Below are 72,089 nucleotides of genomic sequence, written 5' to 3'. Positions count from 1 at the left end.
GCCACATCAATTTTATGAGGATAAAAGGAGGACAAAAGGATGATGTGTAGCATTCCTCTAAACAAAATTTGTATACATAATTTTTTTAATAGTTTTAATTAATTTTTGTTTAACTTTATTTTTTTTTTAAAAAAAAAAAAAAAGATTTGACCCCCTACCCAAATTTTTGGCTTCGTCACTATATATATGGGAAAAATGCAAAATGGTCTTCTTGATTTGCCTAATTTATAAATCACTTCCAATGCTATTAAAATAAAATGAGAGGTCCCTATGGTAGGTGAAATTGACAAATTACTCTCTGAATTCAATTTCCGTCCTCTACTTTATAGAAATTATTAGGTTACCACGTTAGGCCCAATAATTTATTTTAATTATTAAAATATTTAAATACAAAAAAAATGGTCTCACTTAAACTTGTCACCTTAACCTTCAAAATTTATCAAGGCACCCTGTTACAAAATTTGATTTAAAAAACTACAAGATCTAATATATGCCTCCCATTTTCTTTTATTCAATTTAATCAGTCTATGTGAACTAGATTTCTTTTTTTTTTTTTTTTTTTTTTTTTTTTTCCCTAAATAGTGTATGTATTGCACTCCACTATGCATGATTAGGGGTGTAAGATGAACCCAGTCGCTTGTGAGCTCAGTTTGGTTTGATTCGGTTAAATTTGATTCAGTCTCAGTTCGAATAATAAATGAGTCATTCGTGAACATAATAATATGTTCGAGTATTAAATGAAACATACTCGTATAAACTCGGCTCAAATAAACTTATATAAACTCGTATAACTTCAATTTTACAAAAAAAATAAAATCGTATTATTTTAATTTTGTAATAAGAACATCTTTAAGTAAGAATGAATTGTCTTCTTAATATGATAGATATAACTTGAATTATTGTTGTGAGTTTAATTTTATAGATTTGTGTGTACATGAGTGTGTTTGTGAATATGTGTGGTTATATGTGTGTATGCACACGCGTGATTTGTGTATGTGCATAATGATTTTATATATATACAGATAAACTTGAGATTATATTATTTAATATTCAAGCTAATTTATTTAATGAACTTAAATGATAAAATTTTAACAATACTTAATTAATTAATTATTAGTACGGATTTACGAAAACGTAAACAATAATAACATTTACTTTATATAAGAAATGAATAAGTTAATTGAGCAGCTTGCGATAAGATCAAGCTCTACTTATGTTTGAAATAAAATTAAATGAGCCAAGCTTGAACAAAATATCTAACTCGATGATAAATTCGACCTCAACTTGTATTCAAAATAAAATTAAATAAATTAAATTTTAACATTCAATTCTCGACTCAAGCCGGGTCTACCGGAATTCATGCCTATGCATGATGGAGCAGTATGTGGTTTGCAAAAAAGGCAACCAATTATACGCACTGGAAGGAGAAAAAAAGCTTTTACCTTTGGACAAAGGAACACCAACAAGACAACTTTATCCAAAAAGAATTAATCATTTATACTTTTAGGATTTTTGCACTATAAGTGCATTATATAAAGTGCACAACTTCAAAACACATTATATATATATATACACATTATATGTGAGATCTGCCTCAATATTCTTTAGAGTTGTACAATTATAATGCACTTGTCATAATTTTAGCATTACCCATACTTCTATGGGCTGGAAATTTGAAAGTAAGCTAACGCATGCGCGTACTGTCAATTAATTGCATCCTTTTCGTACGCCAAGAATAGGAAATGCCTTCGGGGAATGAGGCCACCAAATGCTAGAGGATGCCATGGCCATGGCTAATCATACACGCAAAGTACGCAGTTTCGATAATGGTGAAAGGGAACCACGTTTTTTCGTGAGAGAGATTTTTGACCATACAATAATATATATATATATATATATTATATGCATCTCAAATTAGAATAGGGTACGTCAAAATAGTTAGGTAAGATTTTAACGCTGGTTAGGTGATCGGCTTGATAGTAGATCAAAACCTTCTACAATTGTTTGTCTGAATTTGAGAGAATTCAGACAGGTAGTTGTGAGAGATCACTTATGAGACCCACCTGACCGGATAAGTGATTGGACAACCTAATTTTTAGGATAAATGTATCAGCACTCCCTGAATCGGCGCGCAATTTGAAAATGGTCCATCAATTTCTAAAAATCAATATCAACTCCTTCACTTTTTTGCGAATTTGAAACAAGTCCCTCAGTCACTTTCCATCCATTTTCGCAACATCCATTAGTGCCACATTAGCCTTTTCGCCATGTCACCTTAAAATATATATTTTTTAATTATTATTATTATTATTATTTTTTTAAAAAAAAAAAAGAAGAAGAAAAATGAGGGTTGGGGGTGGCCTGCAAGCCACCCCAGAGGTGGTTGGCGCCACCTCTGCGGTGGCTCGCCGCCTCCCCCATGGGGTCCGTGGCTCCGATGAGAAAGTTTAGGTGGTCCTCCCAGAAGAGCACTCTAAGGAAGAAGAAGAGTAGTTCTTGGGTTCCGGCGAGTCGACGGGCTATGAAGGTTTTGCCGACAGTGAGGAAAGTTTCGGGGTGTCCGACAAAGGTGTGGGGCAAATGAGTGGCCAAGATCAGAGACCCTGTTCGATGTGTACAGCTCTGTTTGGGCACTTACAACACGGCCGAAGAGGCCGCCATGGTCTACGGCAACACAGCTCCGGCAACTACTCTAGGGCAGCCACCCCCAACCCTCCTTTTTCTTTTCTTCTTCTTCTTCTTCTTCTTTTAAGTAAATTATATATATATATATATATATATATATATATATATATATATATATATATATATATATATATATATATATATATATATATATATATATATATATATATATATATATATTAAGGTGACGTGGCACTAATGAAAGATGTGAAAATGAACGAAAAAGTGATTGACAGACTTATTTCAAATTCGCGAAAAAAGTAAAGGAGTTAATATTGATTTTTAGAAAGTGAGGAACCATTTTCAAATTGCTTGCGAACTCAGAGAGTGATGATACATTTACCCTAATTTTTATTTGGTCAAATGAATCTTATAAATAGTCTCTCACAGCTCCCTACTCAAATTTTCTTAAATTTAAACAAATAATTATAAAAATTCCAAGCGTTGATAGGCTTTACTACCACATAGGGTAAATCAAAATAATTACCATTACTATAATATTTGTTTGTATAAAAGTAACGCCTGCAAAAGAGTGAGTACTTTTTTCTTTTTTTTTTTTTGTTAAAAAGAGTGAGCACTTTTAGGTGATAGGCTTGATAAACTTTACGACTTCACTGCACTGTCATTACTACAACTATACGTATCTAAAATCATTCACATTCTTTTAGTAAATGACGGAACAACCTGAATAATTGACCCGTTTTATATTCAGTTTGTTTTAACGTAAAATATTTTTTATCTTAAAATATTTTTAATGTTAAAAAAATAATTTCTTAAATTTTTTTTAAAAAAGTTATACTTTTTGTTTATGAAATTGCAATTATAAACGCATTTTAAATGCATTCCATAATAACTTCATTTATCTTTTTCTTATACCATTTAAATATTCTTTAAATTAAATGTTAAGAGAAAGAAAAAGAAAAAAAAATCATTTAAATATTGTTTTAAAAAATGTTAAGGCACTACTTTTGCTTTCCTATATCTTGAATACAATTTTTGGTTCCATTGGCACTATGTTTCCTTAGTTTAAATAAAAAAATAAAAAACAATTAAATGAATTTTTAAAAAAAAATTCTTACATCTAGCGAAAAGAATAAAATTTTAAAAAAATACTACTAATGTTCTAAAATTATGTGTAGCGTTACTCAATCGTAAAATGGTTTGCCGATTCTTTCATGAACCATCTATCTAATATCTATATAAGGCATTTTGTGCTTTTATGTAAAGCTTTGGAAAATCTTTTCGTGTAAAAAATAGAAAATAAAACATAAAAAAATGTGAACCACAAAATGGCTAATTAGCCCCCCACTCCAAAATAAATAAATAAATAAAGTCTTACGGGAACCACATAATGGCTAATTAGGCCAATAAAAAAAAAAAAAAAAAAAAAAAACTCGACGACGTAGTCCAAAGAAATTAAAAAAGTCTTACATGCAACATAATGTTGTATTTTTTATTTTATTTTTTACTTTTTTGTATTTAAATATTTTATTTCAAATTTTGAGGAAGGAAATTGGTCCACGTACCCAGCAAATCAACGATTTCTTAGACGATATTACGCATGCATGCATGAAAGCGTGTAGATGGACTTACGCTTCCTTTGTAGATTAACAAAATGGAAAATTAATGAATATATGGTTTTGGCAACAAGAGTAGAGAGGGTATTTGGAGATCACGAGATAAAGATTCTTTCAAATTATTTATTTGAATTTGATAAGATTTAAATAAATAATTGTAAAAAAACATTAGCAGTAGTTTTTCTTAAAAAAAAAAATCAATTTAAAAATTAAATCACTTTTTACTTCCCTATTTAAATGCACTCTACAATAGCTTCCCTTATCATTTCTCTATATCACTTAAATATTATTTAAATTAAATGCTAAGAGAAAGAGAAATAAAAGAGAAATCATTTTAAATATTATTTCAAATAAATGATAGAAAAATGAGAGAGGAAAGATAAAGTTTTTTTATATTAAAATAATGCTAAGAGAATCACTTTTGCTTCCCTAGATATAGGGTACAACTTTTGGTTCATTTAGTATTGCCTTAATTTAGGAAACAACAGGGAAATCCAATTCAAATGATTTTTTAAGAGTTTTTCCTACATTTAGGAAATATAATGAGATTTAGGTATACTGCTGTTAGTGCTCTTATAAAACCCACCTACAAATAAAAATTGAATTGCCCAAATACTTATCGGGTAGGTCGGTCTCGAATTTAGACAGATAATTTGAAAGGATATAATTTGAAGGATCTTAATCCGACATTTCGTGATCCTTTTACCTCCACCGACATGGATGGTTTGACTCGTGTTTAATATTTTATATATATATATATATATATATATATATATATATATATATATATATATATATATATTTATATTCTATTATTCGATTAGACATTTATGGTAATCTAATTAGAAATGTATATAAAAAATGAGTAATGATTCACTACCACCTAAATATACAACTTTCTACCACCTTGTCTATGTGGCAAGGTAGTCCCCCACTTTAATTTATTTTTAAAAAATAAAAAAACTCAAAAAGTAGTGGGGGACCACCTTGCCACATAGGCAAGGTGGTGAAAAGTTGTATATTTAGATGGCATTGAATCATTATTCATAAAAAATAATAGTATATCTTCTGTACACATTTTGTATTCGAGATATGATTCTTTACCATCTAAATATATAATTTTTTACTATCTTGTATATCTGATAAGGTGATCTTTCATTTTATTCTATTTTTTAAAAATAAAAAATATTAAAATTTAATGGTGACCACCTTATCATATAAATAAGATAGTAAAAAAATTATATATTTAATTGGCGAAGAATTTACCTCTTTGTATTCTACGCCCAACTAGCCTTTAAGAGAAAGAGAAATCACGTTAATAAGAGAGAAGTCCGGTCCACGCACGTAAATAAGAGAGAAGTCGATGCCATACCAGTGCCAATGGGAGCAGTCTCATGGTGGTTCAATACAATCATTAATGTATGATTTGTTTATACACTTAATTTGACTAAATTATGCCTGATAAATCATTATCACAATAATTATGCCTGATAAATCATTATCACAATAATTATGCCTGATAAATCTAAGCTGAGGTGTCAACTTCTCATTGGAGGGCACAATATAGTCTCTTGGTTTACATTAGGATCGTATCGAAGTCGCTCTCTTATGTCTAATGTTCTCTGCCCTAGATCTGATGGCTAAAAGTGATTGGCGCAGTTATGTATGACTGATGGCTACACCTTATAGCATTACTAGTTGTATGGATTACTTGAGATCAAACAACCGGTGGTGTGTGACTATTGTTGTACCTCACGAGGCACCAGCGTGGTACTTCGAAGCCCTACGAGCCTTGCAAACCTCACCGTAAGAGGGTATGGGTACATATAGGTCATGTTGATGATAGTTATGGACTGTAAATTAATTATGAATATTATATTATACACTTCATGAGCATGATTTTCTGTCTTAAAACTATGATTTGTTTTTCCTAGATTATGCCTTGAACTTACCTCCTAGACGTACTATTTTCCATGCTAGCATAATTATTGTGATAATGATTTATCAGGCATAATTTAGTCAAATTAAGTGGTTCAATACAATCATTTATGTATGAAGTGTATAATATTCAAATTAAGTGGGAATGGTATTCCCTAACAAAGGAGAGGAGGTGGTGTTGAAACTCAAGAAAGGAGATGTCATACCAGTGCCAATGGGAGCAGTCTCATGGTGGTTCAATGATGGAGATTCTGAGTTGGTTGTAGTCTTCATGGGCGAAACATCTAAGAGCTACGTTCCCGGCGTGTTCACCTACTTCTTGTTAAGTGGAACTCAAGGTATTCTCGGAGGCTTCTCGCCGGAATTTCTTAGCATAGCATATAACACAAACAAAGACGGTGCAAATAAGCTCGCGAAAAGCCAAACGGGAGTCCTGATAGTAAAGCTAGAGGAAGGAAAAAGCATGCCGAAGCCCAACGTAGAAAACACCAGAAAAATGGTTTATAACATTGATGCTGCATTGCCTGATATTCGCGTTAAAAACGGCGGAGCAGTCACTGCATTGACGGAGCACAAGTTTCCTTTCCTTGAACAAGTTGATCAGCTGAGCGCCAGCCTCGTTAAACTTGATGCTGAAGCAATGCGTTCACCATTATATGCTGCTGATTCTGCAGTTCAGCTGATTTATGTTGTGAAAGGAAGTGGTCGTGTTCAGATTGTGGGCATCAATGGGAAGCGCGTCTTGGACGTGGAAGTAAAGCCTGGTCACTTGCTTCTTGTGCCAAGATTCTTCGTTGCCGCCGAACTTGCAGGCGCAGATGGACTCGAGTATTTCTCTATAATAACAAATGAGCAGTAAGTATCAATTTATTTGCAATTTTAAAACATAATTTGAAAATTTGTTTTTTTTTTTTTTTTTTGAAAGAAACATGTACTTACTGTGATCCTTTTTAGAAGAAAAAAAGGAATAGAGAAAGAATCGATTACAAGCTGTAATTTTATTTTATTTTTTAATTTAAAAAATGGTGTCAAGTCAGTACATAATTGAAGAACCATAGTAGATGCTTTAACATTTTTCTTTTTAAAAATGTAATTAAACGTTTGATAAAATTGCAATTTAACCTTTAAAATCGTTCAATTTTAGAAACGCACTCCTTTATCTTTAATTTGAAAATACAAATTTTTTAGATTTTTAAATTGCAATTTTTTAAAAATGTTATCCTACATTTTTTACTATTTGATTTAAAATAACTTTAATATGTGAAATTACAGAATCAAACACAGTCTACCCTTTATTTAAATCTAGCTTAATTAGCTTGAGTGATGTGCTGTTGCTTAATTTGTTAAATGTATTTTGATAATATTTGATTAAGAGTGATATATATTTCATTTTTCTTTCTAATTTTCTGTAGGCCTGTCCTCGAAGAGTTTGCTGGCAAGGCCTCGGTGTGGGATGCGTTATCTCCGGCGGTCTTAGAAGCCTCCCTCAGTGTATCTCCAGAGTTCGGGGAGCTTTTCAAGTCAAAAATGCAAAAGACCACAGTCATTATCCCTCCACGGAATTAATTGAATCCTTGCCGATTGTACTACGTAGTTAATTACATATTCTGTTGTTTCCATTAAAATAAAATAAATTAATAAATAAATAGTTTTCATGGCTCTGAAATAAATATCTCCCAAAGATTTTACTTTACCTCAAAGTGGCAGGAATTTTTACTTATTATTTTTTCTATGCTTGCGCTACCAATGGGTGGGCGTGGGCCGGATTTACATGTTTTCTACAACCCACCCCGCAGTGAACAGGTTTGAAAATCGGGATCCGCAACCTGTGTAATGAATGGTCAATTTGATGGGCCACGGGTAGCACGGATCGGGGGCAGATTATGCGGGTTCGGGTATTATGCTTCTTGTTTGTTTTTAAAATAATTTTTTTTTAAAAAAAAAAAAAAAAATCTGGGCCTAAAACTAGGTGGTCTATGTGATATTTGAAATCTTTCTATTTTATCACCTTAAAGGCCTAAATGTGATCCACTGCCCGTGAATCTGCAAGCTCCTTAGCACCTTAGGCTATCTCCAGCAGTTAAAGTTAAAGTAGCTACTCAAAAACTACAAATATTTACTTTAGCTACTCCAACAGTTAAAAACATTCCAACAATACTCTTTATTCTACTCTTCATTTCATTAAAATATTGTTTTTAAATCATTTTCTTTTATTTATTTTTTTTATTTCTCTTTCACTCTCCGGTCTCCATCTCACTCTCCGGTCTCCCCAACCCCAGGTCCCCAACCCCAACCCGTCAAGAACGCCATCCTCGCCCAGGAGGCGGAGTCCCTTCTGGAAGGCTCAGATCAAACCACCATCCTCACCGTGCGACCTAGAGAAGATGGAGATGGAGATTGAGAGAGAGAGTGACGGTGGGAGATCGAGAGAAATCGGGAGAATACCCGAGCCCAACCCCAGGTCCCTAACCCCAACCCGTCGAGAACACCATCCTCGCCCAGGAGGCGGAGCCCCTTCTGGAAGGTCTGATCGCCGGTGGATGGACTTGGGTGGACGCCGGCGAAGCTGGGGGCGGGATTCTGGTGGCCAGAGAAACGTGTGATGAGGGAGAGAAAACATCGGTTGATTGCGGTGATGATTTTGGTTGTTTTCGGTTGATTTTGGTTGTTTTAGAATATGCGTTTCAGTTGATTTCGGTTTGGGCAATGGCGGAGGCCGGAACGGAGGTCTCTGGCGGCCAATGATGGCGTCGAAGTGGCGGACTCGATGGAGACCAACAGAGATGAGAAGTGAGGGAGAGGGAAGTGGGTGAACGAAGAAGGAGAGGGATGCGGGTGGAGGTGGAGTGATAGAGAGGGAGAGAGAGAGAAAATATTAATAAAAAAATTCTGAAACAGATGAACAGTGAATAGCCAGTAGTGGCTATTCACTGTTGATGAAGTTAAGGAAAAAATTATAATAGCCATTCTGTTGGACGAAGGAAAAGTGGTAAAAATAGTCAAATTTGACTTTTGGTTAAAATGAAGCCTCTGCTGGAGATGGCCTTAGCAATCAAACAAGTAAATTAAAAACTCTTGTATCATTTTTTTTATGAATAAAATATAAATTGAGGGGGGCATTCCGAGAATTGAACTCGGTAGTCTCAAGTTTGATACATTCATGAATCATACAAACCTAGCAATCACACAAGTAATATATATTGTACTTCACTGCAGAATGCATCAAGAATTAGAACAAATTTTAAATCAATAGCTAAGCAGAATTAAAAGTTCCAACAAAAAAAAAAAATATAAACTTGGACCAACAAAAATTAAAAGCTCCAACAAAAAAATTAGAAACTTAGACCAACAAATTTAAAGTTCCAACAAAAAAGAACAGAAACTTAGTCGGTTAGTCCAACAAAAATTAAAAGTCACAACAAAATAACAGAATCCGTAATTCAGTACAATCAATGAACACAAAAAAATCAATAGTCCCATCAACAGTGGAATGCTCTAAACAAACAACAAAAAACAAGAAACCCCGCATGACAGCATCTTCAACTAATCATCTTCAAGCAAAACGTTGACGTTCTTCAAAGTTATTTCTACAAAGGAGAGTAAAGAAAAATTGATTTACAATCAGAATTCAAATTTGATAAATAGAGTAAGTGAACATTTAAATAATAGAAAGTTTACCTGATTCGAGCCTATAACTTTCAACAGCATCAATTATCTCTGAATCATAACCATTGCCACCGCTTATGGGTTTTGACTTTAACCAATTATGTGAACATATCAAGGCTTCAATTGTTATTGGAGCCAACGAACTCTGAAAATGGTTCAAAACACGCCCTCGAGTGCTAAAAGCCGACTCTGAAGCAATCGTTGTAATGGGAATTGCTAAAACATCTTGTGCTATTTGGGCAATTACTGGGAATTCGGTTGAGTTCACCTTCCACCAATTCAAAATATCAAAATTAACATTCATTTTCTCTACATTATCAATCAAATACCGATCTAGTTCCGATTTGCTTTATACATCACTTTTAGAAGCCCGGTACTTTTGGAACTTACTCATGAAGTGAAATGAATTGTCACTACTTTCACATTCATCTATTGTGGTTGACGAATCACTATCATTATGAATCCAAGAAGAACTCCCACCATTGTTGTCATAGTGATCATATAATTTGTCCAAGTGACATCTCAATTTTGTAATCATTCGAGTTGCTTGTTCAACACTGAGAACTTCTTTGAACCAATAATCTAATGAATCCAATTTGGTGCATGGATCAAGAACAACCGCAACAAACAACATCAAGTTAACCCTATCAAGATCTCTCCAATACTTGTTGTATTTAATCTTCATCTTCTCTGCCATGGCACTTAATACATAATCCCCACTTTTACTAAAAGCCTGTAAATGTGATTGGATGCCACAAATTTCTTGGAAGTACATATTAGATGTCACATACAAAGAACCCGAAAGTCGCATGGTCACATCATAAAAAAGTTTTAAAAACTTGAGAAAAACCCTAACTTTTTTCCAATCCTCAAAAGTAGGAGGTCCCAAATGTAACGACCCACCCCCAATAATACAATATTGTCCACTTTTGGCTCCCCCAAACCAGACTTCCCAGGGGGTCACTCATCCTGGTACTACTCTCGCAGAAGCACACTTAACTGCAGAGTTCTGATAGGTTCATCGCCATCACGGCTTTAAAACGCGTTTTGTCATGAAGGGTGCGTTTATACATATAAGCACATCCCCATTCACAGGCAATGTGGGACGTCACAATCACCCCCTCTTGGGACCTAGCGTCCCCGCTGGCAACCCTCATGGGATCACCCCATTCTTGGCATCTCAGCAAGTGCCCGCTGGCAACCCTCATGGGCTTGTGCACAGTCCCCCCATCTCAGGCTGGGAAATGGCTCTGATACCATTTGTAACGACCCACCCCTAATGACACAATATTGTTCGCTTTTGGCTCCCCCAAACCAGAGTTCTCAGGAGGTCACCCATCCTGGTACTATTCTCGCAGAAGCACGCTTAACTACGGAGTTCTGATAGGTTCATCGCCATCACGGCTTTAAAACGCGTTGTGTCATGAATGGTGCATTTATACATATAAGCACATCCCCATTCCTAGGCAATGTAGGACGTCACACCAAACCCCTTTCTCCCTTGCCCTCCCTCAAATAACATAGAAACAAAGTATCCATCTTCTTCTTCCATTATATGTAAAGCATTTTACATTTTTCAGAAGCTTCTAACCTCTTATATGTGGAGTTCCATCTAGTTGGAACATCAAGACACAACAAACCCTTAAACTAAATTCTTTCTATCTCCATACAAGCCTTAAATTTATCCAATCTTGAATGTGAAGACTTCACATGTTTTACCACATTTCGAACCATCACAATAGAGTCATTAACCTCTCTTAGACCATCAGTCACAATAAGATTTAGTATGTGTGCACAACACCTCATATGCATAAACTCATTATCCAATATGGTGCCCACCTTATCTCTACTTCTCCTCTTCAAATACTCAATAGCAGTATCATTGGCACTAGCATTGTCAACTGTGACAGTAAAAATGCTACTAATACCCCACTCAAGCATACAAGACTCTATCTTTTTCCCAATAGTCTCTCATTTGTGATTAGGAATTAAAGAGAAATTTATAATTCTTTTATGTAAATTTCAATCACTATCAATAAAGTGGCAAGTGACACACATATAATTAAGGTTTTGAATTGAAGTCCACGTATCAGTGGTAAGACAAACCCGAGCACCAGTTGTCAAGAACATTGCCCTAAGCTTTTCTTTCTCAGATATAAAGATCTTCATACAATCCTTCATCACATTGTAACAGGAAGGAATTTTAAACCTAGACTCAATCGTCTTCATGAAATCATGAAACCTTTCACCCTCCACAAATTTAAAAAGGCAACTCATCCACAATTACCATCTTAGCCAATGGCTCTCTTATTTTTTGAACATTATATTTCGCAATGAAAAGATTGTCAACAGATCATTCTCTCACTTGTTTTCCTTCTTACCATCAAAACTCAGCGTTGACTTAGACTTATCTAATTTGCTAAACCTACCAGGATATTTCTTGCAACTATTTTTGATATGTGATAACATGGATGAAGTACCTAGCCTCCTGGGGTGACAACTAAACAATTTGCCACAATAGTTGCATTTTGATTTAGGATCTTCGGGATCACCCTCCTCTACCTTGGTAAAATGTTTTCATACAAGTGATTTTTGCACATTTGGTTTAGGTTTTGGTGGGAGAGCTTCAACTAAATTAGGATTTTGAGTACCAACATTACCAATACATTCAACATTCTCAGTATTAACATGAGGCATAGTGCTATCTAAAAGACTAGGAGTAGGACTAGGTGAAGCCGAAGCACTAGCAATAGAACCAATATTCTTAGCACCACTATTTGCATTACCGGCCATGAATCTACAATTCATTTTTTTTTAAAAAAAATAATTAAAAAAATTCATCACAATTTATAAAATATTGAACTTTATATATATATATATATAAGATTCATAACAAATACATATACGATTCAGATAATTTGCATATAACCCAACCAACAAATTACATATACAATTAAATTTAGGATTTGCATAATTCAAAAAGATTCAACATGTTAAAGATTCACATAAGGATTCATACCAAAAATTGATACAAGAGCATAAGCAAAAACAGATAGAAGAGCGCACATATAATTCTCTAAACATGGCATACACAATCTTTCCAAAAGCCCTCAAGAACATGTGCAATAAAGGATATTATAACAATAAAGGATGAAGAATGAAGATGTTCAACTGTAAGATAGTCTTGTCAGTAAATAAATAGTCTCTCAACAAATATTAGAGTCCGTGAGTCTCCACGGTACTGGAAAATGGAAAAAGTGGACGGCTCGGAGAGACATCCGCGTGGCTGCTAAACACAGGTGGGGGACCGAAAGAAGGGGGAGAGGCAAATTAACGACGCTGGTTTCATCTTTTTTTGAAAAATAAATTAAAATGCCACGCAGGCAAGAGTGGACGAAGAGTTGCATGTGTAATGGAAGCAGTACACATGAATCATTTCTCCTTATACAATTTCTAGATACATTGAATACACATAAAATTTACATGCATGAGTCTTACCATATATATATATATATATATATTATATGAGAATTGTATGGGACGGTTCACCCCCCATAAGTAAAATGATACCTAAAAGGAACATGTGATTGATGTGACGATGCTTCTTGAATAGTTTCCAGGCCACCATAGCCTGATTGAGACATGCACGTACCATTTTGGTTCTTATTTCATGTGAAGAAACACTGACATCATTGGATGTCAAAAATATTTTCAATTTTTATTTATTTTGGTACTTATTTAAATAAAACTCCAGTAATTTTCGAGAACCACTCTGTAGGCATGCATCAAAATATGACTTTAGAAATTACAGATCACTCAAACTAAGTATAAATTTCTATAAACCAAATGCATGTTTCTTAAAGTATAAATTTTCTTATCATTTTATTAAAAAAAATACATTTAAAAAACACGTATTAATAAACACATGTCACTTTATTAAATTAATTTGTAAAACTCTGTGCTCATAAATATTTTTTTGGCACCACTAAACCATTACAACAGCGACTAAATCCTATCATCATTGTTTAGGGGTGTTGTTTTGTTCCCATCAAAGGCACCATTATCGTTTAGTGCCCTTAAGCAACAAAAAGAAAAATTAGAAACTGTACCCTATGGTGGTTATGTTTGGCAAACCACTCTTTTTTAAAAAAGAAAACAATTTCAAAACATTTTACTTTTTATATCAAATTAATTATTTTTTAACAATTTTATTCACTTCTTATATCACATCAATAATTTTTTAACAACTTTTTTCACAAAAAAAATTTTAAAACTTCTACTTATTTTATACAAGCATAGGCGAACATCTTCTCTCTATTTTATACAAGCAGATATGGACATCTGATAGAGGGTATAAGAATTAGAATGAGCTCCTTCCAATCAGCAGATATAGTCCATGTAAAGCATATATGAGGCCAATTTAACAGTTCACGGCTTAACATGAAAGACAATCACTCATCTTGTAAATTCAATCTAGATAGAAGAAATTTTACCCATAATCTATAATATTGTAGTTAGAGAACTCATTATCCCTGTGTTTTGATCTCAGGTTTTGTTACGATTTTAATAAAATTGAAATTCGTTAAATATATATCGCATCAATTACTTCCCATTATTATTATTAAAAAATAAATAAATAAAAAAAACCCAAACACACCCACAAGTGTCTCCTGCACCAAATGACGGGCTTGTTTGTTAAAGAGCATAACAGAATACAGTAATGCTCTTTACTGTTCACTTTTTCTTTTTCTTTTTTTCTTTTTTTTTTTTTTTTTTTTTTTTTTTTTTTTACTTTTCACATTTTTTAATACCAATCAACATCAAAACATTTTCACTTTTACTTTTTATATCACATCAATAATTTTTTATTACTATTCAAATAAAAAAATTCACTACAATATAAAATTTTTTCACTTTTTTATATAAATTCCTTTTACTTTATATCACATCATTAATTTTTACTCATTTTAAAATTAACAACTCACTACTATGTACAGTTCTGTTCTGTAATGTCACTCGGCAATAAACCCGACGTTGGACAAAGCATCTTCTCTGACACTTGCCTTTCCTTTAAAAAACTTTTCTCATATTGTCGGCTTCCCACTGATCTGCCTCATTTTTTTATTTGATTTTATTCATTTTTTTTTGTCTTCTTGTCTTGGACGTTCAAACCCTCTTTCACGTTTTCAGCGCATTGCTTTGGTTTTTTTGTTTCTTTTGCCAAACAATTTAAGTGTACGTCTCCTTTGTTTTGCTCCTGCGCGCACCAAATCATGCACGTTCAGCTAGCAAAGCATCTTCTCGATCTTCTTCAACATCGATCGATGACATTTGCCTTTCCTTAAAAAACCAATGCAATCTCATTTTGTCGGCTTCCCACTCTGCTGCATTTTTTTTTTAATTTTTGTATTCATTAAGCAGCTCAGCTCACGAGTTGTTTCGATCTGGCTTTGTCTTGTCTTGGTTCAATTTCAATCCGGGCCTCTTTCACGTTTTCCGCACATGGCTTTGTTTTTTATTTCTTTTGCCAAACAATTTCTGCAGGCTGGCCGGCACAAATTGAGACAAAATTTATGTTTTCCTTAATTCTTTGACCACCGTCTACGTTCCTCTTTGCAATTTCAGATAAAAGAATCTGTTTCTCGTTTTCATCTTTTTTTTTTTGGGCACCCACATATTTGATTCCGTTTTATTGTTTTATTTTATTATATATATTTTTAAAAAAAAAAAAAAAAAAATTGGGTATTCTAAGTTGTCTTGTATGATTTCACTGGTTTTTTTAACCTTAAACCAGTCTGAAGAAGATAGGTTGAAGACGACGTATTTTTAAAATTCACGTCTTTAAAAACAAAACATGGAAAGAAGGATACGTCTTTAAAAGACTGACTTATCTTTTTAATAGATTGAAGACTTAAAAGACACGTCATTTATTGAGACTTTTTTTTTTTTTTTTTTTTTTATTTAAAGAGATTAATAGATCGAAGACTTAAAATACTTGTCTTTTAATATGTTGAAGTCTTGAAGACGTAACGAGACTTGTCTTCTCTATTAGAAGAATGACACGTCTAAAGTAATGGAACTTGTTTTTTAAATTAAAGGGTGGGTTAAGTTCATTTGAAAGGTTTTGTTCATGGTGGTTTATTTGATAAATAAATTGTATTTTAATTCTTTAAGGATTAATCTCTAATCAAATTTAGCTTATCAGTAATAAATATTTATTAATGAATCTACCGATCACTAATTTGATAGATACAAGAGGTGAAACTAAAAATTTAACTTTAAATAATTCGACAAGCATTAAAAAAAAAAAAAAGAAAAAAAAAAAGAAGGTACTTAGGAACCGATCCCAACTTTTTCAGTATAAGGATAGGGAGGGGGACATGATGTATATATATATATATATATTAGGACAAAAGTAAGAATTGAATTTATGAGATTGGAGCTTTCAAAAAAAAAATTAAGACATTAGGTTACAATAGGTTTTTTTTGGACCACTATTAATAAAGGAGCAAAAAAAACTCCTGAACAAGATTTGTATGCATAATTTTTTTAATAGTTTTAATTAATTTTTGTTTAACTTTTTATTTTTAAAGAAAAAAAAAAAAAAAAAGATTTGACCCCCCTATCCAAATTTCTAGCTTCAGCACCGTATTTATGGGAAAAATGCAAAATGGTCTTTTACAAATCACTTCTTATGTCATTAAAATGAAATGAAAAGTCCCTATGGCAGGTAAACTTGACAAATTACTCTTTGAATTCATTTCCGTCATCTACTTTATAGAAATTATTAGGTTGCCACGTTAGGTCCAATAATTTCTTTTAATTATTAAAATATTTAAATACAAGAAAATATTCTCACTTAAACTTATCGCCTTAAGCTTCAAAATTTATCAAGGCACCCTGATACAAAATTTGATTTAGAAAACTACAAGTTCTAATATATGCCTCCCATTTTCTTTTATTCAAGTTAATCAGTTTATGTGCACTAGTTTGTTTGTTTTTTATTTTTTTTAACTTTTTTTTTCCCCCCTAAATAGTGTATGTATTGCACTCTACTATGCATGATTAGGGGTGTAAGATGAGCCCAGGCGCTTGTAAACTCAGTTCGGTTAAACTTGATTTAGTCTCGGTTCGAATAATTAATAACTCATTCGTGAATACAATAATATGTTCGAATATTAAATGAGACATATTCGTATAAACTCAGCTTAAATAAACTTGTATAAACTCGTATAACTTCAATTTTACAAAAAAAAAAAAAAAAGTCATATTATTTTAATTTTGTAATAAAAACATCTTTAAATAAAAATGAATTATCTTCCTAATATGATAGATATAACTTGAATTATTGTTGTGAGTTTAATTTTATAGATTTGTGTGTACATGAGTGTGTTTGTGAGTATGTATGGTTATATGTGTGTGTATGCACACGCGTGATTTGTGTATGTGCATAATGAATTTATATACATACATATCAACTTGAGATTATATTATTTAATATTCAAGTTAATTTATTTAATGAACTCAAATGATAAAATTTTAACAATACTTAATTAATTAATTATTAGTATGGATTTACGAAAATATAAACAATAATAATATTTACTTTATATAAGAAATGAATAAGTTAATTGAGCAGCTCGTGATAAGATCAAACTCGACTTATATTTAAAATAAAATTAAATGAGCAAAGCTTGAACAAAATATCTAACTCGATGATAAGTTCGAGTTCAACTTGTATTCCAAATAAAATTAAATAAATCAAATTTTAACATTCAATACTTGACTCAAGCCGAGTCTACCGGAATTCATTCCAATGCACGATGGAGCAATTTCAAACCAAAAAGGCAACCAATTATATGCACAGGAAGGAGAAAAAAACTTTTACCTTTGGACAAAGAAACACCAACAAGACAACTTTATCCAAAAAGAAATTAATCGATCATTTATACTTTTAGGCTTGTAATACATGCATTATAAGTACATTATATAAGTGCACAACTCGAAAACGCGTTGAGGTAGACTCCACATACGTGGAATTCATCACAATGTACTTTAAAATTATACACTAGTGGCGCATTTAATGTAATTTTACATTACCCATCCTCTTACGGGCTGGAAATTTGCACGTACTGTCAATTAATTGCATCCTTTTCGTACGCCAAGAATGGGAAATGCCTTCGAGGAATGAGGCCACCAAATGCTAGAAGATGGCATGGGCCACGGCCATGGCTAACCATACACGCAACGTACGCAGTTTGAATAATGCTGAAAGGGGACCCCGTTTTTTTTTGTACGCCAAGAATGGGAAATGCCTTCGAGGAATGAGGCCACCAAATGGCAAATGCTAGAGGATGGCATGGGCCATGGCCAAGGCTAACCATACACACAACGTATGCAGTTTCAATAATGCTGAAAGGGAACCACGTTTTTTCGTGAGAGAGATTTTTGACCATACAATATATATATATATATATAGGGCACGTAGGCCTTTCTCTCAAAATAGGAAGATGAGAGAAGGATATTGGAATAAAAAAAGCATTTCTCAAATTAGAATAGGGTACGTCAAAATAATTAGGTAAGATTTTAACGCCGGTTAGGTGATCGGCTTGATAGGTGGATCAGGACTTTCTATAATTATTTGTCAGAATTTGAGAGAATTCAGACAGGTGATTGTGAGAGACCACTTATGAGATCCACCTGACCGGATAAGTGATTGGACAACCTAATTTTTAAGGTAAATGTATCAGCACTCCCTGAGTCGGCGTGCGATTTGAAAATGGTCAATCACTTTCTAAAAATCAATATCAACTCCTTCATTTTTCCACGAATTTGAAACAAGTCCCTCAATCACTTTTCTGTCCATTTTCGCAACGTCTGTTAGTTCCACATTAGCCTTTTTGTCATGTCACCTTAAAATATATAGTTTTTAATAATTTTATATATATATATATATAAAGAAAAAAAGAAAGAACGAAGAAAAATGAGGGTTGGGGGTGGCGCCCCTTGGGCAGGGGGTGGCCTGCGAGCCACCCCTAGAGGTGGTCGCGCCACCTTTGGGGTGGCTCGCTGCCTCCCCCATCGGGTCCGCGGCTCCGGTGAGAAAGTTTAGGTGGTCCTCTAGGAAGAGCACTCTAAGGAAGAAGAAGAGTAGTTCTTGAGTTCCGACTAGTCGACGGGAAATGAAGGTTTTGCTGACAGTGAGGAAGTTTCGGGGTGTCCGACAAATGTGCAGGGCAAATGGGCAGCCAAGATCAGAGACCCTCTTCGATGTGTATGGCTTTGGTTGGGCACTTACGACACGGCCAAAGAGGCCGCTAGGATATTTGGAGATTACGAGATAAAGATTCTTTCAAATTATTTATTTGAATTTGATAAAATTTAAATAAATAATTGTAAAAAAACATTAGCAGTAATTTTTCTTAAACTTTTTTTTCAATTTAGAAAATTAAATCATTTTTTGCTTTCCTATTTAAATGCACTCTACAATAATTTTCCTTATCATTTCTCTATATCACTTAAATATTATTTAAATTAAATGTTAAGAGAAAGAGAAATGAAAGAGAAATCATTTAAATATCGTTTCAAATAAATACTAGAAAAATAAGAGAGGAAAGATAAAGTTTTTTTATATTAAAATAATATTAAAGGAATCATTTTTTCTTCCCTAGATATAAGGTATAACTTTTGGTTCATTTAGTATTTTCTTAATTTAGGAAGCAACATGAAACTCCCATTCAAATGATTTTTTAAGAGTTTTCCTTACAAGTAGGGAATAGAATGAGATTTAAGAATACTGCTGTTAGTGTTCTTATGAGACCTACCTTATCAAATAAAAATTAAATTATCCAAATACTTATTGAGTAAGTAGGTCTCATAATCATCCGTCTAAATTAGAGACAGATAATTTGAAATGATATAATTTCAAGGATTTCGTGATCTTTTTACTTCCACCGACATGGATATTTCGACTCTTGTTTAATAATATATTTTGCAGTTTACGTTCAGTTGAAGTAGTTACATGTGCTGGCTGAAATATTAACCCACGTGTTTGACATGTTTGTATAGATGATTGATGAGCTGTATAGATGAGCTGTTATTCTGTTATTCTTTTTCATACAGTATATAAACACATTATGTATCTTCTGATTCAATTAATGAGAATACAACCCAACTTTCTCATATCTCTCTCTCTCTCTCAACTCTGCTTTCACTCTGTTTTCCGCATACTTTCTGTTTGTGAAATGGTATCAGAGCAATAAATCGTTGCTTTCTGATTTATTCTATTCTCACTATTTCTCTCATGGATTCCATGACGTCACAATCTGCAAATTCAATTGTAGATGTATCAAGTCCTTTCTACTTGCATCATGGCGATAGCCCTAGTTTCAATCTGGTCTCTCAACAACTAGTTGGAGACAATTATAATACCTGGAGCAGATCGATGAAGATGACCTTAATTGCGAAGAACAAGATCCATTTCATTGATGGAACCTTGCCCAAACCGGATGCTTCATCTGATCAAAGTCTGTCATGGTATAGATGCAACAACATGATCCTTTCATGGATTCTTAGCTCAGTTTCGAAAGAAATAGCAGCGAGTATTATCTACATTGATTCTGCTGAAGATATGTGGAATGATCTCAAAGATCGATTCTCTCAAAAGAATGGACCGAGGATCTTCCAACTTCAACAGACGATTTCTGCCTTATCTCAAGAAAACCTCTCTGTGAGTAATTACTTCACTGTTCTTAAAGGACTTTGGGATGAACTCATCAATTACCAACCTCTTCCTCCATGTTCATGTGGTTTTGTGAAGATTCTTACTGATTATCGTGAACATGAGTATATTTCTCGTTTTTTGATGGGTTTAAATGAAAGTTTTTCACATATTCGTGGTCAAATCTTGTTACTTGACCCTATGCCTCCTATAAACAAAGTTTTTTCTCTAGTCCTTCAAGAGGAACGACAGAGGCAGATTGTTCCACTTGTTAGTTCATTGAATCATAATACTGCTGCGATGATGATCACTACACCTCAAAATCATTCATCTGGATCTAAAACCAATTTTATCCGAAAGGATAGGCCGAAGTGCACTCACTGTGGAGTTCTCGGTCACACAATCGACAAGTGTTACAGAATTCATGGTTTTCCACCTGGTTTTAAGTTTAACAAAGGAAAAAATGTTCCTTCTGTTAATCAAGTTTCCGAAGCTGGAGTTCCTCATCTGCCGTTCACTTATGAGCAGTATGAGAAGCTGATTTCCTTGATCAACCCGAAGTCTGGAGAAGATATCCCTTCGGTTCACACTGTTGCATCTCAGGATCCTCTGTTCGCCGACATGGCAGGTAGAAAAATAACTCATTTTGATTCCATGAGCTTAGATAGTAAACATTCTGTTTTCTCTACTTCATCATCTGTCAATTATGTTTCACATATCAAATCCACAAATCTTTGGATCATTGACACAGGAGCAACCGATCATATGGTTTGCTCTATCTCCTGTCTTACTTCTATTACTTCCACTGTTACCAAATCTGTTAGATTACCTAATGGAAATTTTGCCTCAGTCACACATATTGGTACAGTTCGAATTACTGAACATCTCATCTTAACAGATGTTCTTTGTGTTCCTTCATTTTCTTTTAATTTGATTTCTGCAAGCAAAATACTCAAAATTCTACATTGTTGCCTAATTTTCTTGGCTGATTTTTGCTTCATCCAGCATCTGTCAAGTTGGAGGACGATTGGCATGGGTAGAGAAAGAGGCGGATTGTTCTTGTTGATACCTAATCCGAAGCCTTCTCCACCTATTGCTGTTCCAGTTTCTACCAGCATAGGTGCTGCTCAAGTTTCTACTAGCAATTCCAATAATCTTTGGCATTTTCGATTAGGTCATCTTTCTGATTCTAGGATTAAACTTTTGCAACATATAATTCATGATTGTAATGTTGTTTCAAATAAATGTTGTTCAGTTTGCCCTTTAGCTAAACAACATCGTTTGCCTTTTCATGTTAGCACTTCAATTTCAAAACAATCCTTTGATTTGATTCACTGTGATATATGGGGTCCATTTTCTGTTAAGTCTACCAATGGATCTCAATTTTTTCTTACTATTGTGGATGACTATACTCGTTTTACATGGGTATACTTAATGCATAGTAAATCTCAAACCAGAATCATCATTCAGAATTTTTTTCAGCTTATTCTTACTCAGTTCAATGTTAAAATCAAATGTGTTAGATCTGATAATGGTCCAGAATTTAACATGTTTGATTTTTATTCTTCTCATGGAGTCATTCATCAACTTAGTTGTGTTGAGTCTCCACAACAAAATGCCATAGTTGAGCGTAAGCATCAACATCTCCTAAATATGGCTAGAGCTCTTCGGTTTCAAGCCAATCTTTCATATCATTTTTGGGGTGAGTGTGTCCTTACTGCCACTTACCTTATCAACCGGATTCCTACACCTCTTCTTTCAAATAAATCTCCTTATGAAACCCTTTATTCAGTTTTACCTCCTTACAATCATCTTCGTGTTTTTGGTTGTCTTTGCTATGCTTCTACTATAACTAGAAATCGATCCAAGTTTGATCCTCGAGCTAGAGCTTGTATTTTCTTAGGCTATCCCTATGGCATCAAAGGATACAAATTATATGATCTTAACACTAAGTCTATATTTGTATCTCGTGATGTCATTTTTCATGAAAATACTTTTCCTATGTCTTGTTCATCATCATCTCTACCACATAATGAGTCCAATGATAACATTGTTTTGCCTCTTTCCCATCCTAATGATATTGTATCTTTTCAAACACCACAATCTGTTTCTCATAATTCTACTTCCTCTCCAATTGTATCATCTCTTTCAAATATTCCTAGTGTTTCTCTACCTCATGTACCTAATATTCCTCCTCGAAGAACCACTCGTATTAGGCACCAACCCGGTTATCTCCAAGAGTATCATTGTCAACTTGCTGCCTCTTCTCTCCCATCATCTTCTGTTCCATTGACAGCTGGTTCTTCAGGTATTCCTTATGATCTCTCCATTGTTTTGTCTTATGATAAGCTTTCTTCAACTCATAAACACTTTAGTTTGGCTGTCTCTGCTCATGTTGAACCAAATTTTTTTCACCAAGCTGTCAAAGATCCTCTTTGGAGGGATGCCATGCAAGCTGAAATCTTAGCTCTTGAACAGAATAATACTTGGGTTCTTACTGATTTACCTTCTGATAAACACACCATTGGTTGTAAATGGGTGTTCAAAATCAAACATAGGGCTGATGGTTCTATCGAGAGATACAAGGCCCGTCTTGTAGCCAAGGGTTACACTCGATCCGAAGGGGTCGATTACTATGAAACGTTTTCACCCGTTGCCAAACTCACTACTGTGAGATGTTTGTTGGCTATTGCTGCTGTTAAAGGGTGGCATCTTCATCAACTTGATGTCAATAATGCCTTCCTCCATGGGGATTTGGATGAGGAAGTGTACATGAGCTTGCCTCCTGGTTATTCAAGCAAGGGGGGGTCTCAAGTTTGTCTTTTGAAAAAGTCTTTATATGGCTTAAAACAGGCCTCTAGACAGTGGTTTTCCAAGTTCTCCACTGCCTTGCTCAGTCACGGTTTCATTCAATCACGTTCTGATTATTCTCTTTTTACAAGAAGTGTCGGTTCTTCTTATATTGCATTGTTGGTGTATGTAGATGATATTGTTTTAGCCAGTAATGATTCGAATGCTATATCAGACATCACTAATCTTCTCAATGCTCAGTTCAAATTAAAAGACCTTGGTATACTTAAATTTTTCCTTGGGCTGGAAATTGCAAGGACTTCTCTTGGTATATCAGTTTGTCAATTTGCCTTAGAAATTCTTGAAGATTCAGGTCTTTTAGCTTCAAAACCAGTGAAGTTTCCAATGGATCCAAATGCCAAATTCTCTCGTCTTGATGGCCCTTTACTTTCGGATCCTACCACTTATAGAAGACTAGTTGGACGTCTTCTTTATCTTACTATTACAAGGCCAGATTTATCTTATTGTGTTCAAACTTTAATTCAGTTTATGAGTGCACCCTGTCAATCTCATATGAATGCTGCATATAGAGTTCTCAGATATCTCAAATCCAACCCCAGCTTTTTCATACAGTATATAAACACATTATGTATCTTCTGATTCAATTAATGAGAATACAACCCAACTTTCTCATATCTCTCTCTCTCTCTCAACTCTGCTTTCACTCTGTTTTCCGCATACTTTCTGTTTGTGAAAATATATATATATATATATATATATATATATATATATATATATATATATATATATATATATATATATATGAAGGGGAGTGATTGTTGTACACCAAGTGTACAACTATCATTATTGATATATGAATAATGATTCAATGCCACCTAAATATACAACTTTTCACCACCTTGCCTATGTGGCAAGGTGGTCCCCCACTACTTTTTGAGTTTTTTTATTTTTAAAAAATAAATTAAAGTGGGGGACCACCTTGCCACATAGATAAGGTGGTGAAAAGTTGTATATTTAGGTGGTAGTGAATCATTACTCTAATAAAGTAGGGGACCACCTTACCACATAGATAGGGTGGTGAAAAGTTGTATATTTAGGTGGTAAAGAATCATTTCTCTATATATTATTCTATTATTGGATTCGACATTTATGGTAATCTAATATTTTAAAAGTAAAAGTATATCTTCTGTACACGCGCGTTTTGTATTCTACGCGCAACTAGCCTTTAAGAGAAAGAGAAGTCAGGTCACGCACGTTAATAAGAGAGAAGTCCAGTCCACCGTCCACGCACGTAAAGTCGTAAATAAGAGAGAGGTCGCGCACGATCTGGAAGGGCATAGCCGCTAATAAAAGATAAGAAGGGGAGCCATGTGAAAAGTGAGCAGAAAAGGAGTGGTTGCCACGTGTAGTTTCATTCAACCCGGCCATGAGCTACGACATCTCGTTTATAAATGCAGCCCCTGAACCGCTCCATTTAGGATCAATCTTGATTATCTTTCCTTCCATAGAGCTCTCTGTTTATATTGTTCGTTCAAATTGCTATACCCTCCCCCGGTTCTTCTAAACTACGTACAGGTATACAAATGATGTGCTGTCGATCACTACTTTCTTCTCCGAAAATTCTCGATCTATTTCTTACAAAACTTCATTTTTGCTGCTCGCTCGCTCGATCTAGTTGTACATCATAATCTTTGGCACCCTTTGATCCGTTCTCTCTCTGCAGCTACCTCAAGTTCCTTTTTTTTTTCTTCCTGGTTTTTGCTACAAAATTTGATTTAAAAAACTACAAGTTCTAATGCCTCCCATTTCTTTTATTCAAGTTAATCACGTTATGTGCACTAGTTAGTTTTTTTAACTCTTTATTTTTTATTTGAGTAACGAAGATTAACCGATTAGTTATTGTCTCTACTTGTTACGTACACAAAGACTAACCAACGGTCTTAATTGGTTATTAGTGTTTTTGAAGGCATTAGTTGAAAGATGGAGTTTGACTTGACACCCAAGTTGGCTGTGAAGATATTTGAGGGAGATGGCGGAGCATACTACAATTGGTCAACTTCTGAAATTCCTTTACTTGGTGAGGCCAAGGTTGGTGCTGGTAAGCTTGTTCTGCAGCCACGCGGCTTTGCTCTTCCTCACTATGCAGATTCTTCCAAACTCGGTTTTGTTCTTCAAGGTTTGTGCTTTTATATATATATATATATAGATCGATATATATGTCTTCTTTTCTAGCTACCTTTATAAATAGCTTAAATAAAGACACCAACAAAATGCCTCTTTCATTGTGTTTTCAGAAAATTTACTTTTATACGACAGAACCTCCATATATACATATATAATGGACTCTCATATTTGCGAGCAGATTTTGTTAGCTAGTAACGTTTGTTAAAAGAGTTTTCAAAATTAGCGCGTGTGAAATAAAAAGGTTTTTAAAGAGTTTTGAAGGATTTGATCTAAATCGTAGAATTCTTTTATGATAGATCCAATGGTTGGATTTACTTGATTGTTAGTAAAGTCAACTGTAAGATCAAATTAAGTTTGATCTAGCGATTGAGATTAAGTAATTGTTACCAATGATTATGATCTAATTGCTATTTGATTATAATTATAATTTAAAGATTAAAATTAAAGTGTTAGTTAATACTAGATGATCAGATTCTAATGTATTTTGAGTTTTGGTTTGGTTTCATTTTGTGCAAATTAAACGCAACTAAACTGCAAAGGTTTTTTTAAGCTTTATTGTATCTTAAGAGAGTTATTTACCATTACCCGGTGCATATTAATTTATCAGAATTGGTGGAGACAAATAACTTGTTAAGGAAATGAGTTTGAATTTTTTTGTAAGAGAAATCGAATAGAGTTGTTAAATAATATGAAAAAATGAAGTTGACTTTTTAAAGTGAGAGTGATCGAAAGAGTTATTTGCCAAACATACCCTAATTTTGTGGTTTTCAATTTCGCACTGACACTTTAGACTATTACAGGTAGTGATGGAATAGTGGGAATGGTATTTCCTAACACAGGAGAGGAGGTGGTGTTGAAACTCAAGAAAGGAGATGTCATACCAGTGCCAATGGGAGCAGTCTCATGGTGGTTCAATGATGGAGATTCTGAGTTGGTTGTACTCTTCTTGGGCGAAACATCTAAGAGCTACGTTCCCGGCGTGTTCACCTACTTCTTGTTAAGTGGAACTCAAGGTATTCTCGGAGGCTTCTCGCCGGAGTTTCTTAGCATAGCATATAACACAAACAAAGACGATGCAAAAAAGCTCGCGAAAAGCCAAACGGGGGCCCTCATAATAAAGCTACAGGAAGGAAAAAGCATGCCGAAGCCCAACGTAGAAAACACCAGAAAAATGGTTTATAACATTGATGCTGCATTGCCTGATATTCGTGTTAAAAACGGCGGAGCAGTCACTGCATTGACGGAGCACAAGTTTCCTTTCCTTGAACAAGTTGATCAGCTGAGCGCCAGCCTCGTTAAACTTGATGCTGAAGCAATGCGTTCACCATTATATGCTGCTGATTCTGCAGTTCAGCTGATTTATGTTGTGAAAGGAAGTGGTCGTGTTCAGATTGTGGGCATCAATGGGAAGCGCGTCTTGGACGTGGAAGTAAAGCCTGGTCATTTGCTTCTTGTGCCAAGATTCTTCGTTGCCGCCGAACTTGCAGGCGCAGATGGACTCGAGTATTTCTCTATAATAACAAATAAGCAGTAAGTATCAATTTATTTGCGGTTTTAAAACTTACAATTGAAAATTTTGTTTTTTTAAAGGAATATGTACTTATTGTGATCCTTTTTAGTTATTCTGTGCTAACTTGACATAGAACAAAAAAAGAATAGAGAAAGAATCGATTACAGGCTGTAATTTTTTTATTTTTTTATTTTAATTTAAAAAATTGTGTCAAGTCAGCACAGAATTGAAGAACCATAGTAGATGCTTTAGCATTTTTCTTTTTAAAAATGTTGTTAAACGTTTGATAAAATCGCAATTTAACCTTTAGAATCGTTTGATTTTAGAAACGCACCCCCTTATCTTTAATTTGAAAATACAAATTTTTTTAGATTTTTAAATCGCAATTTTTTAAAAATGTTCTCTTACATTTTTTACTATTTGATTTAAAATAACTTTAATATGTGAAATTACAGAACCAAACACAGTCTACCCTTTATTTAAATCTAGCTTAATTAGCTTGAGTGATGTGCTGTTGCTTAATTTGTTAAATGTATTTTGATAATATTTGATTAAGAGTGATATATATTTCATTTTTCTTTCTAATTTTCTGTAGGCCTGTCCTCGAAGAGTTTGCTGGCAAGGCATCGGTGTGGGACGCGTTATCTCCGGCGGTCTTAGAAGCCTCCCTCAGTGTATCTCCAGAGTTCGGGGAGCTTTTCAAGTCAAAAATGCAAAAGACCACAGTCCTTATCCCTCCACGGAATTAATTGAATCCTTGCCGATTGTACTACGCAGTTAATTACATATTATGTTGTTTCCATTAAAATAAAATAAATTAATAAATAAATAGTTTTCATGGCTCTGAAATAAATATCTCCCAAAGATTTTACTTTGCCTCAAAGTGACAAGAATTTTTACTTAATATTTTTTCTATGCTTGAGCTACCCCTTGGGATCGGATTCACGAAATTACTTGTTCATGAAAGAAAAGATAATCATTATTTTTTCTATGCTTGCCCGCTATCCTCAATAAGCCTCCCATTCCGTCGCCATTAGGAACAAGGCCGGATTCACAAAATTACTTTGTTGATGAAAGAAAAGAGAATTATAATAGAAAAATAAAGACAATAACGAAAATAATAAAATAGAGGCAAAAGATTTTGTATCGTTCGGGTCTATGATTTGCGTCCATAGGGTAACCTCAAATGGTTATATTATGCTCTCATTTATCTTGATATTATTACAATACAACATACTCCTATTTATTAGAGAATTTGGATAAATAAGTATGGTAATTCAAATCTGATTACAATAAAATCAATCAGATTTGATTACCATAAAATCTGATTTATAGGAGATAACATATGAGGGGACCTGTTAAAGTGTCTTACATCGCCAAGAGATATATGACTTGGGGACTTTATAAGTCATGGTGTTCCCTTATCTCTCAAGGCGTCTTAGAGAGAGGATTGGACCTTCCCTCCCGCTGCTGCTTTGATGCAATAAACGTATTTTGACAATAGTGCCCACGTGAGAGTGCGTGTTAAGTGTACGTCACCCTTTCCTAAAGCGTCTTTTGAGAGTGAGTAAGGCCCGTGAACTTTTACATCGTATTAAGTGTACGTCACCCTTTCCTAAGACATCTTTTGAAAGTGAGTAAGCTAGGCCTGTGAACTTTTACATCTAATAGCTCAAATTGATAGCAATTTAAACAAATAATGTGAGAAATTTTATATAAAACCTATCTATCATATTTACTTTACTTCCTTTTTCTTTTCTTTTCTTTTGTTCCTTTTTGTTTTGGTTCATTTTGGGTTTAGTGTTAGAGTGTTACCGTCACGCCCTCAACGGTCATCTACAACTTTGACTCTGCTTAGAGATTTGGCAACTTCTTTTTACATTTTTTGTTCACATATTAAAAGATTTAAGAAAACAACACGAGTTTCTCTAAATCTCATTCACTTCCTTAGATGTAGGAAAAACTCCTAAAAACCCAATTGAATTAGATTCTATTATTATTTCATAAATTAAGGGAACATTAAGGGAATTAAAAGTTGTTCCCTAGATCTATGGAAGTAAAAGTGGTTCCCATAATATTTTCATAGCATTTAATTTAAAAAAATATTTAAATGGTATAGCGAATGAATAAGGGAAGTTATTGCGGAGTGCATTTAAATATAAAAGCAGAATGGTTTAGTTCCTTAAATTGAGGAAAACTTTAAGGGAAGTTGCTGCTAGTGCTCTAAGAAAACAAGTAATGCGGGTGCAAGGACAATGCCTTAGAGCATTTTTAGTAGCCTCACCAAATTAGTTTTTTAGCTATTTTGGTGAGCCAATTTGATGAAAACTCTTAAAAATCACTCCCAGCAGCCTCACCATTTTAACCAAAAAAATTTGATGACTGAAATTACTAGTCAAATTAGACCAGGTATTTTCACTCAACAACCCACTCACCAAATTTTGTTTCACATTTCTCTCTCACATGATTAGCACACTTTTTCCTTTTTTCTCTCATTTTCTTCTCTCATCTCCCATCTCTCACACGATAATGTCCTTATTTCATGGATATAAATGATTTTTTATAAAAATATTATATAGAGAAAAAATAAAGAAATATGAAAAAATTATTATTTAAATGGAATAGTGAATATTGACTAGTTAAAATGGTGAGGCTGCTGGGGGAATTTTAATAAAGTGGCTCATCAGAATAGAAAAAAGTAATTTTTAGTTATTTTGGTGAGTAAAATTTGGTGAGGCTACTAGGAATGCTCATCAGTAGTCTTTGAAAAAACTATAAAATATATATATATATATATATATATATATATATATATATATATATATATATATATATATATATATATATATTGAGGAAAATTTGAAGGGAAGTTGCTGCTAGTGCTCTAAGAAAACAAGCAATGCGGGTACAAGGACAGTGCTTTATCAGTAGTCTTTGAAAAAACTATAATATATATATATATATATATATATAGTACACTTGGGTCCTTCTCCCAAAATAGGAAGACAAGAGAAGGATGTTGGAATAAAAAATGCATTTCTCAAATTAGAATAGGGTAACACTTGTTAGGTGATAGGCAGATCAGGATCCGGTAAAATTATTTGTTCGAATTTGAAAGAATTCGAGTATATGATTGTAAAAGACCACTTATGAGACCCACCTGGCTGTATAAGTAGTTAGACAACCAAATTTTTATTTGGTCAGATAAATTTTATAAGTAATCGTCTCTCACAATTACCTGTTTGAATTCTCTCAAATTCGAATAAATAATTGCAAAGTATCGTCGGCTTGATAGACTTTACTACCAAATAGGGTACATCAAAATAATTACCATTAATATAATATTTGTTTGTATAAAAGAAACGGCTGCTAAAGAGTGAATACTTTTAGGTGATAGGCTTGATAGGCTTAATGACTTCACTACACTACTACAATTGTCCGTATCTAAAATCATTGGCGTTCGGTAAATATTTATGCTTTATTTGTTTCAACGTAAAATATTTTTTTTTCGTAAATTTTTTTTAATAAAATCATTTTTCATATTATTTAGTGTTTAGCTCGTATAAAAAAATTACCAATAGTGTAAAATAGAATCCGGCAACCATCGCCGGAATTTGGCAACATCTGGTCGCCGTTGCTGGATTCCGGCGAACCAGATTCTGACCAATTTCCCCAGAATATGGCATAGTTTGGCAAGAATTCGGTAGAAATCTCCAGATTCCGGTCAAACTGGCTGGAATCTAGTCTGCCAAAATCTGGTGACATCTCTAGATTCCAGCCAAACTGAATATGATTTATGTCGCCTGATTCCAGCCTGTTTTTCTAGATTCCGACGGCGATTGCCAGATTCCAGTAATCGGATACTAAAATTCGAGGATCTTCAGCAGTAGAGTCGGTTACCAACAAACTCCAGTGCCCGATGGTGGCTGATTCTCACAAACGTGCGTGCAAGTATGAAGAATTTAAATCCAGAAAACGATTTACAATTTTTATTTTCCAAAAATTAAATAGGCTTTTACGGTTAAACTGAAAATGATTTTCGTTGACCATTATTTTCACTCCCACCATACACCGAAAAATGCAGAAAATATTTTTCAGATAATATTTTACGCTGAAACAAACGAACCTATATCTAAAATTTAATTCAAGAACACTTCTTTTAATTTTAGTTATCAATTTTTTTTTTTTTTTTTTTTTTGAAGTACTTACATCTGACTTGCATTTTAGATATACACTCTTACTTTAATATTTAAAATATTATTTATTTATCTACTTTTTACCATTCTCAAAAAGAAAAGAGAATCAAATTGCCTTTTAAATTATGCATAGTTGATGTAGAGCTAAAGTGCTCAACAAATTCTTAGCTATTCTCACTAGCAGGATGTAGAGCTTTTTTTTTTATTTTTTAATTAAAATTTCCGCTTCTTTTTTTTTTTTTTTTCTTTTTTTTTTTTTTTTTTTTCTCTCTCACTCTCTCTCTCTCTCTTTTAGAATAGCGCTACACATATCTCCAAATGTTCACTTTCTAACGTATTAGTAAACATCACAATTAAATGAAATAAAAAATAAAAAATACATATAGCATCCAATAGTAATTTTTACTGCCATTTCAGAAAGTCAGCACTTGAAAATATATGTAGTATTTTTTATTTATTTTTATAATAGAAACACCTGGTAGGTGAGAAAATAATATAATTAAAATAGGGTACATTACATTCATGTTCCGTTTATTTCAAAGTAAAATGTTTTCCGTCGTAAAATATTCTCAACGAAATTATTTTTCAGAAAAATGATTACCTTGAAAATATTTTCCAGTGTTTGGTTTTTACGAAAAGATAACCAATAGCGAAAAACCATCGGTGATGAGATTTCATCACTAGTCGGTAGGATTCTGGCCACTTTCATCAAATTCCGACTACTATTGTCAGATTCTAGCGATGGAGGTCGGAATCCGGGGGCAATATTCCGGCCAATTTCGCTGGAATCTGGGTTAGCCGGAATCCGGCAAAATTGACCGAAATCTTGCACAGTACAAACAGATTCCTTTAAGTTATTATTCTTTTATTTATTATTATTATTTTATTATTTTAAAAAAAACCAAACAAAGAGATCCATCATTTACGTAGGATGAGTTGGACAACAAGAGTACAAGGATATACAACTTAACATTTCTTATGTATAATAGGAAAAAAAATGTAAAATTTAGGACACGTGGTTTACATAAATTATAAATGATTTATTGTGGTATCAAAATAAACTCAAAAGTCCTTGAGATATGCGAAAAAAATAATTTACTCTCTACAGTCGAATTTCGTTCACTAACTTAACAAATTTTGTTAGTGTGACATTGACTTAAATAGGACATGTGTCATAATTTATTGATTTTGACGTATCACATTATCGAAATCTGTTAATTTAATAGACAAAATTTATCTATAAGGAATAAATTATTTTTTTAACGGACTTAATGTCCTTTGAATTTATTTTAATAACGCATAAAAAAAAAAAAAAAAAAACCTAATTGTAAAACACGTAAATCAAGGCCCATTTATGACGTGCCATTATACCAAGAAGAAGCGGGAAAGTTGCTGAATTTCTCTTTTTAACTCTTTCGGGCGGGAAAACGTTGGCAGTCACAGAGAGTCTCTCTTAACAAGTTAACACAGAGACAAGTGCGGTAACGAATCGCAGAGAAATTTGAAGAATGTCGAAGTTCGAGTACCCAGTAATGTCGCGCGGTGAGATAGTGGCAATCTTGGCGGAGTCGCAGATCGCCAGCATATCCGAGCACGATCTCTTCAACCCCAACCCGGATTTCATTTCGGATCTCTACGCCCGTCTCCTCTTCCACATCGACGCTCTCCACGAGTAATGCCCCGAACAGTTTCAAATTCTTTTCATTTTTCAGATAATTATTTCAAATTTCATAGAGCATTTTTATTTTTCGACTTTTTTACATTTTAATCAATTGGAACCGTCCCCAATGGTCTGTTTGGTTGCTGGAAAGATGCGTGAGAAAATGGAATGGAATTAAGGCTTATAAAATCTCTAGATTTGTTTCTGTTTCAGATAAGAGAAAGTGGAAGTGCCGCTTAGTTTTCCTGAAATAGAGAAGAATATCCTTGATTGCTGAGAAAATGAGAAACCCCATCTGCTTTCTTAAGCTTCCGAGAACTGAAATTGAACTTTTAAACATTAGTTTCTTCTTTTCTTCGGTTTGGTAACAAAGAATTTTCAAATTTACTTTGGCTTTTTAGGGCGTCTGACCTCTTTTCCTTTCTGGGGTTTCTGATTTGTGCAGGGAAGATAATGGACAATTGGAGTTCGCGGCGCTCGAGCAGCTCGAGAACCCAGACTTTCATGTCGAGTCTGCCCAGACTATCAAGCTCTACAACCGGATAAAGGAGGTGCTGGCATCGATAGAATGCCCGAAAAGATTTACCCTCAAAGACCTGATAAGACCAGATACTGACAGGACTGGATTTTTCCTTAGCTCAATTCTCAATTTTGGTCTTCACAGGTAAGTTCTTGGTTCTTGATATTTTCAGTCTGTGTGGTGGACCTAGTTATTAGTCGCCAAAACGATTTGTTAAAGTAAATCTTGATTTGTTGGAGAAATGATTTGTGATTATTGTTGAGGTTTATATGAAAGTAAAAATGATTGGCTCATTTGCATTAAGATACTGTAGTTAATGGCAATTCTCTTCTATAAGTTCTTCAACTGGTTTTTGATCACCACTTAGGCAGTTACACTTGGTTTTGAGAAATTCATTGATCTAATTTAATACGAAAAGTGGGAGATGAGTTACTTCAACTAGGCAGCGTGCGAAACGGGTGTGAGGGAAATTGGAAAAATTATTAGACTTTGTTTCCTATGTTCCAGAAAGAATGGTCAATAGCTCTGCTTTGGTTGAATCCTGGTCTTGGAATCGTGGTATGACTGGTGGCAAGAGTTAACTTAAAAACTTTTGTACTAAATTGGTGAATTTTTGGTTTGGATGCTTTGCATTTTCAGCTTAGGTTATTTTATTTTATTTTTTAAAGTAATGTAATGCATTTCAAAAAGCGCAGAACCCTAGTATACAAGAAGTATACCAGAGAGAGCTTAAATATAAAAAGAAAAAAGTACAAGAAAATCATTAGAACTAATCACTAAGGGAGCTAAAAATGCAGTTGTCCTAGTGAAAAAGGACTTGAGCTCCTCCAACGTCCTTTCTTGGTTCTCGAAATTTTTGTCATTTCGTTCCCTCCACAGGCATCACATAAGGCAAGAAGGCACCATTGGTCATCAACATGTCTGGACCCAAAGACTTTTAGGTGAATCCTTAATTAGTTCCCGTTAGCTCTATGCAATATTTTTTTTTTTCTGATTCCCTTTTGAGATCTCAATTGCATTTCAGGTATACCATTGCTTTCTCATGATTTTTCTGTGTTCTTTTCTACATGATAAAGGGAAATAATAAAAACAGTAAAACCTTAGTCCTAGTAAAGTATTTGTGACACTCGTCTAGTTTTGAGTAAGAAATGCTAGAATAAACAAACTATAGAGAAAGTACATTGTGCTAAACAACTGATGACTTATTTTGAACATTTTACAAAGTATTAGAATTACTCCGCTTTTTGAACATTAAGGAGATAACTTTGTTTGTCTTTAAGGAGGAAAATTTAGTTTTGTGGTTTTACAAATGAACTATCTACCAATGAATTTAAGTTAATTTGTTTCTGTAATCGTTTTTGCTTCTATTATATGTTTGATTATGGTTTTCAATCTCAGACGGGCAAAACTGGATTTCCTGCGTCCATTTGTGGATGAAGTCAACCTTCTTGAGGAGCAGCAAAGAGAGTGGGAGGCTAAGATTTCCCAGGTTTCTCTAACAGATCCAGAAAGGAAAAAATAAAAATAAAAGCTTTAAAATAGGCATCGACTTGTGCTAAATGTTTGCATGCAGTTGAATGCAGAGATTGAGGAGTGCAATGAAGCAAGAGAGAGGGAGTTGCCTCTTGTTCAGGAGGTAGATGCAAAAGTTAAAGAATTGCGTCAAACCATTGCAGGCCTCAACAATCACCAGATGTCACTGAGAGCTTCTTTTCGCAAGCTGAAGGAGAAGACAGGAGAAATGGATGAGAAGGTCAGGTTATTGAAAATGAGCACATTTATTGGTCTAACTCAATAGCATAAGAATAAGCTTACAAATTTTGGGTCTATTGGGACAACTGGTTTAGTTGTTTGTTGTTTGATTTAAAGTTATAAATTTGGTGGTCTTTTTGTTTTAAAAATTAATCTGAAGAAACAAATAGCCTAACTATTTTATGATGAATCTATAGCACAGACTCTTGATTACATGATTATGCTAATTTGGAATCTTTTACAACTTTATGTTCAACAAAGAGTGTAGCTTATATACACACTTGTTCGCACTGAAGTTGATGTGGAGGCGCTTTCCGCTTAGGCAGACCATTCTTGTGAGAACGAGGGCTGGTCCAATCCGGGGTCTCTCTTAAACCAACCAACTCTCTAGGGAAAACGATTTTAGGTTCTATTGAATCATTATCTGATCTTGCTTGATCTTCTTTTGTTACCCACACACTAATATTCAAACACCCACATTTACACTTTCTGTAGTTGTTGAAGTTTCTGTTCTTCCATTTGGATAACTTTTTTTGTGAGTTGTGCTTGTCTCTTCTGTGTCGACCACAATGATATCTTTCAAAGGTGTTATTTCCAAATTATTTAATTATCTTCTCATTATTAGGTTGCTTATCTTCTTGTTGTTCTTGCCTTTTTTTGTCCTGAGTTTCTTTATATCTTCCCAGATTTCAAGGTCTGAGTTTTTCCTTTCAAATACTTGTTATATTTGGAGTTGGCTTTTTTCTGCCTGTTTGAACTGCAGTTTAAGATCTTGGTGCTGCATTTGAGAAGAAAATTTTCTATTTTAAGTTCATCATGCAGATTGGTTATTCAAATATGTTTGCTTTCTTTTTAACTGCTATTTGTTTCATTGTTCTTATTTTTTTTTCGGTTTTTTCCAGATTTCTAATGCTGAATTTGTTCTAGTACAAAGTGTTCAAGAAAATGCAAATCTACGTTCAAAAATTGTCCAATCTCCAGATAAGTTACAGGTATTTCTTTTCTTCTCATTAACTAAGATATGGTAATTCATATAAGAGGTACTGCATTAATGTTGATTATAAGCAAGATTTCAACCAGATAAAATAATAAAGCTACTTCAACACTGGTGCTACAGTCAGACATAAACAAAAAGGCATGGGTTAAACTTTTCTGGTCTAATTGTTAAATAGAGTAATGGCCTTAGCCCATTGTAGCATCCGTTATGAACCTCTTTGTAGCATGAAGGCCACAATACGATTTCGTTACAATTGGGAATAAGATAAGTTGGTAAAAACAGATATGTTTGGCCTGTTCCACAGCAATATATAAATGACCTTTCCTTGCCTCTCCACCCTCCTCCCTCTTGTCCTACTATTTTTTCCATATCTATGTAAGCCATTCTTTATTGAATAATGCTATAAACTATATTTTTATCACACAACTATCTTACAATCTTGACGTGGTAGTTTCCACAAACTCTTAGATCAATCATTGTTTAAAAAAAAAATGTTAGTTGAAACTACCACATTATCGTTATGGGATAAAAATGTGGTATATAACATTACTCTTCTTTATTTTATCAGCATCGCCATATTCTTGTGTGTAAATATGGTGTTTGGTTTGTGCATGTGTGCTTAAACATTTTGCAACTTTTGTGCAAGTATCAAGTTTCTGTTATACTTCCAAATTCATGAAGTAGTGGATACTATTACTGTGATCTTCAATCTCATATCATAGGTTTTCAAATAAAGGGCTCTATATCATTCTTGTCAGATTGGCTTTTCAATGAAGTATTTGGATTCATTTATCTTATGTCTAGTGTAGAGAATTAAATGTAGCATGGTCTATTAATTTTATGAATTTTTTTTTCTTTCTGATTGGTGTGCCTGTTTCTATATTTTTCACGTTAAAGATTTTTTCTCTGCTTTTCTTATCAACATGTAAGTAATTTTTTTTTCTTCATATATTTGCTTAAAGAGGGCATTAGAGGAGAAGAAATCAGTTCGGGAGGTGGCAAAGAATGCTGAAAAAATAGCAATGCAATCTTATCAGGATAAGAATGCCATTGTTGAGATTTATACAAAGGTATACTATTACTGTGCTAATAATTTATTCTCATTCATTTGCCTGCTGGACATTTTCATGAACCTTTTTCAAATGCACTCTTGCCTTTTAACATTTTAAGGTTTGCATATAAAAAATTGCGTTAAGTCCTAAAATATGCTCATGGAGTCAGATAGCTTGTTCAGCCCTTCCCAGAAAAACTTAAAGAATTTATTGCCTTCACTGAAGAAATGGTTTTTATTAACATTATGGAAAACATGGCTTCCATTAATTTCCTAAATGCCATGTAGTTCTTCAAATGCTATTAATTTGGATAAATGCATATTGTGTGTACATGTTACTTCTCCATAATCATTTTTGAATGGGATTTTATCTCGATGAGTAGTTTACTTTATATTGAATAACAAGTCAATTAAGCTAGTGCTACTTTAACCCTGTTGTTCATGGGAGTTGAATATTCCTGGATTGGACAAAGATGCATGCATGCGTACATGTATCCCTCAAAATTGTCAAATAAATGCCGTTAAATTATTATCGTGAAATCATACCATTCATATTGCTGTTGGTTTATTTGTAAAGTTTCTTTAAACGCTGAAGTTAGTTTATTGTGCTGATGGCCAAATTATGTAACCTACTTCCCCAAGTAAAACATAGCTAGGCACATACATTCACAATAGCTAAACACATAGAAGTTAGTTTCCTTGGAGGTATTGATATCCTCTGATGTATGACAGCCAAGGAGTCCATGACTAAGCATATTAAATATTAGTAAACATGCATGAACAGAAAACCGCCCAGAAAATTTACTAGCTTTAATAAAGGGTTATTGATTATATGTGTGTATTTTCACAGGTTTTGAAGAAAATGTCAAAACACTTTGCTCAGATGCAGGCTATACAAGAACAGGTGAACATGTGCTTTAGCTGGCTATCTTATGCTCTGCAGTTGAAATCTGGCAGGTTCTGTGTTGGCCCTGGGAAAGAACTTTTTGTGATCTGAATGAATTCCTGATGTGATGCCCATACAGAAATCTTCGGATATATCAAAAACCCATGAGCTCTTCTATGCTGAAGATAAAATCATTTTTGAATTGTTCTTAATAAGGCTTTTGAGTGCTGTATCTTTTTTAACCTCAGCACCTTTAATAGGTAAACTCTGCCAAATCCATTGAGAAGGACTTTAAGGCTTTAAAAGCTAAACTGAGTGATGAGGAAATGCTGGATAAGTCACTTGAGGCTAAACTGGTGGAACGGCAAGGCAAAGGTAACTTCTTATCCAAGCTACGTTATGTTATATCCTTTTCTGAATTGGTATTTTCGAGCTTAAATCTTTCTTCGTTTAACCCCAGCTGAACAGTTGGATGAATTAAGAAAGCAGTTAGAAAAGGAAAGAGATCTAAAGTGCGAGGAGGCTACCAAAGAGTTCAATAATGTGAAGCTTGAGGTGGAATCTAGGAGACGTGATCTGGAAACAAGGCAAAGGAATGTTGAAGCTGTGGTTCTGGAGGTACTTTGAATCTCCCTTCAATTGTGTAGTAAGCCATGTGATATGAAGTTGTCTAATATTTTAGTTTCTTCTATTCTACAATTTATAGGTGGATGCTATAAATTCAAAGGCTAATTCTATAAAAGAATCTGGAAGAGCTAAAGTGCAGGAGTTAATTCATAAATCCGAAGAGATTCTGAAAGAGGTGCATTTCAATAGATTCCCTTCTTAACTAATGTGTGTACGTTTGTCACTTATGAAAATGAGCTGGCATTATAGACTTGTGAAGCACTGGAAAAGACAAAACATTGAATGAGAATTTAAGAAAATAATTCATCAAAACTAAAGCTTTTTTTTTTTTATTTTTTTATTTTTTTATTTTTTATTTTTGAAAAAAACAAATAATAACTTGAGTGAAATTACAGACCTTGTATTATTCTAACGCATTAGAACCATGAAAATGATATAATGCAACCCTGACAATAAAGCAATAGTAACAATAATATCCAATTTTTTTTTTTTTTTTTTTTTTTTACGAAAGTATGAGAAACTGAATGTCATCCATAGGATATGCTTATGATACAACTCCAAAGGTTATACTTAACTATATATAATAATCAATTTTAAGTAAAATACACGAAACATAATTTTGAGAAATCCTTTGAGAATGAAATTATAAACATTATTTCCTAAAATGAAATGTATGTAGTTACTTTTTCAGTGAAATTTTGAATTAAAGTCTCATATTCTTGTGAATACAAGATGTGTGAGAATTGACATTTCTTACCTGAAATTCTTGTGTTTCATTAAAATTAGGATCTTCACGAGAATAATAATTCTCAAACAAACAGCCAAACTTTCTGGAATTTATGGAGACTTCACAATTCCTATCTTGAATATCTACTTAAGGAACATACCTTTGAACTCTCTCGAATAGATTTGTCAAGTAGTCAGACACATTACCTAATCATTTGTTTGTATGTAAGTAGATTCATTATGACTTGAATTTTAGAAACCATAGAATATTCAAAAAGAAAAAGTTGCTTTTGAGTTAAGGTAGATTAGTATTGTTTAGTGCTAAAGGATTTATCCTTATCTTATATCTAGTTGAGTTTATCTTTATCTAGGTTTGGTGATATTTTAGTTTGTGTAGGATTGTTATATTTGTTGTTATCTTGATTTGTATTTCTTCTTTAAATAATAAACGTTAGTGTGGGTGAAGACATGAAAAACCACCATTTATCTTTCTCAACATCTAGTTTGGTTAAAATTTCGTAGAAAGCAATTACCTGATTTAATATGAAACTTCCGTTCTATTGTAGTAGAAGTATTGCCCTTCAGACACTCATAAGATCAGACAAACTTTTATTAGGGGTTTCTAATGGATACATAAACCAATTTCAATAGGAGAGACTCCTAGAATTTGGTGACCTAAAAAAACCTGATTGCTATGCAGAAAGTTTATTAAAGAGAGACCTTTAAATGGAAGAGAGAATTAATGAGAACAAATGGTGTGGGAGAGGGAAGAGTAAATATGGGAGAAAAAGGGTTCGAGAGAGAAATTTTAGGTATAATAAAGAAGGTTTAATGCGTAGGAAAAAAGAAGGTTTAAACGCTAATTAACCAAAGTATACTTGATGTCTTGAATGTTTGCTGAAGGAGACATTTTAAATGCTATTACATGTATCTAAATTAATTCTCTAATGGCTATTTGGAGGAAGCTTACACCTTGAGCTTGAGCTTCCACTTTATATAATACATTTAATAGATAACAGATGAGGTTTCCCTGCTTGACTCAACTAGCTTCAAAATCCTGTTATTCTAAAGATTCCACATGATCTAACCCCCCTCCCCCCAAATCCAAGAAAAGAAAGAAAAGAAACGCTCATGTTTTGTATTATTATTAAGTTATTATGAATTTTTTGCAAGTATTGTTTGGTTCCTCAATCTGCCTTCAATCTGCATCTGCCTTCACTCTGTATTAGAGAGCCAAGCCAAGGTTGCTTTATAGAGCAAAAGGCCAAATAGAAAAGAAAAGGCTTTTAGTTAGACGTGAAAATATTTGCATTTTTGGAATGCTAAATCTAAAGCCTAAAAGGCACATGCTAAGTTTCAACTTACTTCGGAGGGTTTTGTTTCCTTCTATGACTGTTAGCAATCATCCTTGGGAAGTTTTCAAAGACATCTTCCTTTTGGATTGTTTTTACTTTATAACATACAGCAAAAATCTTAAAATATTTGCTAAGATTTTCAAATCATGATCGTGTTGGGCCATCTTAAATATAACTAGATCAAGCTGTTTCAATGATTTTTTTTTTCTTTCATTTTCAATCAGGAATTGTGGAAACTAAACTTAATTTCTAGCTTAATACTGCTTTCACCAAGTCAGTTGATTTGGTGCCTTTTAACTTGTATAATTGTTGAACTGAAAATAGTCCAATGCTGTATGGCTGGTTGCAGTTTCGCCAATATTCTAAATCTATTGAGGACTTGCTGCCAATGACAGAAATGGAGCCAAATTCTGATTGAGTTAGTATAATTAACCTTCAACTACTATGGGTTCAACTCTTTAGCTGGTTTGACTGCGAAATGCATCTTGGCCCCTGCAAAGTTGAATTCTTGTTTCCTGTGTTGCAGCCGTGGAAGTCATCCTCCGCCCAATCTGACGCCAGCATTGTTAATAATAATAATAATAATAATTTGTTTTTCATCTTTTTGGCTAATATCTAGTGTAATATTAATTTTCCTCAAAAGGTACCTTTTAGATGTAGGCACAGCTACTACGTTGAGCTTTGTTCTAGTTTGTGCTCTGTTTCGTGTATAAATTTGTCAAGCTTGAGCTTTTCCTGTGTTATCATTATGCAATCATACCATGGATATTTTTGTGTAGGATATCTTAATAGTGATGTTATTTGTAAGAGTAATGCTACTCTTCACAATCATTTTTAAGTGCTTTCTCATATCACTTACTTAAAAATAAAAGGAAAGTCACTTGAAACACACTACATATCAGCCAATATGAAATATGTGATAAATGGATGTGAAGAGTAGCATCACTTTATTATTTTATATCTACAATTGCCAGCCGTATCTATTTTTATTTCGAGGTGTATGTTTCTTTAGCTCTTTCGAGCTTTGAAAGCTAATTTTATACAATAACAAAAATAATTACTTGGAGCCAAGCTTTAGGCAATTATTATTTTTTATAGTATGTGTTAAGTTAATTGTGCTCTTCCATTGATAAATCAGATTTCCCCAAAGTGGTATTACTTGGAAAGAAACCGTCTGCTTTTAAAAACTTATAACCATGGTTCCGTTTATTTTGGTGTAAAATGTTTTTCGTTAGAAAATGTTTTTAGATAAATCATTTTAAAATGTTTTTAGATAAATCATTTTAAAATGTTTTTAGGGAATTATTTTTCAAGAAAATGTTTTTCGTTAAAAATATTCTGGCGTTTGGTGCATACGGAAAATCACAAATATTTTTATATTTTCATTCAATCATATTAACCTTTAAAATTAATTTTTATTCACAACATAAATATATTAATATAAAATAATTAAAAGAAATTAACTTAATAATTTGAGTTGCGGTAGTGGTTTGGCAGAGGCCTGTCGGTGTCCCAGTGATGGTTCGACAATGGCCTGGTGGTGGTTCAATAGTGGTTCGGGAGTGGTTCAGTGGTGGCCTGGCGGTGGCTCGGTGGTGGTCTAACAGTGGCTTGGGGGTGGTTGGGTATTGGTCTGGGGGTCGATTGGTGGTGATTTGAAGGTGGCTTAGCAGTGGTTCGAGGGTGGCTCAACGATGGTTCGGTGTGGCTCGGTGGTGGTCCAAGGTTGGCTCGGGGGTGGCTCAATGGTGGCGTGATGGTCCGGTGATGGTTTGGGGGTGGGTCAGTTGTGGTCTGGGGTGGCTCGGTGGTGATCCGGGGTTGGCTTGACGGTTGTAACGTCTCAGTGAAATTAACTAACTGGTGGCTAACTTTATGGTTTGTCTCTCAGTCTTATTCTAGAAGAACAAGACCATAGGGATCTCATCCTCTTTGAAGAGAGTTTGCAGCGGAAGACTTTCACTTAAAGGAATAAAGATAGCATTCTAAAATTCACAACAACAAGAATAACCAGAGTAAACTAAAACATCATCATAAATAATAACAGCCGAAACTCTCAAAATACGGTCAAAAGACCAGTCATCACAATAGTACTGATCTAGAATCAAAGGTTTTAGAGTTACCAACATAAAGAGTCAAAGCCTACACTTAACGAGATACAACATAAAGATGATATTTATCATATCATGGCGGGATTCACTAGGTCCTCGCCTCATCCGCGCCAGCCAAGATCTAACTCTTGAAATAAGATCCCAGGTTCTCCCTCCAATAAGACCAAATGCTGCTCCGAACCTATTATCACAAAAACTATTTATAAAACAATTCATGTTTCATAGGTGGAAAAGATACAAGTGTAAGTCAACGACTTAGTGAGTAATAATATGCATGATACACAGGTTATCATTTGATAAACTCAGTTTAAGTTGAAATCACATGCAAGAGAATATTCTTTCATTGTACAAGATGATGATGTATGTAATATAACTATACTGTATAGATGCTTATACTAAAAGTATCATGTCATAGTTCAATTCCAAATGGTCTACCCCATGATTGCGCCATTATACCTTCACAATGGGAATCGTCTTAGTGTGCGAAACTTGCTCCTTGCGATCCAAGATTCGTACGAGCTTCTCTTTGTAAGTTAGCTCCTCTTCCATTCCCAAAGGTTCGTACTCTACTACTACATTGGGTTAGAGATGTATTTCCTTAACATCGACACATGGAAGACGTCATGTGTTCCTGCCAAATCTAGCGGTAAAGCAACTTGGTAAGCTAACTTTCCAATTCTTTGTTGTTATCTCTAATGGTCCAATGAATCGAGGGCTTAACTTTCCCTTCTTGCCAAATTGCATCACTCCTTTCATTGTAGATATCTTTAGGAACACCTGATCTTCTACCTAAAACTCTAAATTCTAATACTCGCCTTCGGTCATCAGCGTAGCTATTCTATCGACTTTGTGTTGCTTCCATCTTTTGTCTGATAATAACTATCTTGTCCTTAGTGTCCTAAATGATCTCTGGCCCTAATAATTGTCGTTTTGCAACATTACTCCAATACAAGGGCGATTGACATTTCTGTCCATAGGGTGCTTCATAGGGTGGCATTCCAATAGTGGCTTGGTAAATATTATTGTAAGTGAACTCAATCAATGGTAGGTATTGGATCCAACTTCCCTTGAAATCCAATACGCAAGCATGCACCATATCCTCCAAAATTTGATTGGGTTGTTCTGATTAGCCATTAGTCTGGGGTGAAATACAGTACTGAACTTCAAGTTTGTCCCCATCTCCCTGTGTAAACTTTGCTAGAACCTTGATGTAAATCGCGAATCCTTGTTCGAAATGATACTCCATGTAGTTGCACTATGTTTTGCACATATAGCCTTGCCAACTTATCCATAGGGTCCTTTACTTTTACATGAATGAAGTGCGCACTTTTCGTCAAACGATCTACTACTACCCAAATGAAATCTTCTTTGGTCGATGTCCTTGGTATACCTAGGATGAAATCCATCGCAATTTCATCCCCTTTCCACTTAGGTATTAGTAGGGGTTTGAGCATTCCTGTCAGCCTTTGGTGTTCTGCCTTAACTTGTTGGCACATGTGGCACTGTTCGACGTACTTGGCAATCTCCTTTTTCATGTTGTTCCACCAATAGGTCGTCTTCAAACCTTTGTACATCTTGGTGCTTCTAGGATGCACAGTTTACAATGATCGATGAGCCTCACTCATGATCACCTTTCTTAGCTCTTCGCTTCTTGGCATGCAAATTTGATCAAAATGGGTAAGTGTCCCATCATCCTTCAAACGAAACTCCCTTGATTTACCCTCCTCAAGTTGCTTCTTGATCTATTGGCAATCGAGATCAATTTTCTGGGCATCCTTGATCCTTTCCAGTAGTTCTGGTTTAATCACCATACTTGACAGAAGTATTGGTGAATCTCCAGACACAACCTCCAGTTTCAGTCTTTCGAGTTCCATTATCAACTGAGTTTTAGAAATACTTAGGGTTGCGAGTTCGATTGACAACTTTTTGCTTAAAGCGTCAGCTACCACATTAACTTTACTCGGATGATAATTAATCTCCCAATCGTAATCCTTGATCAACTCCAACCACCTCCTCTACCTCATATTTAATTACTTTTGGGTAAAGAAATACTTCAAGCTCTTATGGTCCGTATAAATTTTACACTTTTCAACATACGTATAATGTCTCCAAATCTTCAGAGCAAAAACAACAGCGGTGAGCTCTAAATCGTGGGTTGGGTAATTTTGCTCATAGTTCTTTAGTTGGCGTGAAGTGTAAGCAATCACCTTATCGTTCTGCATGAGTAAATTTCCCAGTCATTTCTTTGAGGCGTCACTGTACACTACAAAATTCTCACATTCTGTTGGTACCGTTAGAACAGGTGCTGATTCCAATCGCCTTTTTAACTCTTGGAGACTCTCCTTGCAAGCGTCCGTCCAAAAGTAGCGAGCATTCTTCCTTTTGAAGGAAGTCAGAGGTCCTGACATTTTGGAAAACCCTTCAATGAAGTGATGGTAGTAGCTGGCCAATTCTAGAAAACTTCCAATCTCGTGGACACTGGTTGGTCTTCCCCATTCTATTACTGCCTTCACCTTTTTGGGATCTACTAATACTCCTTTACTAGAGATCACGTCCCCAAGGAAGGACACGCTATCCAACCGAAACTCACACTTCTTGAGCTTGGCATAGAGTTGCTCCCGTCGAAGTCTCTCCAACCTCTTTCGTAAGTGCAACGCGTGATCCTCTTGATTCTTGGAGTAGATCAGAATGTCGTCAACAAAGACTACTATGAATTGGTCTAGGTGGTCGTGAAAAACCCTATTCATAGTGTCCATGAAAATCGCAGGGGCATTGGTAAGTCCAAATGACATTAACCAGAACTCGTAATGCTCGTAACAAGTTCGGAACGCCGTCTTGGGGATATCCTCCTCCTTCACCTTAACTTGGTGATAACCTGATCGTCAATCGATCCTCGAAAATACATTGGCACTTTGCAGTTGGTCCAGCAAATCGTTGATTCTGGCCAACATATATTTTCACGAACAACATGGACGCTCCCCATGGTGATGAACTCGGGTGGATAAAACCCTTGTCCAATAACTCCTGCAGCTGGGCTTTCAGCTCCTTCAGCTTTGTCGACACCATCCTATATGATGCCTTTGATATGGGTCCCGTTCTCGGAACGCATTCTATTTCGAATTCGATCTCCCTTTCTGGTTGCAATCCAGAATAGTTCGTTAAGAAAACGTGTGGAAAAAATCGCATACTACATGGATTTCTTATAAGTCCCTCTCATTCTCTGTGATTTCGGTGATGAACGCTAAGTATGTCTGGCCTTTATTGATGATGAGATTCCTTGCCTGAATGGCAAACACCACTGAAGGTAGAGACTTCACTCACGATCCTACGAACGTAATTTCCGCCTCTCCCCAGGGTTTAAGTGTCACGAGTTTATGCGCATAGTCGATACTAGCGAAATGTTTAGCTAACCAATCCATCCGCAGGATTACGTCGTACCCGTGCAAAGGTAATACTATTAGGTTAGCTTGAAAAGTCCTCCCTTTGATTGTTATCGGGCATCCACGTGCTATCCTACTACATGTTACCGTTTTCCCTACTGTAGTTGCCACTTTTAAGCCAACTTCTAAGGTTCTAACGGAGAGTCTAGATAGTTTTATGGACATGATAGATAAAAAGGAGTGGGTAGCTCTTGAATCAAATAAAACTGATACCTTAAATCCAAAGATGGGGATAGTACCTGTGACCACCTCTGTATCTCTTTCCGACTCTTTAGGAATAAGCGAATGGATTTGCATGGTAAGGAATGGTCTCAGTGCATTTCCTTGCCGTGAGGCTCCTACCTTCGCCGTACAATCCATATTGAAATGACCAAATTGGCCACACCGATAACAGGTGCCCGTTCCTACTCTACAAAGTCCTTAGTGAAATTATTGCACTTCTACCACAGCTCAGGTGCCTGACTCCTTTGGGGTTGCTAAGGTTGGTTCTACGGAATAGTCGGAGTGCATCCTTGAAAGCTTCGTTGAAAAGGCTGACTTCCTACAACCGCACTCTCACTAGGTCCGACCCTTCCTGAGGAAACTCCTTAAACAAAGGTCCTCTTCCTCTGCTCTGCAGGGGCCATTGCATTCTCCTTCAAGCTCTTCTCTTAAATTGAGGTGCAATCCACCAACTGAGAAAAGTTACGGATATGGAAGCATGTCATCATGGTCTTAATGCGCGGGCTAAGGCCTCTCTCAAAATTCTTGGCCTTCATTTCCTCGTCTGGAATGAGGTATACAACAAACCTCAACAACTAAATGAACTTAGTCACGTACTCCATTACCGACATGCTCCCTTGAACTAAGTCCATAATTCCCTGGCTTTTGCCTCCACCATTTGAGGCAAGAATTGCTTATGGAACTTATCCCAAAATATTTCCCAAGTGATGGCATGTTCCGACCCCAAGTCCAATATAAGTAGGTCCTTCTTCGATTGCCACCATCTATTCGCCTTGCCAATCAGCCTTTGAGTAGCATACCTCACCATCTACTCCATGATGTAGCCGATTGTATCCAAAAGTTCCCTGGTGTCATTCAGCCAATTCTCTATGCTGAAGTGATCACCACTTCCATCCAAGTTATCGGAGTTGGGACTACAAAAATCTTTCAGGCTACAACCTTGTCCTTTGGCAGGATACCTAGCCTCTCGGTCCAGTGCCATTGCCATTGCCATGACTAGCTGGGTAATTGTTTTCATGAATTGCGTCGACTTCGGTTTGATAGCTCCATGAATAGTATGCCCACACGCTCAGGGTGTGTGTCCTCCCTATTGTCCCCCAATCCTAGGAAGTTAGGCCCGGTTGCTGGCTTCCTTCGGAATGGCATTGTCTGCAACAAGCAGCAGAGTCAAAACCGACTCGAGCCAACACTCAAGGAAAAATTCTAAGGGGTAACTATCCTAAGTTCTGGCATGATTATCTTCCTAGAGCTATCTTTATAAGTCCAATAATCTTTTAGAACCTAACGCTCTGATACCAGTTTTAACGCCCCAGTGAAATTAACTAACTGGTAGTTAACTTCATGGTTCATCTTTCAGTCTTATTATAGAAGAACAAGACCACAGGGATTTCATCCTCTCCGAAGAGAGTTTGCAGTGGAAGACTTTCACTTAAAAGAATAGAGATAGCATTCTAAAATCCACAACCACAAGAATAGCTAGAGTAAACTAAAACATCGTCACAAATAACAACAACCGAAACTCTCAAAATACGGTCAAAAGACCAGTCATCACTGATGTGGTCTTTTGTTTACCAAAATATATCAATAATAGAATTAACCACTCGCAATAGAACGAATCCTTGTAGGATAAGGCTATAGAGAGGGTGTCGAACCTCAAGGACTGCAGGGGTATTGCTATCAAGTTTATGAAGATTAAAAATAACTAATGAAAAGATTGTTGAATTTGTAATTAACTAAAGTGCATAAAATAAACGTAAAAGACAATTGAAATATAAGAGAGAGAGAAAGAGTAGAGTATTGACTTCACCGCTATCCGCACATCAATGGTTAATCATATTTAATTAGAGAAATTCATTCTATGCATGCTATAAATAAACAAGAAATTACCATATTAAAGCATAAGTATAATCCATCTTCGGTTGGCACGGACCGTCCACCTAACCACTAAGATGCGGTACGACCCGTCTTCCCTAGGCATGGATTAGCTACGTCTTTAATAGGATACATACAATCAAAGCATAAGTATAACCCATCTTCGGTTGGCACGAATCGTCTACCTAAATTACACTAAACTAGGGTGTAGTACGATTCGTCTTCCCTAGGCATGGCCTATCTAATCCTCTTGATCATATGTCAATTAAACCCGTTGTATAATCATCATTCTCATAATCACAGAAAATAAGAATGATTTGAGTTCAATAAAGGTAAAAAGCTTTCTAAGACAAGAGAAGAATTCTACCAATATTGATTATGAATTGAAGAACAATTGCATTAAAAGATGTAGAACAATATCAAATTGTAGCAATTCTCATAATTATACAACCAACATGCATAAACTAAAATTCTCTAAATTAAAATACAATCAAACCATTGTGCTTGGATAGGGCTACATCAATACCCTACAAAGGTTTTTAGCCGCTCATGAAGTTGCTGCAATGGCCTCTTGCCATGATTACTTCTCTTCAACTCTTCAAGCCTTCAAGAAGTTTTTCTCTGAATTTGCTCTAGGTAGCAGTGTGTCTTTCTTCAATGTTTAGAGGCCTATTTATAGAGATTAGGAGAGGCCTATAAGCTCTTATAATTCCAGAAAAATCGTCTCTTGAGTCTTCTTGTCCAAGTAGGAGATTGAAACTTCAATCCAAGTAGGAAAAGGATTCCAAATTCGGCCAGAATTGCGGTCCTTTATTTCGGGGCGATTTTGACATAGTAAACGTCCGAATTTGGGAAAAGTTATTTCTGATATATTTGTTTTATTTTTTGTTAGCTTTCCAACGCCACCAATTTCATTGCAATCCGATATCTGAAGCAAAAGTTATGATCCAAACACTGAGACATATGCAGAATCCAAATTTGAATCCAATCCGATTTTGACTCTTGTTGGAGAAATTCTGATTTAATCCTTCACTTGATTTGATTAAACTTAACCACATCATATAGGTATCCTATATGATTGGTTAAGCTTAAACATATCTTCTAGGTCTTCTCAAAGTGTGCTTTAAGCCTAAAATTAATGGAATTAATTGCATCTTTATTTAAAACCTGAAAACAATAAAACAACACAAAATCAAACAAATAACAATGCTAAGGAATTAACATATATAAGTTAAGGGGCTTGAATGTGTAACATTCAACGCTTATCAATCACAATAGTACAGATCCAAAACCAAAGATCTAAGAGTCACCAACATTAAGAGTGAAAGTCTACACTTAACGAGATACAACATAAAGATGATATCTATCATATCACGGCGGGACACACTAGGTCCTCGCTACATCCGTGCCAGTCAAATGGGATCTGTTAGTTTATGATTGGCTGCATTCTGTTGACAAAATCACTATTATGTATTGTTGCTACTTTCATAGGGATGCCGTATATTTCAGAGTCTTCAGATATTTAGAGTTTATTTCTCGAATATGGGAAAAGCCTTATTATGACAAGTTGCAGTGTCACAAGCTTCAAGAAGGCTATTTCAGAATTCTAGGAAGATTTTGTGCAGATTCCAACTCAGAAAATTCGAATCCATTGTTTCGTCCGGATGGCCAAGTAAAGCGTCTGGATGCTCCTCAGTCAGCTACATCCGTTCGGACGACGTGGCAATACCATTTGGACTCCCATCAGTGTCGAGAAGATTCGAACTGTTCAAGCTTGCATCCGTCCGAACGTCTTAGCAACACGTTTGAACACTCTTTAGAGTTTGAGAAGAATCTAGTGTTAAAAGTGCATCAGTTCGGACGACGTTGCAATACCATCCGGACGCTATTCAGTGTTCGACAATTAAAAGGATTTCCTTCGCAGACACAAATATGAGAAGATAGTTGCAAGTTGCAACTGTCTGGACGTTAGGTCTACACCGTTCGAAAGCTATCCTTGAGAAGGCAAGACGTGGAGAAGAATTGCAACCATCCAGATGCTGTCCTTGATAAGGCAAGAAGTGGAGAAGAATTGCAACCGTTCAGACGTTAGGGTAACACCCTCCGAACGCTAGTCCTTATTATGAAAATTATGTGCAGCAGAGGTGCAACCGTCCGGACGCTAGGGCAACAGCGTCCGGATGTGGCGTTATTCAGGAACGATTTTTAGTGCATTATGGAAAGTCGGTTGCACAGTTAACCGTCCGGACGGCTTCAGCTTGCGTTCGGATGCTACCTAGAGAAAATCGTATCAGACTCGATTTAGGTCTTCTGTAGCCTATAAATAGAGGCCTCTAAGCATGTATTATTTACAGAATTTGGTATTGAATTCTTTATAGCTTAGAGATGGTGTTTAGGGAGATTTGAAGATCTGCTAGCTCTCTAGCTATTGCTAGTGTGTGATTTGATCAGCTGTGAAGTTTATCTTAGGGAGGAGCCCTAAGGTAAAGGATTCCATTGAAGACCCCTTCAGGTAGGAGACTTGGTTGGGAGGTGTTTGTGTATAGGTACACGTCAGAGTTCAAGGTATGACCACTGCATTAGGGGTATGTGAGTGCTATTGTTTTGTAACTAACTTTGTCTTCTGAATAGTGGAAATTTTGGGTTTGGCCGCCCCGGAGTGGTTTTTCTCTTAACTGAGTTTCCACTTCGTCTAACGATCGTTCGTCCATTGGATGGCGAACATTCATCTAAGACACTGTTCGTTCGTCCAGCGAAGGGAGAACGTTCTTCGCTTGGGCAAAATCCCAAATTCAAACCTAAAAGCCAAAAAACTGGTTTTAAGCAAGTCCTAAGGTCTTAACATGATCTCTAGCAAAGTCCTAACCTCAATAATATCTCAATGCAGTGCTAAGTACGTAAAATCCACAAATCAAACACTAATCTAGAATTAAAACCAAAACTAAGCGAAGATGTAAAACTAGCTAGAGACATAAATTAATTGAAACATACCAAAACAAAATGAAAATTAGCTAGTTTCCAAAACAGTAAACTAGGCCACATAAATTAACTAAACAAAGCAAGAATCACTTAAGAAACGAGTTAGGTTAAGGGGGTTACTTCTCTCTCTCCAAGACTTGTCCAAAACACTCTCTCACTCTTACTCTCATTCAAGGGTTTGCGGACTGAAATGGACGGAAATGAGGTGAAGAGGGCGAGGGTGGGAGGTATTTACAGGTGAAGAGGTTAAAGTGGATAAGAATCAACTAATCTGGCTTTTGGCAAACATTTAACAAGAGTAGCGTGAACATTCATGAAAAACTTAGGGTTAGACAATTGTTCGGTGTACGGTCTGACACACACACTAAAGGTATGGGATGTATTTTTCAACACACAGTACAACACGTTAATGATCGTTCGTGGTAGGGACCACGTTCATTCCTGAGGTTAAAACCGTGAATTTTCCTAGTAGAATCGCAAACATTCCTAGTGGGAACAGCGAACGTTCCTGGTTCAATCAACTCAAGAAAAGCCAGAAGATCCTAGTTTCCTTATTAAGACCTAATTATTCTTGATAATTATCTGGGGCACTATAACGATGGTCTAGGGGTGGCTCGGCAGTGGTCTAGTGATGGTTCGAGAGTCGTCCGATGATGATCCATGGGTTGTTTGGGGGTGGCTCGGTGGTGGTATAGGGTGGCTTGGTGGTGGTTTGGTGGTGGCCCACTGTTGGCTTGGTGGTGGTTGATAAGTGCTGAATGTTACACATTCAAGCCCCTTAATTCACATATGTTAATCTTTTAGTTTTGTTATAATTTGATGTTTTGTGTTTTCTTGCATTTCGTAGGTTTTGGAAGAAAAGAACTCAGAATCCATCAAGTTCCAAGCTTAGAACAAAGTATTGTAAAGAAGCTGAAGAAGAAGCGATCGAGCCCACCTCAAAGGTCTCGAGCGCAATCCAAGAGCAACAAGCACTCGAGCATACATGGAGCGTAGGAGCCCAACCACACCAACAAATTATGCTCAAGCACCCTGTGACGACCCTTTTTATATATATATATATATATATACTAACACAAAATGAGTCATCACAGTGGCATGACTATTTGTCACTCAGCCAATATATAATACACATCCCATAATATGTACCTAATATTCAGAGTCAACGTCTATGCAGCGAAAAACATAATCTGTACAACGAAAATCAAATCTTATAAAACTATCGTAAGTTAATTACAACAATCAGAGACATAAAACTGTCTATCTGTTTAAAGCTTAATCAAATATTATACACATGAAGAATGGCTTTACAAAAATACGTGTCACATACGACACTAGCCATTTACAGAACAATCACAAAAGGGGCCATCCAAGTTTGTCACATCTAAGACTTGAGCGAAGAGCTTCGGTTATAGTATCCCAAATACATAGCCACTGGGTCGTCGTTGACATCAGCGGTACTTGTAGCAAAAGCGTTAACATCTACACGGTCGTGGTGTTAGTCACGTCCACATAGGTGAAAGTATGAGTTCACCACCTCAGCAGTTTAATACTTACTAAGTTTTTCATAATGAGCCAATACTTTTATTTATACCATTTGTTTACAATAACAGCAACTATTAACATGATGCCTTTATTTTTAAAACGTTTTATAGCTGATAAAAGTAAACATCGGTACACATAAATTGGAAAGTCTACTACATTATACACACATACTTATACAACAAATGTCTCAACTATGCTCATATACAAGCATTCTGCAACTTCAGGGAACACAAGCATACACACATTTCTAAGTATAAAATCAGTGACCTCATTGCTTGGTCATACAAGCATACAGATATTCCACAACTTCAAAGAATATAAGTATATAGGTACATCCAAACATGAAAATCACGACGTCATATTCCGATCATACAAGCATACAAATATTCCACAACTTCGGAGAATATAAGTATATAGGCATGTCAAAACATGATATCAATTTATCATGAAAACCGTGGACATCCAAAACCTGGTCATACAAGCATACATATATTCCACTACTTCGGAGAATATAAGTATACAGTTACATCCAAATTTGACATCGCTTGAAAATGATTGACAACATTTACTTGGTCATACATGCATACATATTTTTCACAACTTCGGAGAACATAAGTATACAGGCACATCTGAATTAGACATCACTTGAATCATACGTATACTAGTCGAAGAGAAATATACATATGCTCTTTCCCTTTCAGACACATGCAATATGTCTAGCTCAAATCTCATAAAACATCTTTGAATAATAAATGACTTCAAATTTAACCGTGTGCGTATGCATCGTGTAACAAAATATTGTAAATGCAAAATTTAAAGAATACAAATATTTTGTTAATGAAGTAGAAACTCAATGAAGAGAAAAACCATTCCGAGGCAGCCAAACCCAAGAAATCTACTATCAGAAGGCAAAGATAGTACATAGACAGTAACACTCACATACCCATATGCAATGATCGTATCTAGTACTCTGAAGGGGTCTTCTATGGATTCTTTTACCTTAGGGCTCCTCCCTAAGATAGACTTCAAACGAGCACAGCAACAACACAACGACAACCTTTAGAGAGGTAGCAGATCTTCACAATATCTACCTAAACACCTTCTCTAAGTACAGAAGAATTCAACACTAAATTCATGCAAATTACATGCCTAGAGGCCTCTATTTATAGGCTAAGAAGACGGAAATCAAGTCTGTCTCTAATTTCTCTAGGCGGCATCCGGATGGTGAGCTGTGATGTCCCGAATATTATTTGTCATTTTAAGAATAAAACTTAATAGGATAAACAACTAAAATTAATTAGACGACTGAAAAATACAATGGGACGGGCAAAGAGTATTTTATGGATCAAAGAAATAAATTATACAAGAGGAAAATGTGAGAGAATGAATGGGAAATGGAATAAATGTGAAAAATGAATTAAATAACTAAAATTAATGTGGTGCGTCTGGACGGCTCAAAAAGCTCGTCCAGACGGTACCTTATCAACACAAGGCGGACGCCTCATTTCACGCGCGTCCGGACGCCTGACTTAATTTGTCCGGATGGCTTGCAATGGGTGGCGCATGCTTACTTAAACGGCGCGCGTCCAGACGGTGGTTGGTGCCTGTCCGGACGGCCTGCTTAAATGGAGCGCGTCCAGACGGTTTGTGATGCCCGTCCGGACGGGGTCCGAATTAAAGAGGGTCGAACGCTCTTTTCTTCTCGGCAGTTCCGTTTTCTTCTTATTTTCTCTCGGTTTTTTCCACCTAAAAACTGTGATATCTTGAAATCCAGCCATCCAATCTTAGATCCAACTTCTGTAACGTAATCCTCGAAGCCCGATCTACGTTTTGACCAAACGTTTTGAGGTATTTTCGTTAAATTCATGTTTTGGAGATTTTGGTTAAATCTTGCAAATGTGTGTTTAATTTAGTGCTTTCTTTAGGTAATGGGTTACTTGGAACTTGTTGGGGGCTACTCAAACCACGGGTTTTGGTTTGGTGAATTTTTGGTGAGTTTCCTCAAACTCTAACTTTTAAGTATTTAATTTTAATTGAGTTTTTTTTATGTGATTAACCCTTAGCAAATGCTATTGGGTTAATGGTATTGTGTTTGGAGTACTGTTTTAAAGTAGATCGTTAAATCGTGTTAATAAGTTGGTAATTATTGTAAAAAGATTAGTGAACATAATTTTACGGTTGATGTTATTTTGAATACGGTTGTAAATTATGCGATTAGGTTAATGAAAATATTATGGGTTTTCTAACGGTTAGCATTGAGTGATTCAAGTGCTAATTTGAGTGTCAAATTATTTAGAGTGCTAAATGATGAAATGTGTTATTCCACAGTGACGCATTGCATGGTGATGTCTAGGAAACCTAGTGCATAATATCTGCGCAGCCAAGTGAGTATTCTACTCACTGAGAAAATATATATTTTTATATGTAATAGATTGATAAAAATATATATACTGTTTATGAAACCGAACCGACCATAGGATGAAATATATATGCTTTGAGATAATTTGATTAGTTTCGATTATGTTTAAACTATATCAATGATGTTTAAGAAATGATACATGAGTGAAAAGTATTGAATTGATTTAAAATGTTTGAGTATGTTCTGCGGTTGGGATTTTAATTATGCAAATTGTTTGAGAACATGTCATGTTGAAACTATTTATGTTTTATGAAGGAACTATGTTTTGAATGGTTTCAAAGTGTTTGATAAAATGTTGGATTTGTTTAGTTTTGAGGGAACTTGATTTAGTAACAACATGATTTTATAGCATGATACAGTAGTGAAATATATACTGGTCAAGCACAGAACATAGAGCATGTAGTATAGAGCATACATACCCCAGCAGTATAAGTATATCAGTATCAGCAGAATCAGTATCAGCAGTATCAGTAGCAGCAGTATCAGTAGCCCCAGTTCATGCATATCATGTATAGCATTGTTTTATGAGTGATGTTTTTATGTTATGAGTAGCTTTTACTAGACGTGTTGGTATGCATAAGTGTCTTAAATGGAAAACGCTTATGTATATTTCTATCGGATAGTCGCATTTGTTAAGATGTCATATATTGAACTTGAAAGGACATGGATACATGACTGCCCTGGTGTGAGTGATGGCATATCTATGAGTAAGAAGGTTGACTGTTATTGTTTTTCAGGAAAGACGTGTTAGCATAATTGAGTTTAACTCTAGTGCTCTCATGATCTACTGACGTTCAAGGCAAGAAGTTGAAATACGATTTGAGATGGTGTTGCGAGTGTTTTGTTGAAGGATGTTATCCTAGTATGGAAAAGTAAGATGCCATGTTTCTTGCTTAAGACCTATGTGTATGCGTGATATCTGTGATTGAGTGATTGTATGCACATATGTTTGAGCCACCAATGAAAAGTATTATTCTAGAGGGGTTTATATGTAGAAACTTCCAAGGAGGGATGACTGGAACTTCTACATATGTTCACTGCTATATAGTATGTTTTAAATGTTTTTCTGAATAGTCGGTGTTTGCTACATTAGCTATTGGTAAATTGTGGCTAATATAGTGCTCGCGTGACTAAAAATAAAAGAAAGGTTGGTTCTTTGTGAAAACTCAGTTAGTTTTATATCATTGAGGTCTTAGTATGATTTATACTGAGGCGGTGAACTCATTCTTTCACCTATGCGGATGTGGATACCACCTCAACCGTGTAGATGAGGTTTCTTGTTTGCAGGTACCACAGATGTAGATGATGACCAGTTTGCTTAGCGTATGGGATGCTATGATTGGAGCATATCGCAACAGTCATATGCCGGACTCATGGGTAGTTCGCATTTTTGGGTATTTTGTTATCGCTCGTGTCCTATGGGGCATGTATTTGCAGAGCCTGTATTCTGGGTATGTAATTGTAGTAATATGTTTTATAAGCTTTAACCAGTTAGACATATAATTGGCTCTTGTTATAATTAACTGTTATGTATTAGATGCATTTCCACTTGTGATATGTGTTCCGCTGCACATTGATTATTATATTCCATTGTTAGATGTAACTCTGATGATCTGGTACATGTTATGGGGCATGTGCCATATGTTGGTTAAGCGACACGTAGTCGTGCCACTACGATGACTCGTTTTACGTGTTGTATATAAAAAAAAAAAAGGGTCGTCACATGAGCTGTGCAACCGGCTTTTCATAAAGCGCTAAAAATCTTTCCTGAATAAGGCTGCGTCCAGACGGTTGCACCTCTGCTATACGCAATTACCATAATAAGGACTAGCGTCCGGACGGTGTTGCCCTGACGTCCGGAAGGTTGTAATTCTTCTCCACGTCTTGCCTTATCAAGGATAGCGTCCGGGCGGTGTAGAATATTAGGAGATTCATAACATGTGAGGGACAATGGACACACTTCCACAACTGAGAGATGTAGAAGATGCCATGAACGCCCGCCAAACTAGGAGGCAATTCAATCTTGTAGGCTAAGGGGCTCACTCGTTTTAGCATTTCTACAATTTGCACAATTGCAAATTGTTGTGCCAGTTGCTCCATGAGCACTTCTTAGTCAATCTCATCATCATGAGATTTCCTACTTAGTACATAAGCCAGCACATTGGCTTTCGCTGAATGATAGGACATCCGTTATCATAATCTTCAGCACTTCGAGCCATCTATGTTGCCTCACATTTAAGTCTCTCTGCGTGACGATGCATTTGAGACTTTGGTGATCAGTGTGGATTTCACACACTTCACCATAGAGGTAGCGCCCCAGATTTTAAACCCTAAAATAGAGCATTTTAATTAGAAATTTAAGACTAATTAAAATGACTGGCGTTCGATCTACTCAAAACTCTTCAGTTTTTTTTAAAGCACCTCAGGCCGATTTCAATAGATTAATTGGCATGATATTATTAGTGTAATAATATTATTGATAAATAATATTATTGTGACATTTAACGCCCGGGAATATATATATATATAAAAGATAATTTAACTATCAATGATTTTTAGCAAAATGCAGAAACTCAATTTATTTGTACTTGGCTCTTAGATTTTACATTAGAAATCCTAATTAACAAAACTAATTTTAGTATGGCTTTTGGGTTAGTAAAAATAATAACTCATGATTATGTTGAATCCACACAGACCAAGCTAACCCAGTTTTACGTTAGCCCTTTTATTTACACGTAGAAACCAACCTAGCTCATTATTGAGACGTTAGAAGACAAAAATAACTAAGCAAAACTTGGTTAACAGGTTAATGTTAGCTTAGTTAGAACCTAATCCCTCGTCCGTTAGAGATGGGAGATATTATTTTTCGTCCAGGTGCTGTGTTTTCTTTCGTCCAGCTGCTATGGTCACGCACGTCATGTAATACCTTACCACCGTGATGCCCAAGTAGATATTCTCAGCCTTTGATCAAAATTCCTCCTGGAGTAATTCAAGGTTTCTATAAATAGAGATGTAGCCCCCTTTGATTTCACGCACCATTCCATTCTTTCTTATTCTTTCCCTGGTTCTCTCTCGCAGCAGGAATCTCTTTTCCTCTCTCTCTCTTTCTCTAAATTTCCAGCAGCCCCAAAACTCCCTTTCTCTAGTTCTCTCGGCCTGTATAGAGGAATAGAGAAAAGGACTCTCAACTCTCTACAATTCGTCTCCCTCATTCAGTACAGAACGCAAAACCATTTCTTCCTTGTTGGGGATAAATCCCACTCATCCCGATCCAAAGAGGAGATTCAAAATTCAAATAGGTCCAAACAGATAAGAATAATGATCAGATAAGAATAATGATCATATCAGAAGTCTAAGAGGATATCAGATCAGAAGTCTAAGAAGATATCAGATTGGAAGTCTAAGAAGATATCCAATTAGAAGTCTAGTAAAGGATTGAAGTCCAATTAGAACTCGGGCAGCAGTTCTAGATCAACAAGGAGCAGGAGTCCTAATCCAGGTTTGACTCCACCTCTATGCCTATAAATAGGCCCATACCCCAAGTATAAACGAAGACTCAATTTTATGCATAGAACATTATTTTCTCACAGAAGCTAACTTAGGCATCGGAGCGGGACCCCCGGAAGGGTCCCTAGGTTTTGTTGTTTTGCAGAGTTATTGAGAAGCGTGAAGAACATCAAAGGAAAGTGCAGATTCACACCATACCGGAAACTGTACCAACAGTTTGGCGCCGTCTGTGGGATACGATTATTCGTTCCTCATAAAAGAAAAATAAGATTCAGCATGGTGATGAACACACATTCCGGAAGCCAGACCAACCGAGAGCCCATAGTCCGAATGGAGCCAGGTATTCAGAATAATCAGCAGCCTCCACCGAACCCTCCCCCGAGGGGTGGAGATCAAATCGCATAGCAGCATTGGAAGCCCAGATTGAATCCTTAACACAGCGGAATGCCGAGTTGCTGCGCAGGAGGCCAGAACAGCCCAATCCCGAGATGAACAGGGATGAGCGAGAGGAAGAAGATCACAACAGCAACACTAATCCTCGGAGGGAGGATGACCACCAAGGAGATCTGAGCAGAGTTATTGCCGAGCTGGAGAGAAGGTGCACGTACATGGAGATGGAAAGAAAGGACAAAAGCAGATCCGTAATGGTGGACAAGCTCCTAATGGGTACAGACTCACCCTTCACCAGACGGGTGGCAGACTATCAGCTTCCCAATAAGTTTAAGGTACCCCAAATTCTAAATTATGCAAGAGACAGAGATCCCTTGGATCACCTAGAGAATTTCAAAGCTCATCTAGACCTTCACGGGACACCTGATGAAGTAGCATGTCGGGCCTTCCCTCTTACTCTTTCGGGGAATGCCCGAGACTGGTTCAGGAAGCTGCCCCCGAATTCCGTTGATCAGTTCAAGGAATTGTCCAAGATATTCCTAACGGAGTTCTTGGCTTTCCGGACAAGGAAGAAGCCTTCGGGATATTTGCTATCATTGCACCAGCAGGGCAATGAGAGTCTCAAGGAGTTTATGGCTCGGTTCAATCGAGAGAAGGCTACGGTCGAAGATCCGACCGAGGATATGATCTTTGCTGCCATTTATCAGGGAATTTCACCCGAGGAGCCTTTGATGAAGAAGTTGATCCGGAAGCAACCGAGTACCTTGCAGGGCCTCATGGATAAGGTAGAAGAATTCATTAATCAGGAAGAGACGCTGAAGTCTATGGCCAGTTCTAGACTACCCCAAGAGACAGCCCCAGAAAAGAAAAGGAAAGAATTCAGGAAAGCTGATGGGGAAGAGTAGAGGCAGGTAAAGAAGTTCAAAGATTACAACTTTACACCTCTCAATGCTGAGATATCAGAAGTCCTCATGGAGATCAAGAGAGATCCGACGTTTCGGGAACCGCAAAAGATACCAGGTAATCCTCCTTATAGGAATGCAGGGAAGTATTGTGATTTCCATAAACAAGCAGGTCATTACACCGAGGGGTGCGTAACCCTAAGGTTGTTAATAGAAGAATTCATAAAGAATGGCAAGCTAGTTCGGTTCTTGGGAGAAAAACGGAACCAACAAGGAAATAACAGGCCTCGGAATCATCAGGACTATCAGCCCCGAGATCAGCAGCCACGGGATTACTATCCCCGAGACCGTCCTCAACTAGGCGAGAGGCATCAAGAGAATGATCCCCGAGATGACATAGAAAGAGGAGAGGACCGAAGAAGCAGAAGCCCACAGCATAGAGAGCCGAGGCAACAACAGTATCTGCCCATGATCCCATAAAAAGGACTCTCGGGAATTTCAGGCTTACTTTTATTTTTTAGTATTTATATTTGCAAAGAAATAGACTTTTATTTTCAATTCAGACTAGACAGAAATTTCCCCAGATTTTGGGAATAAGTATTTTCAGAATAAATGAATAAAGCTGACTTAAGCATCGGAGTGTTCCCGGTCTAGGGACCGGGAACCCGTTGATGTCGCTTCTTTTGCAGGCAAAAAACTCTCGGATCAGTCCTAGCCGAGAGCAAGAAGAAACTTCTCGGATCAGTCTTAGCCGAGAAGGAGCCTCTCGGATCAGTCCTAGCCGAGAGCAAGAAAAAACTTCTCGGATCAGTCCTAGCCGAGAAGGAGCCTCTCGGATCAGTCCTAGCCGAGAGCAAGAAGAAACTTCTCGGATCAGTCCTAGCCGAGAAGGAGCCTCTCGGATCAGTCTTAGCCGAGAGCAAGAAGAAACTTCTCGGATCAGTCCTAGCCGAGAAGGAGCCTCTCGGATCAGTCCTAGCCGAGAGCAAGAAAAAACTTCTCGGATCAGTCCTAGCCGAGAAGGAGCCTCTCGGATCAGTCCTAGCCGAGAGCAAGAAAAAACTTCTCGGATCAGTCCTAGCCGAGAAGGAGCTTCTCGGATCAGTCCTAGCCGAGAGCAAGAAGAAACTTCTCGGACCAGTCCTAGCCGAGAAGAAGCCTCTCGGATCAGTCCTAGCCGAGAGCAAGAAAAAACTTCTCGGATCAGTCCTAGCCGAGAAGGAGCCTCTCGGATCAGTCCTAGCCGAGAGCAAGAAAAAACTTCTCGGATCAGTCCTAGCCAAGAAGGAGCCTCTCGGATCAGTCCTAGCCGAGAGCAAGAAAAAACTTCTCGGATCAGTCCTAGCCGAGAAGGAGCTTCTCGGATCAGTCCTAGCCGAGAGCAAGATGAAACTTCTCGGACCAGTCCTAGCCGAGAAGAAGCCTCTCGGATCAGTCCTAGCCGAGAGCAAGAAAAAACTTCTCGGATCAGTCCTAGCCGAGAAGGAGCCTCTCGGATCAGTCCTAGCCGAGAGCAAGAAGAAACTTCTCGGACCAGTCCTAGCCGAGAAGGAGCCTCTCGGATCAGTCCTAACCGAGAGCAAGAAGAAACTTCTCGGACCAGTCCTAGCCGAGAAGGAGCCTCTCGGATCAGTCCTAACCGAGAGCAAGAAGAAACTTCTCGGATCAGTCCTAGCCGAGAAGGAGCCTCTCGGATCAGTCCTAGCCGAGAGCAAGAAGGAGCCTCTCGGATCAGTCCTAGCCGAGAGCAAGAAGAAAACTCTCGGATCAGTCCTAGCCGAGAGTCTCGGATCAGTCCTAGCTGAGAGCAAGAAGAAAACTCTAGGATCAGTCCTAGCCGAGAGTCCCGGATCAGTCCTAGCCGAGAGCAAGAAGAAAGGGGGGTCGGATTTAACCCTCAGTTTTTACAGGTTTTTCAGGAGTTAGCCATTCCAAGAGACAGGGAGAAAACCCTAAGGAAAAACAAGAAAGTAATGGGGGGTAAGATTTAACCCTCAGGTTTTGCAGGTTAGCAGGTTTTCAGAAAGAGACAAAGTTCGGGTTTCCTTAGACATGGAATTCCCATTATTCAAGCAAGCTTCGGATAAGGGAATTGAGGGGTAACTGTTGGGGATAAATCCCACTCATCCCGATCCAAAGAGGAGATTCAAAATTCAAATAGGTCCAAACAGATAAGAATAATGATCAGATAAGAATAATGATCATATCAGAAGTCTAAGAGGATATCAGATCAGAAGTCTAAGAAGATATCAGATTGGAAGTCTAAGAAGATATCCAATTAGAAGTCTAGTAAAGGATTGAAGTCCAATTAGAACTCGGGCAGCAGTTCTAGATCAACAAGGAGCAGGAGTCCTAATCCAGGTTTGACTCCACCTCTATGCCTATAAATAGGCCCATACCCCAAGTATAAACGAAGACTCAATTTTATGCATAGAACATTATTTTCTCACAGAAGCTAACTTAGGCATCGGAGCGGGACCCCCGGAAGGGTCCCTAGGTTTTGTTGTTTTGCAGAGTTATTGAGAAGCGTGAAGAACATCAAAGGAAAGTGCAGATTCACACCATACCGGAAACTGTACCAACATTCCTCTTTCTCAGCTCCTTGAAACAAAACAGAGCAGTAGCAAAGCTTTAAAAAAAAAACTCCACCATAGCCCACCTTTTTCTAAGAAACCAAAACTGTGGTTCTCTCTTTTGTTTTCTCTTGGCTTTGTGGAAAAGACCTTCTTCCTTTCTAGAAAACTACCTCTTCTCTCCTTCACTTGGTCTGCATCAGAACAGAGCAACTCCTTCTCCCTTTCGGTAAGCCACGATTCCTTTCTATTTGGTTGTCTCTTCTGGTTTGTTGATGTTCTTTGCTAAGGAAGACACACTGACTCTCTCTCTTTTGTTTGGCTGGATTAAGAATACGAGAAGAAGAAAATACATAAGGGAAAGCAACAGTAATCAAATAGAAGAAAAAGAACAAGAAAGTTCCAGATGATACCTTTTTAGCCTTCTCTCCTTTTTGCCTCTTGATGTTTCGGTTTTTCCTTTAAAAAGAGAGACAATATAAAAGCTTTTCTTTTTCTTTTGGACACCAATTCTGGGCCCTTCTAGAACTGTAGTGATGTCTCCTTTAACATGTTTTAATTTCTTTAGTTAAAAATACTCTCTTCTACATAGAGGAAAAACAAAATGGTACATATATATATATATATAATCTTTTCCTTATTTTGAGTTGATTATTATGTGTTTGTCTCGTGGTTTTCTCCTGAGAATTTGGCATTCTCTGCACATCTCTTCTCATTCTATGGTATTTGCTGTATCTTCCTTTATTCTTTTAAGTTCTTGTGCTTTTCAGAATATTGGAATATTTTCTTGAGATATTGTGCATGAAAATCATTTTTTGTCTATGTGTTGGGTGGATATTAATATATCTGTGTTATTTGGATTGCTATATTTGCTTTTGTAATTCTTGCGCATCCAAATTGCAAGCTGTCATAATAATTTTTATTGATTTACCATGTCATGTTGTGTGTTTGTCTCGCGGTTTTCTCCCGAGATTTTGGCATTCTCTGCACTCTCTTCTCATTCCATTGTATTTGCTGTGTCTTCCTTTATTCTTTTAAGTTCTTGTGCCTTTTAGAATATTTGAATATTTTATTGATTGGAATATTTTCTCGAGATATTGTGTATGAAAATCCTTTTTTGTCTATGTGTTGGGTGGATATTGATATATTTGTGCTATTTGGATTGCTATATTTGCGTTTGTAATTCTTGCGCATCCAAATTACAAGCTGTCATAATACAACATTCTTTTTTGGATAGATTTCTGTTAAATCTTTTTAGGAATATGCTGTCCAACAGCTCCCAGCACAATATCTGACAGATGGATCCTTTAGAAAACTGACTGTTGTTGAAGTTATATGTTTAAATTTCCAAAGGTCTCTAGGTTTAGATGAGCTTGTTCCCCTAGCTCATGCAGAGCCTTCCATAGTATCATTCCTCTAGATCTGCACCAGCTAAAGGTTCAGTGGTGAATCTTCTCTTTTATCTTCCAGACCACTTGCCTAGAGCATTTCAATCTACGGATGATCAATTCAGGCTTTGCAGACTCAAGCGATTGAAGGTTTTTCAGTCTAGTGTACCCGGCTTCAAGAGCTAGAAGTTGATGTGGCATAAATCCAGATTAATGAACGGATTTCTCTCCGTCACTTAGTTTAGTGGATCAGCAGGATTTGGTTCTTTGAGGATTTTTGTTCCTCCTTCTATCAGTTGTTTTACAAACTTATGATTATTTGGGTTTTCTATAGTTTTCTTTTTCTTGTGTTTGGACTTTCGAACTATATTTTTGGGATATTATATACTCTGTTTACCCTTGTCCTGTTGAGACATCTAGGCGGAGTATTTTATAACTATAGTTTTTTTATATCTGTTTACTCTTTGTCCTTTTGAGACAAAAAATGGGGAGTATTTTTAGTTTTGGACCAGGAATGTATTTTTAACCAGTCAAGTGATTTTTGTCCTAGAATGGCCAAAGGGGGAGTTTGTTAGTTTTTTATTGGCTGCATTCTGTTGACAAAATCACTATCATATAATATTGTTGCTTTAACAGAGATGCCGTATATTTCAGAGTCTTCAGATATTCATAATTTATTTCTCTGATATGGAAAGAGCCTCATTGTGACAAGTTACAATGTCACATGCTTCAAGAAGGCTATTTTAGAAATTCCAAGAAGATTCTGTGAAGAGTCCAACTCAAAAAAGTGGGATCCTTTGTTTCCGTCCGAACGGCCCAGTAAAGCATCCGGACGCTCATCAGTCAGCAACATCTATCCGGACGACGTGCAATACCGTTCAAACGCCCATCAGTGTCTAGAAGCTTCAAATAGTTCAAGGTTGCATCCCTCCGGACGTCATGGCAACACGTCTGGACGCTCTTCGGAGTTTGAGAAGTTTCTAGCGTTCCAGTGCATTTGTGTGGACGACGTGGCAATAACGTTCGAACGCTAGTCAAAGTTCGAGGAGAATTAGGTTTTCCTTCACAGACACGAATATGGGAAGACAACTGCATACGTTTGGACGCCATCCTTGATAAGGCAAGACGTGGAGAAGAATTGCAACCGTTCGGACGTCAAGGAAACACCATCCGGATGCTAGTCCTTATTATGGTAATTGCGTGCAGCAGAGGTGAAATCGTCCGGACGCTAGGGCAACACCGTTCGAACTCGGCCTTATTCAGGAAAGATTTTCAGCACTTTATGGAAAGCCAGTTGCGCAGTTTATGTCCAGACGGCATCAACTTGCGTCCAGATGTCGCCGAGAGAAATCAGAGATAAACTCGATTTAGGTCTTCTTAGCCTATAAATAGAGGCCTCTAGGCATGTAATTTGTATGAATTCTTATGTACTTAGAGAATGTGTTTAGGTAGATATTGTGAAGATCTACTAACTCTCTAAGGGTTGCCGTTGTGTTGTTGTTGTGCTGATCATTGAAGTCTATCTTAGGGAGGAGCCCTAAGGTAAAGGAATCCATAAAAGATCCCTTCAAGTAGGAGACTTGGTTGGGTGACGTTCACGTTGGGTTATGTCTCAGAGTGCTAGATACGATCGCTGCATATGGGTATGTGAGTCTTACTGTCTATGTACTAGCTTTGTCTTCTGATAGTGAATTTCCTGGGTTTGGCTGCCTCGAGGTGGTTTTTCTCTTAATTGAGTTCCCACTTCATTAACAAAATATATGTCTTATTTAAATTCTGCATTTAGATATTTTGTTACACATTGTTCACACACACACGGTTAAATTAGAATTCAATTTATTTTTCATTTTCCATAATGTTGTGATTTCCGGTTTATTTAATTATATGCATAAGAATAGTATATTGCATATTGTTGTAAATAAATATGCAGGGTTAATAACAAGTTGGTTGTAGGGATGATCAATGGACTGGCATACCGCCTGTACGAAAAACAATAATAAGTACAAGTTGGCTATTGGGACAGTCAATGTACTAGGCAAGTTATGGCTACTTAATTGACTGTCAGGATGGTCAATATACTTGGTTGTCGGGATGATTAATGTACTAAGTACACTACTTTACTACTGGTGCGGAAAAGCTAAGAAAACATGGTAAGGGAGTCTGTGCTCCAATAATTAGCCGCTTAAATGAACAGAGATTTAATGGCCCTGGTATGAGAGGAGTGGGAGAAGAAAATAAATAAGACTGTGTATATAAGACTGTCATTACACCACATTGTTGCATTGTATATTTTTAAATAAATCAGCATTTCATAATATTATAGAAAACAATTGACTCACTTGAAAACATGTCAAGTATGGGATTGTGGAAGAATCTGCAATCACATACTTATTGGTGCAGGTTCTAAAGATGGAGAAACGGTTTATGCTAGCTTAAGGATTTTAGGGCTAACATTTATTTAGCCAATTATATTTCTTTGTAAACACTTGTATTCATATTTGTATTCGTATTTCTTTTGGTATGTACGTTCTAATGGGTTTTTTCCATGTATGTTTATGTGTCATTTGTGACACATGTTTTGTTACAGTTATAGTGTTAAGAAATTAAATAACTCATAATAAATGTCTAGAAGTATTTCAGTCAGCTCTAAGATGTTATATTCCCAGTTGTTAAGAAAAAAAATATATTCCGCTGCTAAAAATTCAACTCTGATGATGTCATAATGTCACGTGGAAATTCAAAATTTTCACTAACGCCTTTTTGTAAAAGGTGGGGCGTTATACCCTCCATTTCTTTAGAGCATAGACAACTGCTGCTAATTCTAAATCATGAGTAAGATAGTTCTTCTCATGATCTTACAGCTGCCTTGAAGCATAGGCCACAGCCCGGCCTTGCTGCATGAGGACGCATCCTAACCTTTATTGTGATGCATCTGTGTAAACAACATACCCAACAGATTCCATGGGTAGTGTATGCACATGTGCAAGTACGAGTCTTCACTTTAGTTGGATCGACTACAAGTCTGTTCTTGTTCACTACATGACCCAAGATGGACACTTCTATAAACCAAAACTTGCATTCCTTGAGTTTGGCAGACAACTTCTTTTCCTTTAGTGCTACCATAACTGTCTTCAGTGCTTTTTGTGCTCGACATGATTAGCCGAGTAAGACTAATATGTCATCGATAAACATGACTACAATGGAGTCCAAGTACTCATGGAATACTTGATTCATCAAGTCCATGAATACCGACGGTGCTTTAGTCAATCTGAATGGCATCACCAAAAATTCAAAATGGCCATACCGTGTTCCGATCGTTGCCTTCTGTACAATTTCTTCTTGCACCTTGAGTTGATGGTATCTCGAAAGAAGATCAATGTTCAAGAATACCGAAGCTCCCTTGAGTTGATCGAACAAGTCGTCGATCCTTGGTAAAGGATACTTCTTTTTAATGGTCACCCTGTTTAGCTCACGATAATATATGCAGAACTACATAGACACGTGATTTTTGGGAAAAACATCAAGATAGTGGCATACTAACAAAATGTTTTCCAACTTCGACTTGGACTCTTTCTAATGCCGTGACGTCGGAATGTAACTTCCTACTTGCGGAAATCTACGTCTGCTCTATACCTTTGATAGTCAATCCATTCCAAAATGACAGCAAAGCCTAGCATGCTAAACACTTCTAGCTTCATTGGTAGGGTTCTTTCTCCTGTAACAATTGAACAGTTTTCCACCATTTCCTATAGGTTACAGCATCACCAACAAGAGTGGCCACACATAAGTTCTATTCTAAGGGTTCGGTGCTCATCTTGCACTATTTCATAAATGCAAATGAGGCACAAGAATGGGTAGCACCTAAATCAAACAAAATGCAAGCAATGCTACGAAGTAAGGGTATAGTACCTGTGGTGGCAATGGTAGCATTTACATCAGCTTTGACGTTACCCAGTGTAAGTGAGTACACCCTTGCTTGAGTAGTTTGTCTAGGCTGATTACTGTTAGTATTTTGGCCTATTCTGTGTTTGGACAAAATCACTTGTGTGTGTAAAGATGCTGTAAACATGGATTTCACTATTCAGAGCACTCTCAGAAGACTTTGCACTGCGAAGATTTCGGTTCCCTATCAGCCGTCCGGACGATCGAGCCATCCCGTCCGGACGCCCATCTGTCACTGTTCCATTCGTCCGGACGACGTGCCATACCGTCCGGACGCCAAACAGACCAAGCATCATCCGTCCGAATGACGTGCATTTCCGTTCGAACCCTCCACTATGTCGAGAAGGTTCTATCCAGCTTGCATCCGTCCGGACGCCTCTCGGTACTCGACCAGTCTCAGATTCTTTCCAAGTTTCGATAAAGGAAAGATCGATAAACCGTCCGGGCGATGTGGTATCCCATCCGGATGCGCGTCTCCTTAAGGCAAGAATTGCGATTCAAATATCACCGTGTGACGACCCGATTTTATTATTTTTTTTAAACGTAAAATGAGTCATCACAGTGGCACGACTACATGTCACTTAGCCAACATACGGTACACATTCTATAACATGTACTTGATAATCAAAGTTACATCTATGCAGCGGATAACACATAATAACATTATTAACATAGCGGAAGGTACATCTATAGACAATAGTTAATTACAACAAAGTGCCATTAATATGTCTATCTGTTTAAAACTTTTATATAGCTATTAAATATGTACTAAAAGTTTGGCTCATAAATACAATTGTCACATGCGACACGAGCCATAAACAAAATCTACTAAAAGGCGGACAACCCATGATCCAACCATTATAACTGTCGCGTCGGGCTTCAGTCATAACATCTCAAGTACTATGCTACGTCGTCTTTCATTAGATCCATTGAACCTGCAATCAAAACATCAGAGTCTGTACGGTTGTGGGGTTAACCACATCCGTACAGGTGAAAGTATGAGTTCACCACCTCAGTAGTATAAGACTCACTAAGTATACAACATACACCAACATAAATGCATGTAGGGTTCAACAGCGTTATTCACAAATTATTAAATTCACATAACAACACATTATCAAATACAAGTCACGATGTTCATCACACATTATATTATCACGGTTTCCACTAACAATATTCCACGCATCTCACTAGTGCTAGCACTTTAATGCTAGGCTTACCACATGTCTCACAAGCGCTAGCACTTCAATGCTAGGCTTACAATATATCTCACAAGTGCTAGCACTTCAATGCTAGGCTTACCATCAACACCGCCCGTAAAGCTACGACCCGCAGGGTACACATCTCACGTGTACTAGCACTTCGATGCTAGGCTTACCACATATCTCACAAGTGCTAGCACTTCAATGCTAGGCTTACCATCAACACCGCCCGTAAAGCTACGACCCGCAGGGTACACATCTCACGTGTACTAGCACTTCGATGCTAGGCTTACCACATATCTCACAAGTGCTAGCACTTCAATGCTAGGCTTACCATCAACATTGCCCGTAAAGCTACGACCCGCAAGGCACACATTTCACGTGTACTAGCACTTCGATGCTAGGCTTACCACATATATATCTCACAAGTGCTAGCACTTCAATGCTAGGCTTACCATCAACACCGCCCGTAAAGCTTCGACCCGCAGGGCACACATCTCACGTATACTAGCACTTCAATGCTAGGCTTACCACATATCTCAGCCAAGAGCTGCTACCCTCTGGCCTACCACTCATCTCAGCCAATAGCTACTACCCTATGACCTACCACTGTGCCAGATACTTCATCACTGGACTTACCATCTATCAACTACCAGGTTCTCATAATACCAAAGCATCCACACTACATACATATCATCACATGTGTATTCCCAAACATCTTTCTTTCAACACATACCACATTCCACAACAAACTCATATTTAACACATAATCTCATACTACACAAACCATCATTCCAACTTCATGTTATTCAACACCAAGCCATTTCAAACATATCAATGCAAACTTATCATCGCAATTCTCACAATACAGTCATATATTTTTATCCACTATTCCATAATCATAACTACAACCAATCTCATCAATGTCCATTTATCCATAAAATCTACAATCCAATATATCCCAACTCAATCACAATTTTATCAACAAATTCCATAATCATAAACAATCAAGATTCATTAACATATATCATATTCACAACATAAATCTCATGCAATACTCAACATCAATTCAACGTCATGCCATCATTCGCAATACAAATCTTATGCATCCTTCAATATCAATTCATCAACATATTTTCACAATATAGTTCATAATTACATATACCAAATCATCATCATAGAGTTAACATCAAATTAAACTATACATAGTAATTCATATATCTAAATTCCTAAGATCCTTCAATGAGTAGAATACTCACCTGGTTGCTCGAATATCAAGCTTAGGTCTCCTAGACTCCACCTTGCAATGTATCACAAAAATTCCACCAAATGTAAATCTAACACTTGGAGAGTGTTTAGTAAGCTCCTCACAATAAATCCTCAAACCAATCGGTAGAAACGTAGATCGGACTTCGTAGATCACGTTACCAAAATCGGATTTGAGTTTGGACAGTTGGATCTTCGTAGATCATGATATTTGTATGAAAAATCATTATAGAAAAACCCTCCCCTTCCTATTTCTTTTTCCCTCGGGTCAGATGACCCTCTCCCATTTATTATATTTTTTTTTTCCTTTTAAACAACAGAGGCCGTGCGCCTCTCCTTTTGGAAAGGCCATTTGGCCTTTCCTTTAATTGAGAAGGGAGGTGCACGTGCACCTCTCTTCTTTCTTTTTATTTTTTCTTTTTATTTTATTTTATTTTATTTTACTTTTACTTTTTGACTTTTCTTTTGACTTTTTTTTTTTTTTTAATTTCATTTTCTATTTTATTTATATTATTTCTATCATCTTTTATTTATTTGCATTTCCCTATTTCCTTTCTCTTCTATTTTTTTTCTATGGACTTTAAAATTATTCTCTTGCATTTTTAATAGCACTAAATTTCTTTAATCAATTAATTTCTCAAATTTTATATTTTAATTATTAAATAATGTCCCGGACATTACAACCGTCCGGACGTCTGTCAGTCTTGGTCCGGACGCGCGTGCAACTAATATGAAAATTGCCGATTCAACTTCAACTGTCCGGACGACTTCCTCTCATGGTCCGGACGCGCGCATAGCAGATATGGAAATTGCATGTTGAAGTTCAGCCATCCAGACGCTCATCCCCCATGGTCCGGACGCGCAAAGCCTTATAAGGAAATTACTTGCAGCAGACGTGCGACCGTCCGGACGATGTGCCATCCCATCCGGACGCGGCCCTTAAACAGGAAAGATTTCTCAGCGAAATTTTTGAAAAATCCCGTCGCACAGTTGTTCGTCCGGACGGCCCATGTCCACCGTCCGGACGTCGCCCAGCTATATTTTGCCTGACGCTCATTTGAGAAACCAACCTATAAATAGAGGCCCCTGGGCATTGAGAACTGCAAGAATTCGGTATTGAATTCCACAACTGCTCAGAGACGTGATTTTTCCTCTGAAGCCATTTCAAGTGTGTTGTTGCTGTGCTACATCTGAAGTTTATCTTAGGGGTTGGCCCTAAGGTAAAGGATTCCATTGAAGACCTCTTCAGGTAGGAGACCTGGTTGGGAAGCGTTCGTGTTGGGTTACAAGTCAGAGAGCAAGGTACGACCACTGCATCGGGTATATGTGAGTGTTACTATCTTGTATCTAGCTTTGTCTTCTGAATAGTGGAATTCCTGGGTTTGGCTACCCCGAAGTGGTTTTTCTCTTGATTGAGTTTCCACTTTGTCAACAAAAATCTCTGTGTCTTTTACTTTCCGCTGTGCTTAT

General features: G+C 36.4%; 3 protein-coding genes and 1 long non-coding RNA gene across 5 annotated transcripts; all 4 read left to right on the top strand.

Moving 5' to 3' along the window:
* Positions 1-6,344: 6,344 nt before the first annotated feature.
* On the top strand, positions 6,345-7,870 carry LOC133881622 (12S seed storage globulin 2-like). Its single transcript, XM_062320589.1, has 2 exons — positions 6,345-7,055; positions 7,613-7,870. The coding sequence occupies exons 1-2, from the start codon at positions 6,346-6,348 to the stop codon at positions 7,764-7,766; spliced, it is 864 nt and encodes a 287-aa protein (XP_062176573.1). The 5' UTR covers position 6,345; the 3' UTR covers positions 7,767-7,870.
* Positions 7,871-24,794: 16,924 nt separating this feature from the next.
* Positions 24,795-27,966, top strand: LOC133881621 (12S seed storage globulin 1-like). Its single transcript, XM_062320588.1, has 4 exons — positions 24,795-24,972; positions 25,353-25,573; positions 26,382-27,111; positions 27,687-27,966. Exons 2-4 carry the CDS (start codon positions 25,378-25,380, stop codon positions 27,838-27,840), a joined length of 1,080 nt encoding a protein of 359 aa, XP_062176572.1. The 5' UTR covers positions 24,795-24,972; positions 25,353-25,377; the 3' UTR covers positions 27,841-27,966.
* Positions 27,967-32,716: 4,750 nt separating this feature from the next.
* Positions 32,717-41,579, top strand: LOC133882376 (kinetochore protein NUF2 homolog). 2 transcript variants are annotated; one of them, XM_062321529.1, is made up of 12 exons: positions 32,717-32,959; positions 33,393-33,611; positions 34,866-34,956; positions 35,041-35,220; positions 36,122-36,211; positions 37,179-37,286; positions 38,118-38,171; positions 38,414-38,528; positions 38,614-38,771; positions 38,860-38,955; positions 41,211-41,279; positions 41,388-41,579. In XM_062321529.1, the coding sequence occupies exons 1-11, from the start codon at positions 32,796-32,798 to the stop codon at positions 41,277-41,279; spliced, it is 1,344 nt and encodes a 447-aa protein (XP_062177513.1). In that variant the 5' UTR covers positions 32,717-32,795; the 3' UTR covers positions 41,388-41,579. The 2 variants fall into 2 exon arrangements, with proteins under 2 accessions (XP_062177513.1, XP_062177512.1); XM_062321528.1 differs by having other exon boundaries at positions 41,211-41,579.
* A 21,342-nt stretch (positions 41,580-62,921) lies between these two features.
* LOC133882576 (uncharacterized) lies at positions 62,922-64,789 on the top strand. The gene is made up of 2 exons (XR_009902687.1): positions 62,922-63,050; positions 63,154-64,789. It is a non-coding gene; the product is annotated as an uncharacterized LOC133882576 (long non-coding RNA).
* The last annotated feature ends 7,300 nt before the right edge of the window (positions 64,790-72,089 follow it).

The sequence above is a fragment of the Alnus glutinosa genome, chromosome 11 (assembly GCF_958979055.1).
Source record: "Alnus glutinosa chromosome 11, dhAlnGlut1.1, whole genome shotgun sequence".
In the NCBI taxonomy this organism is placed as follows: Eukaryota; Viridiplantae; Streptophyta; class Magnoliopsida; order Fagales; family Betulaceae; genus Alnus; species Alnus glutinosa.
The sequence above is the reverse complement of the archived record's forward strand: the minus strand, read 5'-3'. Positions and strand labels throughout refer to the sequence as shown.

Excerpts from the sequence above, each read along its gene's own strand:
- LOC133881622 (XM_062320589.1), top strand. The coding sequence starts at position 6,346 with ATGGTATTCCCTAACAAAGGAGAGGAGGTGGTGTTGAAACTCAAGAAA. Across the intron at positions 7,056-7,612 it reads TCTATAATAACAAATGAGCA|GCCTGTCCTCGAAGAGTTTG; the intron begins GTAAGTATCAAT and ends AATTTTCTGTAG.
- LOC133881621 (XM_062320588.1), top strand. The coding sequence starts at position 25,378 with ATGGAGTTTGACTTGACACCCAAGTTGGCTGTGAAGATATTTGAGGGA. Across the intron at positions 25,574-26,381 it reads ACTCGGTTTTGTTCTTCAAG|GTAGTGATGGAATAGTGGGA; the intron begins GTTTGTGCTTTT and ends AGACTATTACAG. Across the intron at positions 27,112-27,686 it reads TCTATAATAACAAATAAGCA|GCCTGTCCTCGAAGAGTTTG; the intron begins GTAAGTATCAAT and ends AATTTTCTGTAG.
- LOC133882376 (XM_062321529.1), top strand. The coding sequence starts at position 32,796 with ATGTCGAAGTTCGAGTACCCAGTAATGTCGCGCGGTGAGATAGTGGCA. Across the intron at positions 37,287-38,117 it reads TTGTTGAGATTTATACAAAG|GTTTTGAAGAAAATGTCAAA; the intron begins GTATACTATTAC and ends GTATTTTCACAG. Across the intron at positions 38,956-41,210 it reads CCGAAGAGATTCTGAAAGAG|TTTCGCCAATATTCTAAATC; the intron begins GTGCATTTCAAT and ends GGCTGGTTGCAG.